This window comes from Marmota flaviventris, chromosome 15, assembly GCF_047511675.1.
Source record: "Marmota flaviventris isolate mMarFla1 chromosome 15, mMarFla1.hap1, whole genome shotgun sequence".
Lineage (NCBI taxonomy): Eukaryota > Metazoa > Chordata > Mammalia > Rodentia > Sciuridae > Marmota > Marmota flaviventris.
In genome coordinates this window covers 17,024,373-17,083,492 of record NC_092512.1, presented here as the reverse complement: position 1 = coordinate 17,083,492, position 59,120 = coordinate 17,024,373, and the positions used below count along the sequence as shown (strand labels likewise).

The window sequence follows — 59,120 nt, the reverse complement described above, 5'->3', positions numbered from 1 at the left end:
GCTGGCAGGGCAAGCACTGTCATTCTGGGAGCCCTCACTGTGAGCACAGTAGGAAGGCACATCAACGAAACCTTTCCTTCCTGACTATTCTAGTCCACACATCCTAGATTGCCAAGAGAAAATGGATGTGGAGCCCTGCAGGTCTGGGCTTAGGGAGGCCGGCCTTGGCTTCTACTCCAAAGGGCCTGCTTGTACTTAACCCTCAACTGGCCTAAAATGTGCCAGGGACAGGGACAAGGTCCTGACTCAGAGCACCTATGACAACATCAACAGCCTCATTGCCACCAGTGTGTGCATTCCCCGACCTGTGGTTTGTTGGTTTGGGAGAGAATGACAAGGAGTGACAGGGGTTAGGGAAGGTCTGTATGAGGGGAGACCTAGGAGCTGAGACTTCAACTGAGGAGGAGTTGACCATAGAGCTGTGGCCCACATGTCAGACAGCAGCACAGCCCTGGGCGAGTCTGGCTGTATCCCAGGTGTAGAGGGAGCTGCTAGAGGCCCACAAACTCCATAATAACACCAGTTCCCTAAGGCACCTGGAGTCGGCCTCCTCCATGTTGGAGTTCATATCTGGGACTCTGTAGGCCCAGGAGACACACATTGCTTGAAGCTCAAAGATTGTTTAACATTTGGAAAGTAAAACCAGATTCCCCCTTCCAAAGCACAACCCTAAACCAGCCATTCCCCTGTTCAAAAGCCGTCTATAGCTCACAGTTGCCCTCGGAGAAAAGTCAGCTTTCTTATCTTGGCATTAATGATGCTTCATAATTTGGCAATGGTTCATCTGCCCCATCTTCATTGACCTTCATATCTGCTGAGGCCTCCTCCAGGTCTCCGCCCCTGCTACCCCTCAACTTAGGACCCCGATGTGGCTGCTTTTGATTCTCCGCTGAGCCTGCAGCAAATCCTTCCCTCTTCTAAGGTCCAAATCAGATTTCCTCCTTCCAGAAACTTCTTTGAAAGCCCCAGCCCTCCTCAGCACTTCTGCACTATCCAGACCTCCCTCCCAGCCCCTTCTTCTCTTCTGCTTTTGTGGATGTCCGTGACTCCACTGTAGATATGCTCCTTGAGGGCACCTGTTGCTTCTTCTCTTTGGTCCCTCCTACAACAATCCTACTCAACAATGGTCGCATTTTTACCATTAAATAAATGAGTGAAAGAATATTATTTAGAAAAGAAATTGCCTTGTGAGGCACAGAATAATTATTCCAAAACCAAGAGTAAAAGATGCAAGCCATCCAGAGTAGGATTTTTGGGTTGTAGGTAACAGAAACCAGCTCGAGCAATCTTCATTTAGGGATTACTTTGCCTTATTTTCTATTGCTGTCTAACACATGACCACAAATCTAGTAGCTTATAACAACACAGATATATCACCTTATAATTCTATAGTTCAGAATTGACACAGATCTCTCTGGGCTAAAATCAAGGTGTCAGCAGGGCTGTGTTCCTGGACACTTTAGGAGAAAAACATTTCCTTGCCTTTTCTTTTACATACTACCCAGAATTTCTTGGCTTGTTCCCTTCCATAATCTTTGAAGCTACCAACATAGTATTTCTGTCTTATTCCATATGCTGCCATCTTCCATTTTTCAAAACCCTGGTGATTATCTTGGTTCCACCAGGATCATCCAAGATAATCCCCTAAAGTCAGCCAATTAACAACCTTAGTTCCCCTCTGCCATATAACCTAATGTAGTTATAGGTTCTGGGGGTCAGGGGTTAGACATCTTTGGGGGGGAATTATTTTGCCTGCTATACTCATGGAGACGTCAGGCAGGCTCTAGAGGCCAAGAAGGAACTGAAATCAGGAAGCAAAAAGCAGACAACTGTCCCTTCTGCCTCTTTTGGGGGATCACCTGAATTTTCTGTCTCTGCAGATCTCTCTTCCTGCTCCTGTCACCTTGGCAAAGAGCATGCCTCTCTCAGCTTTTGAGCCTGTTAGGTTTGGATACACAAGAAGAATCTACTTCTGAAGCCCTTGGAGAGAATCTAATTATTTCAGCTTGGGTCAGGTAACTTCTGCCACTCCCTAGCAGTTAGGGCGGATGAGTACCAATATGGCAGCCAGGTACCCGCCACTGTGGGCCAGAGAGTGGTTCCCATGAAGCAGGCAGGTAGTCACTAGCTCAGAAGCTGAGCACAGAACACCAACATTTTAGGCGATGAAGCCATCCTGTTTCAAGGAAGAGAAAAGGACAAGGAAGACGAATGCCTGCCCTCTGTTTCTCCCCACTCCCCTTCAGGAAGTCCGCCAGTGGCTGCCCTTTGGGAAGACAGGATTGGAGCTGCCACTCCTTGGACTGTTGTTCTGCTGGCTTGGGGCATTCTTCCAGCTTCACTGGGTCCACAACACCAACCGAAGGCCTGGGTTAGCCAGGGGATAGGGCCAGGTATGGAGAAGGCAAGCTCCACTGCGTCTGACTCAATTGGATGCGCAGTTGAACCAGCAGAGCTGCCGTTTTTAATGAAGGCCCTGAAAAGCAGAGTGGAAACTACTTTCATAGACTGAATTTCAAAAGCATTAGGAAAGCTGCTCTTTAAAATGATCTTTTTGTCTACTGTGGCCTTGGATTCATTTGTAGATTTTGACCTGTTTTCCTGAACTGAAGCACATCTTTCCTGAAATGCCATACTGCACAGGTGGATACAGGACACCTTTGGTCCTGGTGGTCAGGCTCTGTAGGGATGGGTCTGTGAGTTTCTGGGTCCATGCTCAGGCTGCCTCTATAAGGGCTAATGCTCCAGGGAGGCAGCAGTCACGGCATGACTAAGGCTGAGCTCCACCATTAAAGGGTAAAGCATAGAGAGCATCTGAGAGCCAATGATCTGGCAAGGAGGAATCACACAATGAATTATTTAACTCTTACAATCACCTGGACAAAAGCACAGGGCACTCTTACTTTTGGAATCAGGAATATCCCAACAGTGACCTCTGAGCTGATATCTGTAGGAAAGCAAAGTGTAGACAGGGCGGAGGAGGGGGGCGGGGGTAGAAGCAGGGGAGAATGTGCCAAGTAGAGGTTACTGGGTGGGCAAAGGGCTTAAATAAAGGAAGCCTGAGGAGCCCAAGGATGTGAGAGGGAGCCAGAACCAGAATGGTACCAAGTGGGCAGAATGAGTGAGAACTCATGGGCCAGGGCCAGGCTGCAGAGGGCCTCACAGGCCTTGTGAAGGACTTGGATATGGTCTCTATAAGACTCTGGCTCCAGCATGAAGTCATAGAGGTCTAAGAATGTAAAAGGGAAAAAAAAGCCTCTCACCAGCTCAGGCACCCAGCAGAGTTCTCCTTGGGAGAAAACACCAAAGATAGGCCTGTGCGAGCACAAGAGGGAAGGAGTTGGTCTGGGTTCACCCACCCACCCAGAGTGCAGTCACATCCGTGGCAGCCATTTGCTCATCCTGAGTGACTCACTCACTGACAGGGCAGGCGTCTGAACAGGCAGGCCTGAAGGCCTTTCCTCAGCAGTCACTGCCCACCTTCACGCCTCCGCCATCTGTGCTGGAAATGGCCATGAGGACTTTGTATGATGAAATCCAGAAGTGCCCTATTTTCATCGTCCTTTCCCCACTCTTCCTGACAGCCAGGCATCGGAGGTCAGCAGGCCTAGTCCTCACCTGCATCTATACGCCACTGCCAGGAAGGTGAGGCGGGGCGGGAGTGAGGTGTGGGGAGGATCCACGAAGATCACTAGGGCCATCAGGATGGTGAAGACGTGGGTCTGGGAGGACAGCCTGAGAGCTAAAAATGCCCTCAGGACAGGGCAATCCACAACTAGACCACAAACTCCACGACAGACAGCATGCTTGACACATAACAGGAGCTAATAAACAATGGCTAGGGCTGGGGATGTGGCTCAAGCGGTAGCGCGCTCGCCTGGCATGCGTGCGGCCCGGGTTCGATCCTCAGCACCACATACCAAAAAAGATGTTGTGTCCGCCGAAAACTAAAATAAATGTTAAAATTCTCTTTCAAAAAAAAAATGGCTAGCAGGTGAATGAATGGAGGGAGGGCACTGGGGGCTGTTGAGGGATTTTTCCTAAGTTTTAATGGTTCTTAAAATTGAAATATCTATTAATTATACAGTCTTTCTTCTCATCTCAGAGATGAAGGGTTAAACTTGCAATTGATGGGCACATTAAACCAGCCCATTTGGGGAAAGGAGGGTAGTGGGAAAGGTGAAGCAAGCTGGAAGAGAGTGTGGTTGGAAATCTTGAGGACTCCGCCTTATGCCCTGGGCTGGAGTCTTTGCCCTCTGCTGAGAAAAATAAGTTGTGCAGGACATTTGATGAGGTATGGGTTTATTATTAAATTCCATTTATAAGGGAGCTCCTCCATCACAGATTATTCATTCAGGCATGGTGGCGCATGCCTGTAATCCCAGCCACTTGAGGCTGAGGCAGGAGGATCTCAAATTCAAAGCCAGCTTCAGCAAAAGCGAGGCACTAAGCAACTCAGTGAGACTCTTGTCTCTAAATAAAATACAAAAGAAGGCTGGGGATGTGGCTCAGTGGCCGAGGCGCCCTGAGCTTAATCCCTGATACCCACCCCCCCCAAAAAAAGGCTCTTTGTATGACAATGTTCCATGAGTCTCTCCTGTTTCTGCATGCCTTATATGTAATGCACTTGATACTCTGTGTTCCAGACTGTCTTTCAAAGATGTCTGCACAGCAAAGGAGACAGTGTCTCCTTCTGGCGCAAAGGGCAAGCATGCTTACTACTCACTGCAACAGACTGGAGTTTACTAACTCAGGGCTTCTCTCCTGTAACACAAGCCATACAGTGCACATTACAGGAGGTGCTGGAGGCATTCATGTGTGCCCATGCGTGACAGCTCCATGGAACCCACAGGAAAGAGGAGCTGATGCAAACATGCTGAAGCTCATACTGCTCGCTGGACCTTGTGTTATGAAACCCTTTATTTCTAATCTAGAAGTCTCCTGTCTTCTCTCAGCACCCAGGCTGTGGCAGGCTAACTTGATAGCTTACAGATTAGGGTAAACTCTTAGACCCTTTGCAGTATTTTTTTTTTCCCTTTGGTACCGGGGATTGAACTCAGGGGCACTAGGCCACTGAACCACATCCCCAGCCCTATTTCACATTTTATTTAGAGACAGGGTCTCACGAGTTGCTTAGTGCCTTGCTTTCGCTGAAGCTGGCTTTGAACTCACAATCCTCTTGCCTCAGCCTCCTGAGCCGCTGGGATTACAGGCACCCTTTGCAGTTCTTGACACACTCTACTTAGAAATGGTTTATTCTCATATTTCAACATTCTTGAACACTGCTGATGAATTTACCTGAAGAAAAAAAGTGGATTCTTCACTGCTGGCTACAATACAGTAACTGTCTTTAAGAGACCATATGATATGAAAGCCTCTTTTATTTGCTTTCCCAGCAGATGCCTTCAAATGGAAAGTAGGCCGACGATACAATATAAAGGGAAAGCAAGAAATCTAAAAAGAGCAAAATACACTAAATGCACTGTCAGTATAAATAATCTGGGAAAGAAGACATAATTATAAATTCACTTTTTCCATGATCAGCAATCCTGTCTGAAGTAAACAAGGACAATTAATACTGTGCAAGATGTTTTTGTTTTTAAATGGACCTCTAAGCCAAGATCTGTATCTCTGTATGGAACTGATTTTCAAAGGGACAGAAATGGTCTTTGATCTTTCTGAACCACTTGTCTTCAAATTCTTTCGAGGATGCAGTCACCAAGGCAGTCAGAGCTGCAGAGCCAATGTTCTTCACCTCTGAGTGAACTTCTTCTTTTATTTTTTCTTGAACGATATCTTCTCCCATAACCTGTGGCAGAATAAAAACAATACTGTCCCAGTAAAAGAGGCAGCAGACATGGAACAGAAGATCAGGTTGTTCATCAACTACAAAGGCCTTCATACAAAAAGGGAAAGTACTTTAGCTACCAGGGAACACTTCCAACATATTCAAAAGATATCTATTCAGAATTTGTCATCCAAGGATCATGTATGTAACCATCACATATTTCCACTCTTCCTCCCAAGTGAAAGAATTGCTGAAGTCTGTCCTCATGCAGCTGCAGTACCATCTGGCCTCCTGGGAGCATCAAGTCAACCTTTTTCTATCAAGACACATGCCCTCAGTGAGAATGCAATTACAAGTGACTCTCCCTCCTGGAAAACAGCTGAGAGGACCAGGCAGAGCTTGGGCAGAATATGACTGCAGCTGTGCATGGGGCACAGGTTCCTATCACCTACAAGTTCCCTAAAGCCATCAAAAGCAGCAAACAATTGAGTAGTAGGAGCTAGGTTGCCTTTTCCTGACCCAAAAGGAGACCATGATCCTGCTGAAGCCTACCCAATCTTGTAAACTTAACAAGCACAGTTACCCAATGAAGGCACAACACTTCCCCCTACTGGTCAGAATCAGGCCAGGATGAACACAGGGTCACATCCCCAGATTCTGGGTTAGTTTCTCTTTGGTAAGACTCACAAAGTTAAGTTCTAGAAAGCCTTACCTGACATCTTCAAAATGTTGGAAGTGGTGCTAAACTGTTTTATACTTTTTTATGAAGGCCTTCACAAGCTTCTAAGTGATCAGCCTTACTAAAATTAAGTTCTAAAACATTTAATACCATTTGGCATAAAAGAATATTATAGAGTGGTCAAGCACGAATGCAGAAGAAATTTAGTAACATGGATTTGGACTAGATGATTTCTATGGCTCCTGCAAACCTGAGATCCAATTTCATGAAAACTCTACTTAATTAGAAATACAATCAAAAAATGGTTCTCAGTGGGTTTGAATCTTCATAGATCACACATTTTAGAGGAAACTGCAATGAGATGTGGAATATTTATTAAAGGATGGTATTTTATCAGGTCTAAGATACTTTTTGAATTTTGACATCTCTGAAATCAAGATGTAGTTTATGATGCATCACAGTGTAAATGGCATCTTATTTTTCTTTTAGTGGCACATCAAATAATAATGTTTTACAACTGATGACTTCCTAGATTCAATGAAGTACCAAATACTTATTACATGTTCAACATAGGGGAGTAAGTAAATAAATTATAGTTCATTCAAAAACTGGATGCATATAGCCATTAAAAATTATGTACTCAAATAATATTTAAGAATCTCGAATCATACCCATGTCACAGTAAAAGTCACAAAATATAAGTTTGGCAGTTACTAAAAATGTTCAGCAGAGTTACATTATATGACCCAGCAATTCTATTCCTAGATATACATCCTTAAAGACAGGGACACAAACATACATGCATACTAATGTTCAAAGCAATATTATTCACAATATCCAAAAGGTGGAAACCACCCAGACGTATCCATCAACAGATGAGTGGATAAACATGGCACATACACATATAGGGATGAGGTTGTTTCGCTTTGATCTTCCCAGTACTGGGAAACAAACCCAGGGCCTCACTAATGCTAGGCAAGCACTTTACCATTGAGTTTTACCCCTACCCCTTTTTATTTTTTATTTTGAGACAAGGTCTCACTAATCTGCTCAGACCCACCTCAAATTCGCATTTCTCCTACATTAGCCTTCTACACCACAGTCATGTGCCACAATGCCTAGCCATGAATGAAGTTCTGATATATGCTATCAAATGGACAATCCTTGACAACAGTATACTAAGCCAAACACAAAAGGGCAAATGTTGTATGGCTCCCCTTATTTGAAAAACCAAAAATTGTAAATTCACAGAGTGTAGTTTAGAGAATATGAGAGGTAGAGGGAGGAGGGCATGGGGAGGCTTTGCTTAATGGGTTTATAAGTTTCTGTTTGGGGGGATGGAAAAATTTTGGAAATACAGTGGTGATGGTGGGACAACACTGTGAATTACTTAATGTCACTGAACTGTATGCTTAACATGATTATGATGGCAAATATTACGCTTTCTACATATATTTTATCAAAGTAAAAAAAAGGGGGGAGGGAAGAACCATCTCAAAATGGAAGATATATAAGAGACAAAAGGACCAAGTATAATATGTAGACTTTATCTGGATCTCAATTCAAATAAAACAACTAAAAATAAAAAGTAAAAGTATGCAATCAAAGAATATTTAAGCCTATAGGGTCTAGGTCATATCATAAGTCAATTAAAATGAAGGGAGTATAATACAAATAATCCTAAAGAGGGTCCAGACATTCATTACTTTTGAAAAGTTCCACAGGTGTCAGATGCATCGCCTAAGCACAGAACTATCATCCCACTCAAGTGACAGATTTCCCCAGCATGGGAAGAACATAATGATGTTTAAGACATGGTCTGGCTTATGAAGACCTAGAATTTAGATGAAGAGATGAGACACATTCCTGTAACTTTTTAGGGTTCAGAGAGCTATCTTTTCAAGCAACCACTTTATCTGAGTTTAAAGAAGGAAAAATCACCACAGGCAAGAGTATCCAGGAAAGCTGCCCCAATGTATGGGACCTCAGCTGAGATCTGAGGATGAGAAGCTAAGCAGGTAGAGACTGGAAGCCCCAGGATAGGTCTGCTAGAGATGGAAAGACTAGTCTAGTGGTGGCAAAAGATTGTGTAAGGAATTCTTGGTTAGTAAGTTTGGGGTTACACTCTGCAAGGCCTTGGATATCACATTAAAGATCCTAGATCAGACCCGACCTCAGAGGTAACAGGGACTCATCTTAGTTTTTAAACAAACAGGTAACATCGTCAAAGCAAGTCAAGATAGATTCAGGGGGAAAAGCCAGGAAGCAAGGTGAGACGAGACAGAGGCCACTGTGAGAGTCAACCTGAGGTGGAGAAGACTAGCTGCTAATGTGGAACAGAAACCAAAGATGGAAGCTGAAGGAGTGTGGGCTTTGGTGGGTGACTGGCAAGGCTAACCCCAGATGGAAAGAGGCCCAGAGCCAGTGAGGTTCCAGGTCTGGAAAGAAGAGTGACAGACAGTATCAAAGAAAAACAGTTAAGTCAGATGGCTCTTTCCAATGCTCCTCCACTTCCTGAGAGGGTCTGCAAGACTGACGTAAGTGCTTTCACGTCACTGGAAGTGACAGTAGAATAATCAATAACCATCTCAGTTACCTCCAGTAGTAACCAACCAGAGATGTGAGACAGTGCTCCAGAGCTGAGGCAAGAGACACAGACTAAACCAACGCCAAGGTGACAACTGAAACCATGGGCACCATTACGATTTCAGAGATGGGAAAAGAAAGGCAAAGAGAAGAGAAAACTGAAGTGAAACCTTAGAAAACGTCATGCCACAGAAGAAACCAGGAGTCCCAAGAGGCAGAGGAACACTAAATAGCAGGGCATGGTGGCCCATGCCTGTAGTCCCAATTACTCAGGAGGTTGAGGCAGAAGGATCATTTGAGGCCAGTACTTGAGCCCAGCGTGGGAAACCCAAGAATGAAAATGAAGGTGAGGGCAGAGTGGAATGAGACAAAGGAAGGAAGGAAGGGAGGAAGGGGAGGAAGGCGTAGGAGAGAGGAGGAAAAAGGGAGGAAGGAAAGAGAGAGAAATATAGGAGATAAACAGGGTAGTGTAGCCTCTAAGAAGTAAAGAGACGATTTAAAAATGAGTGGCCAGGGCTGGGGTTGTGGCTCAGCAGTAGAGCACTTTCCTAACACATGCAAGGTACTGGGTTCCATCCTCAGCCCACATACAAATAAATAAATAAAATAAAGGTCCAACTACAACTAAAAAAAAAAAAGTGAGTGGCCAACAGACATTCTATGCAAAGATAAAGGAAAACAAAGACTAAGGAAAGGCTGAGATACAATTACAAGAGGCAGGTGCCTGTGTGTATCCACGGGCTCAAGGGAAAAACCCTATAGGAGGCAGAAAGTTACAAAGGCCAAAGGAGAGCAGACAGAGAACGCAGGGAAAAGTTCATAATGAGCCAGCTTAGTGTTGGGAAGAGAGAAAGAAGACTGGCAGTAGAGATCTGCAGTTAAGTACCTTTTTTTCCCTTGCTGGTTATGAAACCCAGGACCTCAGGCACGCAAGACAGATGATCTAGCACCCAACTTCAACCCTAGCCTCGCAATAAATACTTTTTAAAATCTTTATCTATTTGTTCTTTTGGTACTAGGATTAACCCAGGAGCATTTTACCATGGAGCTATATCCCCCACCCCTTTTTATTTTTTCTTTTGAGACAGGGGTCACCACCATACCCAGCATAATAAGTACTTTTTGAAAGAATGACAACAGGAAGTATACGGGTGAAGTCATTCTCAGGGAAGAGTACCAGAGCTGTAAAGTTTCAGTTGTGTACTGAAAGGAAGTAGCATGAAGAGCTTAAAACATAATCTCAAGTGCCATCTTTAAAAAATTTCAACAGTGTACTTTACAAAAATCCAGCTTTTTTTTTTTTTAAGAGAGAGAGACAGAGAGAGAGAGAGAGAGAGAGAGAGAGAGAGAAATTTTTTTTAATATTTATTTTTTAGTTTTTGGCAGACAGAATATCTTTGTTCATATGTGGTGCTGAGGATCAAACCCGGGCCGCATGCATGCCAGGCGAGCACGCTACCGCTTGAGCCATATCCCCAGCCCCAAAAATCCAGCTTTTAAAAAAGAAAGTTAATATAGGATGCAAATGATGACATTTGTATTTCTCTGCAACCACCAAAGTAGTGACAGAGTGGAGCAGAAAGAAAACGAACTTGCAGCTGACCCACACTGGTTTTAGACAAGTGCTACCACTTAAGGGCCAACCTCAGGGGAGTCACAACCTCCCTGGGCTTCTATTCCAGCTCCATCTGTCCTCACCAGCTATGAGAATGAATGGAGGAAAAGCATATAAACCTGGCATAAATGTGAGCATTCATCCTTTAGTTTCTTCAGCATTAAAACAATGAAGGGCATTCAGGTGTCCCAGCAGGCAGGTGCCAACAAGTACTGGCAAGCACAGAACAGCCCTACAGGCAGGCTCACTGCAGGGTAAGGATGGTGAAGAGGCCACATAAAGGAGGGAGACACAGACCTTCTGTAGATGGGATTTGGTTGTTCCTTATAAAAATGGTGTCAGAGCCAGGAAAAATATCTGATGCCTTGTGTCTTATAAACCCAAGGGGTACACTTACCTCAGCGATCCACAGCAAAGTGTCTTCTTTGAAGCTGAAACTTTTCATTTTATCTTCAATTTCCTGTTGAGTCCTTAGGTTCTTCTCCAAAGCAAATGATGTTTGTTGCGATTGGGTGAACTGAAGTAAAAGTCTAAAAAACCAAAAAGTCCCCATGAGTGGGCTCCACAACATAATGAGCCCCACAAGGCTGGAGAAGGCCGACCCTCAACAGAACTTTCACTTGAATTCCTATAGCTCCTTACTCTGAATAAACTGCCCATCTTTATGCTGGAAATTCATCTTTTCTAAAGTCAATAGATCAAAACGTCTCAGAGAGAGCTTTAGCCAGCAATACCTCAAAAGAGCTCCCTGTGGAAGGCAAGTGGCTAAAAGCACATATAATTTAGATTGAGAAAAACCACTTTCCAGTCAGACTCCCCCCCCCCCCAACCACCTAGATTTGTTTCTTTGAAGCCAGGGTTTTATGACCCTTCCATTCCCTGGACCTCACAGCATCTGGACCTCAAAGACTAATTAGCTTCACTGGTAACTTCAATTACCCAAAGCAGGGCCAAACCTTTGATGACCCTCTTACAACTACTCTGCAACTGCCTTACCACTGATGTCCCACGGTGATCCTAACCTGGTCCCCTCTCTTGCTGTTCCCCCCTCCATCCTCATGTGGCTCCTCCTCCTTCTTATAGAGAATGTGCAGATTTTCCCAATTTCCCTCTGGCCTCATTGGTCCCTGTGGCATGCCCAGGAGGACCAGGCTCTGCTATTTACTCATTTTGTGTACTGAGCAGTGCCAGACATGGCTCCAGGCACTGAGAGATACTGGAGAGAAGACAGACCTGGGCTGGCCTCACAGAACGGAAGGAGAGAACACACAAGCATAATTTCAGGTAGTTAAAAGTGCCACAAAAAATAATCCATGAGAGTGTGTCCTTAGAATGGGACAGTGCAGAAAGGTTTCCTGAGATACCATCCAAGTCAAGACCTAACTGATAGGGCACCAGCTAGGAGAATGTCTGAGGGAAGGGGCCTCCTGGCCAGGGGGAAGGAGGCCCTGACAGAAAAGTTTGATGTGTGAGAAAATTAGAAAGAGCATCAATATGGCCATGGCACAGCCAGGGGAAAAAATGCTGCTATGGAGCAAATATTCCCTAATTCCTGTCAAAACCCGACTCCCACTGTGTTGGTGTCTAGGCACAGGACCTTTAAGAGTTAAGTGCATGAATGCATTAAAGCCCTGGGTTGGGAGTGGGTTCCTGGTGTAAGCATGAGTTCAGCTGACTTCCTCTCTGGTCCACATGTGCATGCTCTCTCTTGCCATCTGATGCCCTCCATCACGATAGCAGAGTAGGAAGACCCTCATCAGAGGCTGGCACTTGATCTTGGACTTCCCAGGCCCCAGGATTGGGAGAAATAATCTTTTTTTTTCTTCTTTTTTGGCATTGGAGATTAGGCTCTACCACTGAGCTACATTCCCAGCCCTTTTTTTGAGACGATTTCTCACTGAGTTGCTCAGGTTCTTGCTGAGTTGCTAGGGCTGACCTTCAATTTGTGATCCTCCTGGGTCACAAGAATGACAGGTATGTGCCATGGCACCCAGCTGTGTTTCTTCCTTGATAAATTAAGCAGTCCATGGTATTCCGTTATAGCCTCAGCTAACAGACAAAGACAAATGTGGAACTGAAGCAACTGCAATGGCGCTTTCTACAGGAGAAGGTACAAAGACGCACTGCTGTCTCAGCGCAACCCGTTCATGTCACCTGCCCCGTGGCCGGAAGCAGTGACCATTTTGCCATACTTGCTTTCTTCCCTGTCTCTGTAGTCACTTGAAAACAGAGCTTTTCCTTTCTATATCACGTTCCTTCATTCTCAACCTTCAGCCCTCTGCAGCTGTTCTTCTCTCCCTGTCCTCCTACTGAAATCGGCTGCTTAACAGCACAGACGACTTCCTAGTTCTCAAGCCCTCTTCTCAAGTAATCCTACTTGACCTCCACAACCACCCAATTGCTGATCTCCTTCTAATCCATAGCTCCCTTCTTCGAAGTGTGACTTTTATTTCCTAATGAACAACTCCAGATGGGTGAGCCACAGATGTTGAGCCTACATCATTCCTTCCACCCTGAATCTGCCCGGTCATCCTGTGTGTCTAATCTCAGCAAAAAGCAGCACCATCCACCCAGGACAAACTGCCTTTCTCCTCACACCCATCCCCACACACTCAGCGGGCCTCCAAATCTTGTCGATTCCATACTGCAAGGACATAATTTTCTTCTTTTGTTTCCTTTACACGGTACTAGGTAAGACTCTACCACTATTCACCAATCATTCCACTGCCTCTTCACTGGTGTCCCCAATTCCAAATATCTTCTTCTAGACCATCATCCCAGCCACCAGGTCTCACTCTGAATCACTGCTCTGACCACACCACCTTCAAATACTCTCCAGGTCTTTAGCTCAAGGAGCAAAATCTTTAAGATGACATCTAACATCTTGTGCTAATAATAATAATAATAATAAAAAAATCCAATAGCAGCGAAAGTACCAAAAGATAACATTTATCATTTGCCTACTATATACTGCACAGTACAGTAAGTACTTAGATACTTTAATACTACAACCCCACAAAGTAGGCATTTCCCCTATTCCTCCATCTATGAAGAGGAGGAGCCTGGAGCCCAGAGAGTTTTGCACAAGGTCAGACAGCTGGCAAGTGGAACAGCCCAGGTTCATTCACTCAACATCAACAATTCACTGAGTTCTTCAAAATCAGATCAGACTCCAAAGTCCTACCTCTTACTTCCTCTGCTTCTGGCATGGTCTACAGACTACCTACGGCTCGGCTCCTACCACACGCTGTTCTTACCACCAGACTGTGGCTGTTTTACACCAGCACCCCTGGCCCTTTGGGCTGTGCTTTCTCTTTACTCTGCATGCCTTCCCTTGCCTTGGGATTATAACAAGGAATGAGCAAGAACTGCATCTAATGATGGCCCTGGACTTCACAGCTTTGCCACTTTAGGAATGATTTTAATAGATTCCTAGTCCATCAAATAGGATCCTAACAGTAACCCCGGTCATGAGGATTGAGATGAAATCATGCACACGATTACTTAGTCCTTGGTTGGTGAGCATTCCCACCAGGTACATTTGGCAGAAACACCATCCCCTGGAAAGTCTCTGAAGCCTTGGTTCTTCCTGCCACACCAACAGCTCCCTTATCTTGTTCCCCATGGAATTCTGCTCACACTACTGATAAGCTATTTAGCACCTGTGTGCCAGTCACTGACTAGATAATTACAAAATTGTAAGGAAAGGGACTGTTTTTTTGTTTTGTTTTGTTTTAAACAATCTTTATGATCCTAGTACCAAGCAAGGGCCTGGCACATGTGCTTTTGAAAAAAAGTGACACAGTCAATGCCAACTAAGTATCTATGAAATAAATTTTAAAATTTGCCAAATAGATGCCACTTCTCACTTAAGCCTCATTGTTAATAGTTCTTGAATTCTCCAGAGAGAAAATATAAAAATATGTTCTCAAGATGGTGTCTATTTCTTCTCTCATAAATTATAGAACTGGTTAAGGGTATTTTCCCTGCCTTCTTCTCAAATTCTTATACCTTAAGGATTCAAAGTACTTGGAGTCCTTAGGGGCAAACCAGGGGAATTATTTGTAGAATGAATTTAGAACTGTTTATTCACATGATCAGCAATTCAAACACAACAACAGATTTTCTTCAGATTTCTTTGGAATATATGAATAAAAATTTCCTTCTTTAAAACAGCTGTTTTCCCTTTTCCAATTTAATTTTCCTAATTTTTTTAGTGTTTTCCAATTTTAACATTCTACACTGAGCACTCACCCCAGTTGTATTCATTTTTTTTTTTAATCTTTATTTATTTTTATGTGGTGCTGAGAATTGAACCCAGTGCCTCACACGTGCGAGGCAGGCACTCTACTACTGAGCTATAACTCCAGCCCTGTATTCTTTTTATATATATATATATATATATATATATATATATATATATATATATATATATATATATATATATATATTTTTTTTTTTTTTTTAAGTTGGAGATGGACATAATACCTTTATTTAATTTATTTATTATGTGGTGCTGAGGATCAAACTCAGGGCCTCACATATGCGAGGCAGGCACTCTGCCACTGAGCCACAATCCCAGTCCCCCAGTTGTATTCTTGAGCAACTAATAATGTTTCAAAGTTTTACGCAATGAAATGACATATGTTCAAAGGGGTCTGTCTAGATCATAGGAAAAATTCAAAAACATACACCAAGTCTTGCTTAGAACTTTTTGAAATAAATGAAATATATAAAATAAATGAAGCCTTTCCCCTGAGCTCCTTCCCCACCCTGTCACACCACTCAGCTTACCTGGTTCGGATCAGAGAGGCACATGCTTTCATCTGAGTCTCTATCAACACTGCTTCTCCCTTTCCAGTCACACAATTCTGACTGTTTTTAAAAGCTTTCTCGGTTTTCTGGCCATTCCTGACACTTGCTTCCACAGAAAGCACAGAGCTCTCAGGCACAGTTTCAGGGAAACACAAAATACAGTCCTTTCCTGAGTGTGGAAAGGAGGACAGGACAGTTTTATTACTTGAGGTGAAAGTGTTCTGTCTCTGAGATGATGCAATCGATGCTGAAAGAGCTGGCCCTAGATTCAGGTAAGCCTCTGCCAATTTGCCCCAGCTCCAAGGATTAAAAGGATGCAAAGAAATCAGTTTCTGCAGGCAGAAAATTGTTTTCTCCAAGTTCTGCAAACCTGAACAAATAGCAAGTTGGAGGTAGAGCACAGTGGTTAAATGGTCTGTATTGGTAGCTTTATTTTCCTGAGGAGAAAAGGAAAAAAAAAAAAAAGATAAAAAACCGTAATTGTAAAGTGTTTTCCATATAAAATAGAAGATACCCAAAAAGATGTCTAATGTATACAACGTAAATTGTATGTTATACATTAGAAGTATCTTTCAGTACTCATACATTCTGAGTGAACTAAATATACTTCAATGGATCACAAGCTTGAAACCATAAACCAAGAGCAATATATACTACCTAGCAAAATAAACATCAGCCATCCCAAACATCCAAACGTCATAATAAAGTAACAATTCATGTAACAGTGACAAGTCCAGCACCAAAAAATATAAATGTCAGTTTGAATTCAATTTTTATCATTATCTTTGTTTTCAGCCAGACATCTAAAAAGACCCAAGCCAATTTTCTTAGGCCCTGTCCTAATGGTTCCATTTTAACATTCATGCTTTCAAAAAACCCAAAAGGTAGCTGGGCATGATGGTGCATGCCTATGATCCCAGCAACTTGTGAGACTGAGGCAAGAGGATTGCAAGTTCAAGGTCAGCCTCAGCAACTTAGTAAGGCCCCATGCAACTTAGTGAGACCCTGTCTCAAAAGAAAAAAATAAAAAGGGCTGGGGAGGGGCTGGGATTGTGGCTCAGTGGTAGAGAGTTTGCCTCACACATTCGAGGTGCTAGGATTGATCTGCGGCACCACATAAAAATAAATAAATAAGATAAGGATATTGTGTCCATTTACAACTAAAAAGGGCAGCAGGGAGGGGGCCTGGGGATATAGCTCAGTGATTAAGCACTCCTTAGTTCAATTCCTGGTACAAAAAAAAAAAGGTGATTTTTTTTTTTTTAAGTCCATCTGACATCTTGCTGGGCTTAGAAATCTCGAACATGACAGCCCCGAACATGACAGCCCCGAACCCTGGGTGCTTCGTGATGCATCACAATTGAATCCAAATGCCTTCCCTGCTAATTCTACCAAGGCCAGCCATTTTTGGCCAGAGGAGGTTGCTTGGTTTCATTCTGATCAGAAAACCCTTTTTAAGTCTCCTTAACCAGAACCACCACCTCTTGCCTAACCTGCCATCTGGCAAATACCCTTTGGATTAGGAAAAATAGGCCTGCTTTTTCTAAAGTCTGCAGAAAGCAGATGGCAGATAACATTATCTTCAAGCTGCTGTGAAGGCTAAGGAAAGCCTGGCCTGTGAGTGCCCAGAGCAAGCTTCTGCACACAGCTATTCAGAGAGTGCAGCAGGAGCCAACTCCACGCTGCAGGCGAGAGCAACTGGCACGAAGTCAGGGGAAGCCTGTGGAGGCTGAGAATATTCCCAAATTAAGTGAAACAATATGAAATAAAGCCCCATACACTTTTGGTGATACTGCACCTCATCAAAGACTGAATATACCTTGTTTCATTATTATTATTTAGTGTCTAGCCTTCTCAACAAGACCATTAAGGTCCATGAGAATTTTTACTTAATGCTAAATTCATAGTGCAGAGCATAGTTCTTCAGCCACCATAGATGTTAATTAACATGTAAACACAGAGAGGTTAGATATCTTGCCTGAGGCCACACAGCTGATAAGCAGAAGAGTTATAGTCAAATATAATATAATCTACAAATATAGATTTGCTATCTATTTTGTTCAACATTACACACTGATCTGTCCCTCTACAGAATGTGAGAAGACAAAAAACTATGAGGAAAAAAACAGTCCTGGGCCTGAGCTAACAGCAAAATAAGAGACCTCAAATAGAGAAGAAATTAAAAAACAAAACATCAGGTTACTAGGAAATGAGAAAACCTTATAGATAGGCAGTATCCATTAGGGTAATATGCAAGAGACCCCCAAAAGGGGTGAGAACCACTAGTTCCCTGCCCAGCAGGTGCCCAGAAGACTGATAACCAGTTCTGAAAGTCCTGACATGTTACTGAAACCTTCTGCCTGGTCACCACTTGAGCTAAATGAAAAAAAAAAATCATTCTCTAAGCCACAGGAACAGATGCACTGAGTGAACCACAGAAATGGGACCTGGGGTCCCTGCTACTAATCTAGCTGCTGCTGCCTTTAGTGAAAAAGGAAGAGGGTTAAGTTCAAAGATGCCATACAAGAGTGAGGTGATGGAAAAGCAGAGCAGTGCTGTGTCTGAAAAGGCTCAAGCTGCTGTCGATTTGCAGACCAGGAAGACTGGGAATGAGCACAATTAAATCCTGGCTTCAATGTTCATAGATTCTTTCCAGAGTAAAGATTAAGCTGCATTTGAATAAGAAAACAAATAACCCAATCAACAAATGGGCCAAGGACCTGAACAGACACTTCGCAGAGGAGGATATACAATCAATCAACAAGTACATGAAAAAATGCTCACCATCTCTAGCAGTCAGAGAAATCCAAATCAAAACCACCCTAAGATACCATCTCACTCCAGTAAGATTGGCAGCCATTATGAAGTCAAACAACAATAAGTGCTGGCGAGGATGTGGAGAAAAGGATACACTTGTACATTGCTGGTGGGACTGCAAATTGGTGCGGCCAATTTGGAAAGCAGTATGGAGATTCCTGGGAAAGCTGGGAATGGAACCACCATTTGACCCAGCTATTGCCCTTCTCGGACTATTCCCTGAAGACCTTAAAAGAGCGTACTATAGGGATACTGCTACATTGATGTTCATAGCAGCACAATTCACAATAGCTAGACTGTGGAACCAACTTAGATGCCCTTCAATAGATGAATGGATTAAAAAAATGTGGCATTTATACACAATGGAGTATTACTCAGGACTAAAAAATGACAAAATCATGGAATTTGCAGGGAAATGGATGGCATTAGAGCAGATTATGCTAAGTGAAGCTAGCCAATCCCTAAAAAACAAATGCCAAATGTCTTCTTTGATATAAGGAGAGCAACTAAAAACAGAGCAGGGAGGAAGAGCATGAGAAAAAGATTAACATTAAACAGGGACGAGAGGTGGGAGGGAAAGGGAGAGAGAAGGGAAATTACATGGAAATGGAAGGAGACCCTCATTGTTATACAAAATTACATATAAGAGGATGTGAGGAGAAAGGGAAAAAAAATCAAGGGAGAGAAATGAATTACAGTAGATGGGGTAGAGAGAGAAGATGGGAGGGGAGGGGAGGTGAGGGGGGATAGTAGAGGATAGGAAAGATAGCAGAATACAACAGTCACTAGTATGGCAATATGTAAAAACGTGGATGTGTAACCGATGTGATTCTGCAATCTGTATACGGGGTAAAAATGGGAGTTCATAACCCACTTGAATCAAATGTATGAAATATGATATGTCGAGAGCTTTGTAATGTTTTGAACAACCAATAAAAAAAATAAAAAATAAATTAAAAAAGAGAAAAGAAAAAAAAATATTAAGCTGCATTTGAGAGGATAGGCAGGAAAAGTTCAAGGTCAGCCTGGGAAACTCAGTGAGACCCCCATCTCAAAATAAAACTAAAAAAGCTGGGGGTGTAGCTCACTGGTCGAGTGCTTGCCTAGGATATGCAAGGAGCTGGGTGCCATCTCCAGCATCAAAAAGAAAAAAAGAACGGAAGGAAGAAAGAATGAGTGGATTGATTAACTTGCAATTAATAGAGAAGGGGAAAGAAAGAACAAAACACAGCTGGATTTTACACTCTTAAAGGACTTTGAGAGGTTGAAGTCCTAGGCAGTGAAGCCCTGGGCTAACAAAGATGAATGAGATGGAGAAAGACAGCTCAGTAAATGCTTTTGGGGCTGACCTCTGATGACCTACACCCATGGGGCCCAAGATCTGTGTGATAGTGTCTCACTAACACCCAAAAAGAAGGAAAACTGGTCTTTTTATACTATGACTGGTCAATTTAGACCAGTCAATATTGGTCAATTTAGACCAATATTTACACAGAAATCAACAAGTAAACCATAAATGCCCTAATCTGAAAATATAAACAAACAAAATTACAAAGAATTTTCTTTATCCTTATAAAGTTTCTGCAAAGTCTACTTAAAAATAAAAAGGACTATTAAGCTTGACTTGGAATGAATATTTAGTCATGTTTTTATAACTTCTGCTTACAGAAGTAATATATGGTACATTGTAGAAATTTTGGAGCACAGAGCCTAAATAAATCTAAAAAAGAAAATAGATCACTCATAATCCTGCCCTATTAACACTTCCTAAGAATAAACCTCTGCAAATGAGATTTTCTCAGGCAATAAATTTCAAGCTTATTACAGGAAAAACATAACAAGAAAATGATTATATCTATAGCTCCAACTGTTCCTCATAATAAAGCCCTTACACGGCTCATGATTTTCTTCTGCTTATGCAAATCCACCCATTTTGCTTCTAGCAAGTTTTTCATTTTGTCCTTTGAAAATAAACCATGAAACTGTCCTTGGTATAGGAAAATGTGTGAAAACAAGCAATGAAACGACTCACCAAGTTTGCAGCAATCTCTAGAGCTTCCATATGTCTTCCCAGGTGAGCAAGACACCGAGCCTGGCCTTCCTGGACATCCCTTTTCATGGCAAAATTGGTAGATGACAATTTTTCAGAGATACTGGAATACTCCTGCAGTGCTTTCTGACAATTAGTTGTTTAAAAAAAGAGAAGAAGAAAAGAAAGATAGAAGAGGACTCAGGATCAGGTGATTTTTTTTTCCCTAGATGGAAAATAATGTTATAATTGATCACACAAAGAACTTGAGTGTCTTAGTACTACTTTGCTCAATAGTAGAGACAGAATGGCTGGAGGTACAATGACCAATACCATAGAAAGCATTCCAGAGCCAAAAGATCAGGCTTCAAATCCCGGTTTTGCTGCTGCCTTGCCATAGAACCTTTCCATCAATATCATCATGAAGATGTAAATATGAGAAGTAACCTGGCTCTTAATTGTTCATTCTTTTCTTTTCTTACACATTCTGAGATGCTCTTGTAACACCATGAGATTTCTATGCTGGAGACACACAATAATGAGAGAGCTACTGAACCTAAGGAAACAGATCTACAGGGACCCCAAAAAGATTCTTTTTTTGGAGTTATGGGAAACAAAGCAAATTATATAAAGCCACATAAAACAGTATAGAAACTTGAGAGTCTAAGATTATTTAAAAAAAAAAAATCCATCTTCACCAACACATTCATGGGCCTGGGGATAGCTCAGGGGTAGAGCGCTTGCCTAGCACATGTGAGGCACTGGGATCAATCCCCAGCATCACATAAAAATAAATAAATATATAAAGGTATTAAAAACTAAAAACATTAAAAAACACACACTTATTACATAGTACACTGTTAGTCACATATGCTGTCACTGATACAACAGAAGCTCACTACAAGTACCACAGCCTTACATGTGTGATCCTACCTGATACTCCTGTCGTCTGTAGGCCAGGTCCCCTTTGAATTTCTTGATAGTTAGAACTTCAACATCATCACTGCTCTCAGTTTCTTCATAAAACCACTAGAAATTATGAACAGAGCACATTACAGAGAGTGAAGCTATGCTCTCATCTCATCCTCAGGAGTAATTTTCCATAATATCATCAATTAAACCTCAGAAAGACATACCTCTTCAAGATGAGCCTAGGGAAAATATCCAACAAAGAATAACAACTTTAATGATGACCCAGTTTTGATTAAAATTATCACAAGTAATAAATCTATTGATAATATTATCTCCCCAAAAAAGCTGCATGAGAAATGTGGTTTTATTTACATCATTTCCGATACCAGTGTGATGCCTGGGAATTCCCTACCTTTATCCTGCACAGTTCACAATGGTTTTTTAAAATGAGATGTTTTCTTTTAAAGTAATTTTAGAGAATGGAATAGAGACTGACAATTCTTTATGAAAAAGACATAGAAAAAAGAATTATGGTTGAGGTATTGTTAGGAAAAATGATGAAAGGCACAAAAGAATCTAAGCAAAGAAGGAGACAGAAACCAAGGCTAAAAGGAGGCTTTAATGCAACCAAACACCAAAGGGCAACGGGAGAAATGCCGGAGATGCCCACCTGGGATGCTTTCCTTGCTTTTCTACTAGTTTAAGTAAAGCACATGGAAGCTGAAGAAAGCTCATCCCTGGCTATTATTAATGTGAATGTAACTTCATTTGTGAGGGTTCCACCTTCACATCATAATTGCTTGCTGTATTTCTAAAAGAGCTGTCTGACTATCAGTGCTTCTCTGCTATCTTAGTAAAATCAGTTTTCTTGGCCTGATTCATCACAGTGAAGAAGACCAGGAACCATTTCTCTGTTCTCCCTCAAGCACTGCGTCAGCCCATAACAGTCTATGCAATGGACCCACATTTTCCCTGTATACACCACTGCTGTCTAGTCACTGTTTCAGATTAGCCAGTCCCAGCTTTCCAAACCGAAACCTATCAACCTCCATCCAATTTCCATTATCCTAGTGGGAATGATGAAGCACAGCTGGCTTCCTGATGATTACCTATATTCTCCCATACCATGGCAGGCCAAGGATTCAGAGAGATGATGCCTTCCAATACTCCCTCTATTGAGGAAGGAGGGAAGAACCTTGTGAACAGGGTGGAAATGCCTGGATAAGGAAGCAGGCCAGGCAACAGAAATCTTCTAAGCCAAACTCTTATTTTCAACAAGGGAAACCAATGTAACTACAATAAGGCCTCCTTGAGCTATTTGTGAGCAGCAGATTTTCAGACTCACGCAGCGAACATATTCTTAAGTAAAGAGACTTTTGGGTTTTACTTTATCACTTGGCCAAGTATCTTCATAAACAGCATCTCATTTCACTTGCACAGTAACCCTGTAAGCCAGCAAGTGTTTTTCCCAAATGAGAAATAAGAAATTGACACATTGATGAAATTCAAGGGTCCTATCTTAAAACCAGAGCTTTTTAATGCTCTACCACAATACAGCTCAAGCCCAATCCCTGTTTTTAGTTTACACATTGAGTACTGAAGGTCACTTTGACTTTGTGGATATTAAGAAAAAATTGGAAAAAAAAAAAGTACAATTCAGAAATTACTGAGTCCCTGGCGTCTCTAAATACAGCTTACTGAGGAACAAATAAGAGAATCCATGTAAGAGAACCCAGCACAGTGCCTGGTTCAGGTTTGCATAAATACTAGCTATGCCCGGAGAGATGACATTTACCTCATGAAATATTACAAAGTAATACTCTACTAATTCAAGAATACGCATGGACTTCCTATTTTGAACAAAACTGTCAGGCACTGCAGAGTGGGCATCAAGTTAAGAACAACTGTCGTGTGACCATTTAGTGCTGCGGTCTAAGGGCTTCACGAGCACGTTGACAAGCGCTTTAAAGAGAAGCTAACAGCGGGTAGGGGCGCCAAGACAAAAAAATTTCACTGGAGGAGGGAATCAGAAGACTTCCTGGAGGAGGTGGCATTTACGATGGGCCCTGAGAAATGGCTGTGCCTGGCTCGATGTGGGCTACCAGGGCGTTAGTGGGCACGGAGTTCAGGGCGGGCAGGTGCGCGGACGTTCCCGTTTGGGGACGCACAGCGCTGAGGTTTGCAAAGAGGGCTGTGGCCCTGAGCGCGCCGCAGCAGGGTCGGGAAGGCACCCCAGCGCCCCTGGAGACTGCGGGCCGGGGTGAGACAGCACTGCCAGGCCGTGTCCGGTGCTCCGGGGGCCGGAGTGGAGCAAAGCCTGGCGCGGGACGCTAGCGCCAGAGAGCGCGTCCGCGGCGCCGGCACCGCGGAGGGCGAGGCCCGGGTCCCTCGGGGCAGAGGCCCCCGCCCCTCACCTGCGGCTCGCAGCGCTTGGCGCGGTAGGGCGCGGGGGGCCCGGGCCGCCTCTGCGGCCCCTCTTCGAACACCGAGTCCTCAAACTCGCCGCCGATCCAACACCCGGGATCCATGGCGCGCCCACGACGGGGCACCGAGAGGAGGCGGTGCCTAAAGCGGAGCCGCGTTTGGCCAACCGGAAGCGGTGCGGCCCCCAGGACCCGGAGCGCGGCATGCTGGGACTTGTAGTCTTTGTGAATGTACAGGGGCTGGTGGCGGTGGTCGGGGGCAGTTGTTGAGCTGAGGTTTTTGTCTAACTCGCGCACTTTCCGAACCCTAGGACTAAGGGTTTGGCTTCTCCATGTCAGGAGGTGGACAGAGCGATCCTTACCTTCATGCATCAAAAAGCCCTGGCCCAGTTGGGCTTGGTGCGCACTTCTGTAATCCTGTGGACTCGGAGGCTGAGGCAGGAAGATCGCAAATTGGAGGCCATCCAGACCCTGTCTCAAAATAAAAAATTAAAAATGGCTAGGAATGTATCAATGGTAGAGGGCCCCAGAGTTTAGTCTCCAGTAACACACACAAACACATACGAGCTCGCGCACGCACAGCAGTTTAAGTACCATTATAAACCACTGACAGTATTCCAGCACTGTTAAGCACTTTAATTTTGAATTTCCTGTTTCCTCTTAACAACCCTACAAAAGGCAGTGATTCCCATGTTGCAAACGAAGATATTGGGGCTTGACAAGATAACTTGTTCAGGATCACTTTATGGGCTAACGAGATAGCAAATACTGAAAGTCCCCACGTCTCTGGGAAAGATACACCACTACCAGTAACCAGAGTCATTAAAGCATTTATAAAACAGAAATCTTCGAAATTTACTTGAGGGCTTTGATCAGGGAATATTCATTCTGCTGGGAGAAAAATACCAAATCCTAGAATTCTAAGATTAACTTTTGTTAGAATTTCTATGCTTTCAAGATATTTCTTGACTATAGATTGTCACCAAAAATACTGGCCAATATTGCACAATGCAATATTATTGTACCACATTATATAGAAGGAAACAAAGTTATTTCCCTGTTTTTTTGTTTGTTTGTTTGGTTGGTTGGTTTTGTTTTTCCTCACACTCATCAGTTCCTTTTTCACATTGGTCTTTCAGGGTTCTTTCTTCAACCCGATTTTCTGCTCGACAAACTCATCCAGAGCAATGTATCCCAGTTTTCAAAATTCATCTCTCTGCTGATTAATCCCCAAATTTAGAACCATCCCACTTATCCAACAGTGGGGTTGCAGGCTCCCCCTGGACAGCCTCAGGCATTAGCTACTGATGAATTCATCCAGAGAAGTTTCACTTTTCTTTTTTTTTAATGTTTTTTATTTTCCCATCAGAACGTAACACTCTATATTAAGAAAAATAGGATATTATAGAAAAACAGAAGGAAAAAGGTAATCCATAATACCATTATCCAGAAGTAATGGAGTCCAAAGAAGGACCTAATTCTAATATGCCCCGTCTTTGTACAAAAGGCAATACAGCATAGTGTTGAAGAGCCTCAAGCGCCAGCTTTGTTTGGTTTCACAATTCTGGTTCAGTTATTCGCTGACTGTGCAACCCTATTTGTGAAATGTGCATTGATTAAAATAATGCACATAGCCTGGTGCACTGGCGCACACGCATAATCAACTCCAGGGAAGACTTGAGGCAGGATTGCAGGTTTGGGGCTAGCCTGGACAACTAAGCATGACCCTGTCTCAAAATACACAATAAAAAGGGCTGGTGATATAGCTCATTGATAGAGCACTGGCCCGCATGTGTGAGGCCTTGGATCCAATCCATAGTACCACCACCACCAACAGCAGTAACAACAACAACAACAAAAAGAACATAAAGTACCTGCCAGCAAGAAGGTGATACATGCTCATTCAAAATTCCTGCTTTAGGAGCAAAACAAGAAAAAAGCAAAGGCAGGCAAGGAGGATTTTTTAAATTCTTCTTTTGAAGGCTGATTGATCTTAGAATTTCCACCCTCTCCTGTTCTGAGGTCCCCTGGGTCTAGGCTCCTCCTGTCCCAACAACCAAGTGAGCTAGAGACAGGGCAGTTTGTGGGTAAATGAGAATTCTTTGCCCCTTGAACTCAGAATTCCTAGGCTCATGGGTTTCCAGCCTTTTAACCACTTAAAACTCAGTTATTGTCTCCTCCCACTGTTATGGAAGATTTGTGTGCAAAACAAATCTATATTTTAAACTAATAATTGCTTCATTTTCCCTTAAAAATGGAATCTAATTGTATATAACAGATAATCCAAGTTTCTACCCCGTCTGAATTACCAGCTTTGCCTCATTGCATGTAACAATTCCTGCTGAAAGCGAAGAAGGAGCCGTTAAGGACCCTGAGCAGGCTGAGGAAAGGAGAACCTTAACATGGGGACTTGGCCAATAATGGAACAACTCCAATGCCACTATCACTGTTGAGGACCTGGGATTAAGGACCCCAAGTTGCAAACCATTCCTTCAATTGAGAGAAAGGCCTTAGAATAATGTCATTTTAAAAAAGTAAAGTAAACCAATAAAACAGAAGGCATACACACTGTAACTGTAAAATCTACCTTATTCACTTAGAAAATATGGGTGTTAGGCAGTGTTAGTAAACTGGAATTGTGCTACTATCTAAAAACTAGTATGGTTGGGATAAAAATGTTTCTATATATTTATTATTACTTTTGAGGTACTAGGGATTGAACCTGGGGCCTAGCACATGATAAGCAAGCTCTCTACCACTGAGCTACATCCTCAGCACTGCCCCTCCTTCCCTTTTTTTTTTAGCACTGGGGATTTAATCCAGAGGCACTTTACCGTTGAGATACAATCCCAGTCCTTTTTAAAATTTATTTTTATACAGGCTCTAAGTTGCTTAGGGCCTTGCTGAGTTGCTGAGGCTGGCGTTGAATATGGTATCCTCCTGTTTCAGTCTCCCAAGATGCTGAGGTTACAGGCATGCACCACCAGTCCCTTTTACTTGAAGACAGAGTCTTGCTAAGTTAAACAGGCAGGCCTTGAATTTTATCCTCCTACCTCAGCATTCCAGGTAGTTGGGATTACCAGCACCATAGCACCCAACCTTATACATTTTTATCTATAAAAATATGATTTTTAAAAATATTTTTTAGTTATGGATGAATACAACATCTTTGTTTTATTTATTTATTTTTTACTGGTGCTGAAGATTGAACCCAGTGCCGAGACATGCTAGGCAAGTGCTCTGTCACTGAGCTACTGCCTCAGCTCCCCAAATCTATTTTTTGATTGAAGTGCCTGGTTGAATTACCCATCCCAAGTTAGACATTACCTCCACTAGGCAGCCCTTTTTCCTCTCTCCTATAATTCCCCCATGCTTTCATCCACTGTGGCATTTAGCACTCTGTGGACTGTGGCAGTTTAGAGATGGCATCATTTTTACTGTTGTAAACTCCGTCCCAACAGGGTTGGCCCAGAGCAACTCAATCAATGACCATTGAATGGACGAGTGGATGAAAGAGGAGTACCAGGAAACAACGGGAGGAACACTTCTCATTTCAAGGGCTCCCAATTGTGAGTTGGGGACCGCAGGAACCCATGTTTCCCTCTGAAACCCCACCACCCCCAACGTGATTAGGGATATGTCCCCCCTCCACTCCATGTCCTTACCTAGTCCTGCTCTTGATAGCTGCTCTCCTCAACAGACCTTCCACAATCTACCACCTGAGTCTTTCTCTCCTGCAAACTTCCCTGCCCTGCCCAGCTCATCATTTCCTTTGTCAAATTTCCCCCTCCCCCACCCTATGCCCTTCATCTGGCTGACTGCCCCCCACATACACTCATTTGACCCTTGTCTGGTTCACATAGCAGGTGTGCTTCTCTCTACCAGGGCACCTTGCATCCCCAGTAGTTGTGACCCATGCTTACTTGTTCATCACCCCAGTAGATCACGAGTTCTTTCTAGGCAGGGACTGGGTCACTCATCTGTCTAGCATCAAACACAGTACTCAGCACTCAGCAGGTCCTCACTCAATATTTGTTAAATGGATTAATCTATACTGAATGTTCTTGTAAGGCCATGTTTTTTAGGGGGTTTTAGTACCAGAAATTGAACCCAGGGGTGCTTAGCCAGTAAGTCACATCCCCAGCCCTTCTTATTTTTTATTTAGAGACAGGGTTTCACTAACTTGCTTAAGGCCTTACTAAATTGCTGAGGCTGGCCTTGAACTTGTGATGCTCTTGCCTCAGCCTCCCAAATCACTGGGATTACAGGTACGCACCATCATACCAGGCAAAGCCATGTTTTTAGCACACATTATTCATTTATGCATTCTGGGCATAATTTTATCTATTTGAGGCCCAACTCTGTGCCAGGAGCTAAGGATGTACCAATCAGGATTTCTGCTTTCATGGAGCACACAATAAAGTGGGTAAGAGATTTTATAAACATGTAAGCAAGCAAATTATTTAATTACAAACTGTAGTAATGTACCAGGATAGAGAATCACAGGGCTTGGTAGTCTAAAAACACCTTCCACAATGAAATTATCTCTCTTCCTTTCCCTTTCTTACCTAAGCAGTGTTCCTCTGAGCTACACTTCTCAACTTCCCTGGATATGTGTAAAATGGCTTTTTTTTTTTCCTTTTTCACCTTTTTCTGTTATTTTGAGCAAAACATATTCTTCAACTGCTGGTATGAGAACCATCCCAATAATTCTCATGGATATTTACCAACTTACATTTAACATTTTGAGTTCAATTATATTTCCCATATTATGTAAATTTTATAGTGGATACATTCATTGATTCAACTAAAATTTGTTGAGTATCTGCTATAAGCCAGGCACAGTGTTCAGAGTGAATGATTACAGTGAATAAGTAAGACAGATAAGACTGTTGTTCTCACGGAACTTAATTTCTTAACTTTTTTGGTACTGGGGTTTGAACCCAGGGCCACTTTATCACTAAATTACATTCCCAGCCCTTTTTGAGACAGGCTTTTGCTAAGTAGCTGAAGCTGGCCTCAAACTTGCCATGGCTGGCCTTGAACTTGCAATTCTCTTGCCTCTGCCTCCCAAGTCGCTAGGATACAGGCCTGTATCACCACATCTGGCTTTTATGGAACTTAAGTTATAATGTGGAGATAAATAATAAACAATCCATGTGCCATTGTGAGGCCCTATGCTCTGATTCTAGAGGAAACAGGAAAGACCTTATTTGAGAATTATTGAGTTCTCACCTGTCTGGGGGCTGCCTAAAAGACTAAACAGAAGATGCTCATTTCCATTTTGCATCACTCAGAACCGGGACTAAAAAGCAGTGGGTATTGCTCAAAAACACTGCAAGGTGAACCTATTATCTACAGATTCCTCTAGTAAATGATTACAGGTGACATGCAACAGACTGTGAAGGCCTGGGAGGAAAGACTGGGGGAGATTCTTTGGGAAATTAAGACATTCAAAAATTCCTGTGCTCGGGGGAAATTTTAGAAAGCCATGCACATGCCCAGGTCAAGATGCTTACACAGAAAAGCCCAGAAGGACCCTAAGCTTTCACCTTGGGCTGATCCCTAGGCTCGGAGCAAGCCTAGCTAAATGTTGAGATCTCCAGCACAGAGCCAATGGTCAAGAACTGGGAGAAGTGTTCATCTTATTTTCCCTCTCTTTTCTTTTTGTTTTCAACATGGTATTAGTAGTTTTAGTCAAAGCAGTTAGGCAAGAAAAATAAATAAATAAAAGACGTCCAAGTTGGAAAGGATATCTATGCACAGGTGACATGATTCTATGTATTAAAAAATCCCAAAGATTCCACAAGAAAGCTACTAGAGCTAATAAATGAATTCAGCAAAGTCAAGTCAGTTGTGTTTCTATATACCCACAATGAGCAATCAAAAAGGAAATTAAAAAGCCATTCCATTAACAACAGTATCTAAAAGAATAAAATGTCTAGGAAAAAAATAAACAAAGAAGGTGAAAGTCCACAGGAACGAACTAATTCAAGACTTCTAGGATGGCATCAGAAGATCTAAAAAGTTACCATCTCCCAAATTAACAAGTAAATTACAACTCTGGATAGAGAACACCTGGAATGTAGCCTTTGAATCACCTCTTTAAAATCCCCCTGTTCCTCCTAATGGGCAGAATCACAGCATCTAGCATAGGAGTCCCATTTTTCTCCTTTGCTGGCAAAGCAGTAAAACTTAAAAAAAAAAAAAAAGTGAAACATTTGCAGAAGAAAACTACAAAATATTGCTTAAAGAAATTAATTTAGGGGCTGGGGATGTGGCCTCAAGTGGTAGCACGCTTACCTAGCATGCATGAGGCACTGGGTTCGATTTTCAGCACCACATAAAAATAAAATCAAGATATTGTGTCCACCTAAAACTAAAAAATAATTATTAAAAATAAATTAAATTAAATAAGACCTAAATACTAAATATTTGGAATGCGACATCTTGTGCTCATGAATAATAAGAATTAATATTGTTAAGATGTCAGTATTATGCAAAGCAAACTGCAAATTCAACATAATCCCTATAAAACTTCGAGCAGTATTTATTTTTTTAATGGACAAGTCAATTCTCAAATTCATACAGAATCATAAAGTGAACCAAACAGAATCCCCCCCAAAAAAACTTGAAAAAGAAGAAAGTTAAGAGCTCACACTCCCAATTTCAGAATTTTTTACAAAGCTATAAAAATTCTTATGCTAGCATAAAGATAGAAATATAGACCAATGGAACAGAATTGAGTTCACTTAGTGAACAGATTTTGGCAAGGATGCCAAATCCATTCAATAAGGGGGAAATAGTTGCTTCAACAATTGGTGGTGGGACAACTGGATTATCACATGCGAAAGAATGAAGCTGGACCCCCTACCTCATACCATATACAAAAACTAACTTGAAATGGATTGATGAACTAAATCTCAGTTAAATCCACAAAACACTTAGAAGTAAATACATGGGTTAATCTTCAAGACCTTGGATTTGGAAATAGCCTCTTAGATATGATACCAAAAGCATAAACAACAAAAGAAAACATATATTGGACCTCAGCAAAATTAAAATTTTGTGCACTGAAGGACATTATCAAGAAAGTGAAAATACAACCTATACAATAGATAAAATGCAACCAATTGTCATTATTCATAGTAATTCTGCCCTTTAAAGGCCCAAATGCTCCTAGGGTCAGGGTCCTGGAAGCCTCTGGTCACAATATTTTCATCAATCAATATGTAATCTTGCTTTATGCATTTATGTTTATAGACAGTTTATTTCATATATACTATTGATTAATTAACATTGAACAGCATTATAACTCCTGCCTGAATGAAGCTTATCTAATCATGCATTTTCTCCATAGGACAAACAATAGTCTTCTTGCCTTTAGCAATACTAGGCAGCAATTTAGTACAAACTTAAGGACTGTTTTAAACAGTGAAATCACCAGCAAAAAGCACAAAAATATGGGAAACATAACACCAAATAGAAAGTTAAAAGGATGTTTCTTTACAATTTGAGAAACAAAAAGGCAGAGATTTCTTTGGTTGACCTCAGCTAGGATTGTGGGCATTTGGCAATTCAAAATTTTTTCCATTCTGTACATGTGCAGGAATGACCAAGAAGGTACCATTTGTACTGATTTTAAGCTTACAAATAAATTTTAGTGAGTAGGAAAATTTGCATATGCTGAATCCATGAATAATGAAGATGGATTATATTTGCCAATCATGTATCCAATAAGGCTGTAACATCTAGAATATAGAAAGCACTCCTATAACTCAACAACAAAGAGGCAACCCAAAACTGAGCAAAGGACTCTCAGAGACATTTCTCCACGAAGGATAATCAAATGGTCAGTAACTGCATGACAGTATACTTAGAGCAATGCAAATCAAAACCACAATGAGATACCACTTCACACTTACTGAGGTTACTATAAGTTTTTGTCCCCTCCTCTCCATCCCCCTATGTTTACTATACAATGTAATCATTTATTTAAACTGAAAATAAAAGGTGTGGGCAAGGATGCAGAGAAACTGGAATCTCTGAACACTGATGGTAAAATGTAAAATACAGAGATGCTATGGAAAACATTTTGGCACTGTGGGAAAGAGTTTAGTAGTTCCTCCAAAAGTTAAGCAAAATTACCATAGGGCTAAAGAGTTCCACTCCTAGATATATATCCAAAAGAAATGAAAACAGGAATTCAGATACTTGTGTGCCAAAGTTCACTGAAGCATTATTTACAATAGCCAAAGGGTGGAAACAACCTCAGTGTCCATCAACAGAGTATGGACAGCCAAAATATGTGTGCAAAATATGTGTGTGTGTGTGTGTGTGTGTGAGAGAGAGAGAGAGAGAGAGAGAGAAATATAATTCAGCCAAAGAAAAGAACAAAGTTCTGGTATATGCTACAACTACGGATAACCTTGAAAACATTATGTCATTATGCTAAGGGAAATAAGCCAGACACAAAAGGACAAATATTGGACAATTACATTTATCTGAAATATAAAAAATAGGCAAATCCATGGAGACACATTACTTTCTATAGTCTACTAAGACTACTTCTCAGAGGTTATAGGAGCCAGGGGGAATTAGGAGTTATTGCTTAATGGTTACAAGTTTCTGTTTAGGTTCATGAAAAAATATTGGAAATAGTGGTAATCGTTGTGCAACACTGTGAAGATAATTCAATGAAACTGAATTGTACACTTAAATGTGGGCATAATGGCAAATTTTATCCATAATTTTTTAAAAAACTGATGTTGTTAAAATGGAAAAAAAAGTCACTGAAAACTACTAATCACTGCTAACTTTTATTTGTATTCAAGGACACAATCAACCAGGAGAGAAGAGTTCTTTTGCTCTGTCAAATAAATATATTTAAAAGCTAGCAAACATCAGAGCAGAATTTTATCAAGCCTATAAAAGAGATGGGAAATTTTTATTAATAGTTATTTACAACTATATACAGAGTTAACATATTGCAAGGGAAACATAATATAAATATATTCAAAGGCTTTGTTTCCAATACTTGACATTTCAAATTTTGAAAACATTAAAAATACTATCGAACAAAACTCAGACCACATTAGCAATGGTTTAAAAAAGGGAGCAATTTAATCATTATAATACAGAGTGCTTTAAGAAGTTTTAAACGTGTAAAAGAAAAAAACAGTTTAGTGCATTCAATTATTACAGTCTTTACATTGCTTCTTTTTAAAAAATGTTAACAGTAGTATGAAAAAAGCCACCCACAAAGCCAGCTGTCTGAGCGAAGAAATCAGCTAAATTGCAGCATTTTGGAATTACTAATAAAGCTATAGTTAAAAAATAAACAGTTTATAAAAATGAAAGCAGCATGCATATTCAAGGCTTTTTCATAACATTTCCATTAGCTGACACATTTAACCAAGAGCTTAATATTTATTATTCATTAAATTAGATAAAATAAACTGGCCAAGCCCACTACATGTGATCATTCAGAAAAACATTTTAAAATCCAAAGCTAATTAAACTGAACATTTCTTCTATGAAGAAACCACATTTTGAAAAATGGTCCTATGATCACAAAATAAAGGGTCCTCAACATAAATGAACAGCACCGGTCTTTACAAAGTTTATAAATCAGTATGAACTTTCAGTCTCCTGGTATGATAAGAGTTAACAGTTAACACTCCCATGATTCATAAGTGAAAAGCTAACTCTTAACTCATTAGGATCAGTTCAGAATTTTTTCTCTAGTCAACGAAATTGTTACACAATGTAGAATTTCACTGAAAGATAATGAAAATTCTGATCTGACATCTGTATGAACATTTCTGATTCCCACATGATTGTAAGAAAACACTACATATATTTTACATGATTCTTTTTCACATTTTTTTGGTACAACACTTATTTTAGAGTTTCACCCTATTCAACTTCTTACCAGTTTCTTTTCCTTCTTCGGTATTATCTTCTATTTAATAAAAAGCAAATTGGCTTCTAATGAGAAAAGTAACAGAAATATTACAAGTAGAGATTATGGCATCCTTGAGTGTGTTTAATTAAATATCCGATCATTAAGGGCCAGTGATACCACAAAACTTATTGTTTCAACATGTGTATAGAGGTTATTTTAATACTTGAAGTTGTATAAGCTCACATACAACTTTTAATCTTGGCGCAGGGCCTGATAAATAAGACACAAAATAAATCAGGTTTGGTTTTTCTGTTTTCCCATTCCTAACAATTTTTACTCTGCAAAATGTTTGGTCACTCAAAGCTATAAGCTTAATCACATATCAAAGAATACAAGCAATCCAGCCCTTCTTACCAGACACACAGTAGTAGTAAGCTGGACTAAATATGAGGACAAGCTCTAGTGGTCATTAAACTCCCTCAGAAAGTCCAAGATTCAGATGTCTCTATCATATCAGAATAAAAATGTACTGTATTAAAATCTGAATTTTTACAAGTCGTTTTTTAATTAGTGTTCTATTTACATTGCAGAACTTCCACCAACTGCAGTAGTTTAACTTTGGCACAATATTAAGTTCCATTTCTTTTGGATATTGGATCCTGTTTTTTGAGAGCCCCAAAACATTTTCAGTGTCATCAAAGATTGGGCCCCTTCACAGTAAACCAGACATCTTGAGTTGAAGAACTGATTCTCCTTCAACATTTTAAGCAGCTATAAAAGAAAAACATAAAAAACTGAAACTTTAAGGAAAACCAAACTTTAATTTTACGACTTTTAGATCAAAATGACTATTAACCATGAAAATACATCCTCTGTGCCCTAACACTGAGCTCACCACACACATATCATATAATGCACTATACCTTGTTGGTACCTCATAATCTATATTCTTCATATGCCAGATTTGCTTATAGACATTTATCACCTCTCTCTAGTCATCTATAAAAATTATGAATAGGAAGTCTATATATCATTATCAGTATCTATAATAAACAAGCTGTGAAATCTAAAGACCTATATTTTTCTGTTTATATACAAAGCTGGCAGGTACAAATATTATATATGTACTTCACTTTTTGCAAAAACTGTTCGAAAAAGTTTGAGTGACTTTTTTTTTTTTTGTAAATTGAACCATATTTAAATTCAATAAAACTGAGAGAGAGAGAGAGAGAGAGAGAGAGAGAGAGAGAGAGAGAGATACTGCAGAATGAATCAAGGAACATTTTAGTATATCTGAGTTATAGCTCTTGCCCTTTTTAAAAATATTTTTTTTAGTTGTATATGGACACAATACCTTTATTTTATTTATTTATTTTTATGTGGTGCTGAGGATCAAACCCAGTGTGTCACACAAGCTAGGCAAATGCTCTACCACTGAAATACTGAGCTACAATCCCAGCCCTTCAGCCATTTTTATCTTATTTTAAGACAGGGTTTTTGTTAAGATGCCCAGGCTGCCCTCAAATCTAGCTGTCTTCCAGCCTCAGTCTCCCGAGTAGCCAGGGTCACAGGCATGCAACACACAACTTTTTAAAGGAAACCTAGAGTGACTTCTCTTATAAATGAACAATTATTTTATTAAAATAATAACCCAAATTAAGGTTTTATAATTGTAGACTTTTGTGCATTGGAAAAGAAAGGCATTCTTCTATACATACCATAAAAGTGCACATATCAAAGTTGCAATACAAATTTTTTAAAACTAGCTTTATGTGAATTTTCTGACCATAATACCAGTGTGAATATATAAGAATTTTCCACACAAATTTAAAGTATGGTTAAAGTAAATCATACAGAAAAGTTCACATTATTTTTAGAAGATTATAACTCCCCAGAAAGTCGCTGCAGAGGCTGCAACAACAATTCACAGCAGCAACAAATTTGTTGATTTAATCTTGGCTGAGTGTGCATTCTTGTGTTTAGCAATAAAAAAAGTGACTGTTAAAAATATTTTATGCATCTAGGTCAGAACAAAGCCTGTCCTGAAGCTTTCCAACAGGAGGAAGTGGAGGGCTACACTTCAGGGAAAAGCTGTACAAAATTCTTGAGCTTCTAGTGACTTAAAATGTGCTCTCTAACCTGGAACGAGATTTGTACAGCTTTGTAAAAGCATCAACATTTTCAGTTCATCTTCTTTTCTGCCTTAAAAAATGTTAATGAAAATAAAACCTGATAAAAATTGCTAAGAAATAAGGACAGTATCTTGCATATACTGAGGTCTCAAAAATAATTGCTAAAATAAATAAATGAGAGGGAAAATTAAGGAAATTATGAGAAAGAGAGAGAAAGTTAAGAGGGCATAAAAGTAAAGCCTGGGTTAGGGATGTAAAAAGCTATGGAAACAGGCAAGCATGTTCATATATAAAATAATAATGACGGTCTATGTCTCATTTCCTCCTTTACTGTTTGAGAACACTGCAATGATTTCTAATAGGAGATGCTATTTGTACTACAGACAGATATTTCATGACAACTACAATATTTTCTGAAAACAATATACTTTTATACTGGAACACTCCAAAACTGAATACAGAAAATAATAAATCCATGTTGCTGAATTGCAGAAGTAGTAAAACTTGAGGTCCTAACTCTGAATCAGGTAAATGATTCGTAATAAAAGCAAAATTTTAATTAATCTAATTGATAAAGAATAAAGATTTAAAGAGCATGTCAAAATCTTTCAAATTTAATCCACATTTATTTGTACTCTTAAGAGTATAAAGACATATATTTTAATCAAACACAGTACTTGTAGTGGTAGATTTGTTTTATATCAAAAAGATATTTTAAGTGACTGAGCTAATTTAATATCAAATATGTTATTTGCCTTTTAATCTCAAAAACAGAAATAATTTACATCACGGTTTTCAAAAACAGATGCCACCTAGGCAAACATGAAATTTATATAGGGTTGAGAATAGAACTTTGGCTTTTAATAGAAAAAGATACTGAAAGCTGGGGTGGTGGCACATGCCTGTAATCCCAGCAACTCAGGAGGTTCGAGGGCAGCTTCAGCAAATTAGTAAAACTCTGTCTCAAAATAAAATTTTTTTAAAAAAAGGCTGGAGATATAGCTCAGTGGTAAAGTGCCCCTGGGTTCAATCCCTAGTACACGCAGACAAAAAAGGTACTGAATTATTTAAATACAGAAAGCACTTTAAACTCTAGCTAAAAATCTACTAAATTTAGAAAGCAATATGATGACAAGAAAAAAAAATCAGTTTTTATTTAGTATCCTAAAACTGAGTAATCCTCACTCTTGTGGTAAGTCTTCCCTTTGGTATACTTTTCCCCCTTCTTTGTAGTTTTAGTTTTTTAATTATTTCTTTGAATAGGCAAAAAGAAAAAAAAAATGAGGTTTTAGTGAAGGAGGGTTGCAGGAGAAGCACTTTCCTTATCTTTACTGTGTGTGTGTGTGTGTGTGTGTGTGTGTGTGTGTGTGAATCTCCTCTTTCCCTGGTCTGACAGAAAAGGTATCTTTCCTCAGAAAGAAACTTAAAAATATTTCATACAGGGGCTAGGGATGTGGCTTAAGTGATAGTGCACTCGCCTCACATACTTGAGGCACTGGGTTCGATCCTCAGCACCACATAAAATAAAGCCATGCTGTCCATCTACAACTAAAAAATAAATATTAAAAAAAATATTTCATACAAAAATAAAGCAACATTAAATTCTACATAATAATCATAGTAATCTAACAACATATGTTAATCATCTACATTTTGACTCTATTAGTGGTACCTAGTCTTATTGAGGAACAAGAAGTGTTTTGGAAAAAAAATTATCAAAAGTGAAGATGACTGAAACAACAAGATGGTTGTTAGAAATGCAAGTGGCTGATGGAAAAACTACCAGGTTAAAAACTTACATTTCAGTCATCTGATTTAGAAAGCTTCCGCTTCACATGTCGTGGGGGTTCCCAAGTATCACTATCATCTGTTTCTTCTTCATCTTCTTCCTGATCATCAATGACTTCCTCTTCCTCTTCATTTTCTTCAAATAATTCTATTCCTAACTCAGATCTTCTCTGTCTTTCTGCAAACCACTCTCTGACCTGCTCATAACCCATATGTGATCTGTTGACAAGTTCATCAAGGTCTTGCTCATTAAGAAACTTGTGCTTCAGGTAATAATCCTTCAGTATTGCAGTTCCAGTTTTAAATTTTATGAGTGATGGTGGCCTGTCCCAGTTGTTGATTCGTTTGCCTCCTCTAGGCCGTCCACGAGGTCTTCCTCGGCCCCGTCCTTTGGGTCTCCCTCTTCCTCTTTTCCTAAGGGATGACAGACCATTCATACTGCTCGAATTGGCGCTTTGATAGTAGTAGTACCATTTCAAGTTTCCATTCTTCCAAGCATAACGGGTGTCCCCAAACCAACTAACTATGTCTGTCCTAGCAAGCCCACTTTCTTCAGCCAACTTATCATACTCTTCTGGTGATGGCCACTGTGTTCTGACAAACGCACTTTTAAGCATGTGCAGCTGCTCAGGTGTCTTTTTACAAATCTTGCCTGTATTCCCGGATTTAGGTGGGGCAGATTCATCTCCAGGAGAAGTTTCTCCAGCTTCTTCTTTGGAACTACCTGCATTACTTTCATCTACTTCTATTTTCTCTTCCTTTAAAGCTTTTGATTTCTTCTTCTCTGTAAACCATGCATCAATTTCCCTTCTAGTAAGTTTGGTTTGCGCTCTTAACCTATTCAATTCTTCCTCCGTAAGTACGGAGCTATTGAGAAAACTTGCCTGAAGGACACGAAGTTGCTCAGCAGTTTTCTCTTTAAACTTCTGGGGAGTGAAGTCAGGAAAAGGGTTCCAGGATGGCTTATGCTGTGAAGTAATCACAGTTGGGGATTCAGTGGTTTCGTCACTGGAGTCTATAATGATAGTGGTAGCGGAATCATTGTTGAGATGTAAGCACTGATTACTCTTTGAATTTCTCTGGTTGTACCTTGTGTCACTAAACCATTTTTTAATCTCACCTTTTGTCAGGCCTGTTATTTTCATAAGTCTGATAATTTCAGAGTCATGGGGAAACTGATTTTTAAGGTAGCTAACTTTTAATTCTGCCAATTGCTCCTTAGTCTTTTTTGCTCGAATGCCAAATGAATCAGGGTTTACCAGTGCAGTTTCATGTTTGACATTTTGAGAAGGGGGAACTGCTGCTGTTGCTGGCTTTGTTTCTGCAACAGGCGGAGCAGCAGGCCCCTGACTTTTCTGTACATTTGTTTGGTTTGGAACCCCTGCCACGGTCAAGGCTATAGGTGCTGTTACTGGCAAAGTGTTTGTTCCGGCTACTTGAGTGAGAACCAGACCCGGCTGACCAACTATTTGGCATGTCTGTAAAATAGATGGTAAACCATTACTCCCCGTGGAAATGTGTGTAGGAATGACAGTTATGGTCTGAGGTACAGTATGTACTGTCCCATTGAATTGTTTCCTTCTTGCCTCTTCTACTTCCTCAGGAGTCCAGCTAACACCATGTTTAAGACGTTGGGCTGAAAACCATATCTTGATCTGTTCCTCTGTATATTTTGCTTGAGCAGAAAGAACTGTAATTTCTGACATTGTTGGATAAGGGAATTTGTTGTAGGTGTTAAGTAAAAGGGGATTGTTATCCAACGCAGCATTGTAGGTGGGAATGCTACTAACAGGGATTAAGACTTTAGGAATCAAGTTAGAGTTCTGTTGAGCAGACACTGCAGTTATCACCTGTGCTAGTCCAGGAAGAACAGCCGCGGGGGTCACTACTGTGCTGGCAGTATTGGGGTGCATTCTGTTTACAACAGAAGTACTTGTATTAGATTCTGAAGCTGAAGAATTTGCATTTTCCACATTTTCTTCACGGTCTGGCTTGATTTCATTCTCTTTCTCTTCAGGAACATCCTCAGCTGAGTTATGATGGACTGTGATCCGTTTGTTTTCTACTTTATTTTTCATCATTTTCATGATAGGAGTTTTACTGATAGAGATACCTGAAGAAGAAACTTCTATGGATTCTGCTTGTTCTGCATTCTCCTCTTTAACAAAACTACCATCAAAAGTCAGATCGTTTATTGTTTGCTCAAAGATTGTCTGGTTATTCCGTTTCACCATAGTCAACTTGAAATTCTCTTCTCCTGGGTGATATTTCAGATTATGTTCAGAAAGTGCATCATACCTTTTGGTAAGAAAGTTGCATTCAACACAAACATAGGATGAATTTAGCACTACATTGGGATGTTCTGAATCCACATGGAAAGTAAACATATTTAGATCTGGAGTTTGAAAAGTACAATATTTACATTCATAGCCACCTTCAACTTTTTTATTTTGCTGATTGTCAGAATCCACAGATTCATGAACTTCTTCATCACTTGAGATACTCTCTGCCCTGGTGTTTTCTATGGGCGTAAGTACAGGAGGACCTTCATCCAGATCTGATATTAACTCAAGGTCTGGATCCTGTTCACTGGCGAGGACCATGCAAGGTATTGTTGATTTTCTCCTGCTTGCCATGCTGATGTTACAGGGAAAATTTCAGTGGTGACTAAAAAGCATTGAAGCTTAAAACTGTTCAGGATTATTCATTTGAAAACAATGGCTTTTGGTTCTGCAAGTCCACTTTTGTGCTCAACAAGTCTCATTAGCAGCTTTTTCATGGTTCAATCAAGTAAAGAGCTTATTGTTGGCAAAATACCGCTGAACTGCTGAAATTTTTGAAGCACAACTCCAATCACCTACATTAAAATAAATTTAAAATGAGTGACTATGATCTTTTAAGCAAATTAGTTATATTTCACTTATATTGCTGCATAGCTCAATTATAAAGATCTAGAATAAGGTAAGAATCAGGGAAAAAAAAAAGTCCTCTAAAGATGAAAATAGATACCTCCAAGCTAAAACTCATTGAAAGTTATGTACTATACTTATCGTCAGATCCAAACTTTTTAATTTCAATCTTATAGCCATTTGAATCTTATAAGAGAATGAAGAGTGGGCCTGCTTTTGTAAACATGCTACTATCAGTGTAAAATGACAATCTCTTAACAAGGTATGGCTGGGGGTGTAGCTCAGTGGTAGAGGGTTGCTTAGCGTATGAAATTTGCTGGGTTCAATTCTCAGTGTGGCAAAAAACAAACCCAAAACTATAAAAAGCAATCACAGTTACTAAAAAATGATCACCATTACATCCATCAATTATGTCCTCTTTCTCCTACAGGTCTGTTTCATTAGCCCAAAAAGGAAGTTCACACATGGCAAAAAATGGTAAAGATGAAAGATGAATGATCAAAATTTCATAAACAATTATTCTTAATCATTCTATAAAATGCTATCAGGATTTATTAAATATATCTAATCATCTAAATATGCTAATATGGGTCCACAATGCTGGAAGAATAAGTTTGAGCCCCATAAGGTACATAATACCCTTCACCGTGGCCCCAACCTTGCTTTTCTCCCTATCTCTGCCATCTTTCTCCTTCTTCCAATTTCCTTATGCTTTCCACACACCAGAAATGACTGCCATTCCAGGGACACTCAGTACACTTTCAGACCTTTGTCCATGCCATTCCTGATGTTAGGACACTTGTCTGTGTACCTGCTATGATGATCTCTCTGTACCATAGGTTACTTTTTTCTCTTGTGTTTTTTTCTAGTCTACAACTTACCATATAGCAGAGGCAACATTTCTGTTCCCACTCCCCATCTACATCTGTGGTCTTTATATTATACATAATGTATCCCATTCTTTTTTAAGTAACAGCTTTATTGCAATAAAACAAAGTCTCCAAAACTCTAGATTGAACAAACAAGCAAAGGAGCTTTTTTTTCTTTTTTCATTCTGTGTTCAGTGCTCAGAAGAAGCCAACATGCTCTTTGCTAAGAGAGCTTGTAACAGCAGTTCTTTTTAAAAATATTTTTATTGGTGAATTATAATTATACATAGTAGTAGCCTTCAGTGTGATTTATTCATACCTGCACACATCATAATTTGGTCTATTTCATCCCCTGTACTTCCCCTTTAAGCAAAGAACCTTTATATCTCAAACGCATTCCCAGATGAGCTATTTTGGTTGATATCTCATTCATATTTGCATCTCTAGTGCACACAAGAAGGCTGTACTCGAGTAGGTAATCGCTAAATGTTTATTAATTTGAATTAATATGAATAGGAAAATAGTCCCGCAAAACTCAATGGAGCCTGAGGGCATCACCATAGAGAACAGAGGCTAAAATTCACAAGACTGAGTTTGAATATCAATAAAATATGAATTATACAGATTCATTTTAATAAATTTTGCAATCAAAATATTTCAAATAAAAATAAGATGCTAAATTAAGGTTTACATGTCTCTGAAATCTAAACCAAATGACAATGAATAAAATGAATAAGAGGTCTCCCATATTTGCCACTGTAATTTAGAATCTTTGCATTTACTAGCACCATCCTTATTACAGATGAAGTAAAGAGAAAAGAGTTTGCTAGATGAACATGATATCACATGCCTGTAATTCTAGCAACTGGGAAGGCTGAGGCAGGGGGATCACAAGTGTTTCAGCAACTTAGTGAAACACTTTCTCAGAATAAAAAATTTAAAAAGGGGTGGGGATGTAGCTCAGTGGTACAGTGCCACTGGGTTAAATCCCCAATAGTAACAAAACAAAACAAAACAAAAAGTTTGCTTAAAAGATTATAAAGCAGGCTGGGGTTGCAGCTCAGTGGTTAAGCACATGCGTGAGGCACTGGGTTTGATCCTCAGCACCACATAAAAAAATAATAAAGATATTGTGTTCATCTACAACTAAAAAAGAATTATCAAGCAAAGTCTGGCCCCTATGAGAAGATATACAGACTCAGTAAAGGGAGATACATTTTTAGGAGACAGCTGTGCAAAGAGAAAATGCCTTAACTTGAAGGTGGTAAAATCCCCCGCACTACAATTACTCAAGTACAGACTACAGATCCATTTGATGGATTCGAGCAGCAGATGGAAGAGCTGGACTAAATGTCCCTATTCCCTGATTTCCCAAATTACAAAACAAAAAGTGCTCAGCTTAGTAATACTAATAGTATTGACAGTCCAAACCCCTACTCTTAAAGTTGTCCTACTTTTTTTTTTCCTACAAAATTCCTTTTAACTTCTAAAAGATTATAAGGAAATGTAAAACTATTTTATAACTAAATGTTATAAACTAAGCTAATGTCATCTTCTAATCAAATAGAGGTCATCACTTTTTTTTTCTTAAGTATCAACATTTCTGTTAGATCAATATTTGAATAGGAAATTCCTAGGAATGAAGCTCTGTGGTAAAGGTAAGGTCCTGTATTCAATCCCCTACGCACACACACCCACACCCACACCCACATACACACACAAATAAATAAGAAAGAAAGAAAGGGAATTCCCCAAATAGCTCTAAATGGATAGAAGAATAATAAATGAGCATCATTCACAATGTGGATGACAAAGAAAAACTGTTGAAAGGCAGGAGAGTTAGCTATTTCATTCTCCTGAAATTAGAGACATACTATATTTATTTGGGGGAAGCTAACAGCCAGATAGAGGGTTTCTGGGCACTTGCCAGTTACACACACTTGTAACCCCAACAGCTCTAGAGGCTGAGGCAGGAGGATTGCAGTTTGAGGCCAGGCTCAGCAACTTAGTGTGGCCCTAAGCAACTTAGTGATATCTCATTTTAAAATAAATAATAAAAAAGGGTTAGGGATGTAACTCAATGATAAAGTGCCTCTGGATTCAATCCTCAGTGTTTCTCCATCCTCAAAAAAAAAAAGGAAGATGAATTTTTTCTGAAACAACCTATAAGTGATAATTTAACAATTTGTTTTAAGCAAGGGAGACTTTAAAATAAAATACTATGAGAAGCACCAGCTCCAGAGAACTCCAAAATATAGAAGAGTAGGTATCTGGTCAGAGAGGGTAGAGGCTGAACTATTCCCTGAGTCCTATGGATCCCACAACCCATTTACATCTCCGAGGAGTTCCAAGATGTGTTTGAAAGACTGTCTTAAAAACTTAAATACTTTTAAGACACTATATAAATTCCAAAAATCCTTCTCATCCTGGCACTGCTAAAATTTTCAATGGAATTTTACAACTAATACACAGTAAACTGAATGTGCCTTCACTGGACAAGGCAGGCCAGGGCTTCAGGATAGAGCAAAGTAGCCAGCAGAAATAAAAGACACAGAGGAAAAAGGGAGCAGCCCCAATCTCTTTATTCTTTTGGCTTTCCAGCTCTCAAGGTTAAGCATTTTATGTTTTATCTGGCATATAAACAGTAATATGCTACCAAACTATTACTTTTATTTCTCTTCCTCCTAGTTCACTAGTTCAGATTGCTCAGTTGATAAAAATTTAAGCAGATATAAGTGAATCTTAAAAGATTTTTTTTTGCTAAAGTCATGAAAAGCATAAAATACTCATATTCTATATTATGATCTTGTAATAGATATCAAAAATTGTGCTTTTTCCTCTGAAAATACTGGTCTTGGCCATATAGTCAAGTTTTAAATAAAGTTACTTAAGAGATGTTTTTAAAAAAAGACTTCAGTAATTGAAAAGCTGAACACCTGGGTGTTTCAGATTTCCTCAACCTCTGTTTACTTCTATATCCAATACATAGACCCCCAAAATACTATTCTTTCCTCTTCTAAAACTTTTGCTCACCACGACCTACCTTCAGGTTCTCCATGACTTTGCTAACAAAACCAGAGTCAGAGTATTAGTTAACATGCTCCTAAAGGAAATACAATATTCCCTAAAGAGCTGCAAGATTTGGCCCAATGGCTTAATTCTGCATAATACACATAGTCTAAAAAAGACCAAAGAGGGAAAAAGGAATGTTCAGGGTTCTTGTTATAAAGTCATAATTTTGGAGGAAACAAGGACCTTAGAACAATTAACCTGTTCTGTGGAAGAAGAAACCCGGCCGAAAGTAATTAATTCTTAGAGGCATTGTAGAATGGAGCTAAACTACAGGGGCTAGGTTCCCTTCGGTAAGATATCTGGTAAAGCCACTCAGTTTCTACCTGAGATTCCTCACCTATGAAACCAAAATTCTTCATCAAATTCATTGAACAACGACTTGTTGAATGTTGACCATGTGCCAGGTACTGCCTAGAGACTAGGGAGGCACTGATGATCAAGACAGACTGCTCTATCAGGTATTAGCAAGGGAGCAAGGAAGATAGGCAGCCAACAATTAGAATAACTATGACCAAAGCAATGAGAGAAACAAGTAGCACAGTGCAGGAAGCTTCTAGAAAGAGAAGAGAAGGTTTCCCTGGGGAAAACAGGAATAGTGGTATGCCCAGAGGCTGTTCAAATAAGAATACTTCCTTCACCCATTCTGATACACAATATGTGTTATCAGAATTAATGTTATCTTCCAGTCTTTGAAAAATTCTTTTGAGAGAATAAAAATACCATCTATTAAATATTATACACTCTACCACCTTATTTTTTTTAAAAAGCAAATTAATCAGCTGATAAGACATACAAATTGAATGAAAAAGCAGAAGAAAAAATATAGAGTAAGAATTGCTATGATGTTGTTCCAATTAATCTCTCTTTTTCATTAATGTGCAATGGGGCCAGGACAGGAAAACTGTCATATAGAAATCACTATTAGCTGACAGGCATCTCATCCTCTAGTTGAAGGCAACTCAAAACAGGGCTCAAAATCAATTTGGGGGACCTTGCACTATTCACCTGTAAAAAAGGGGTTAGAGGTCAGTTGCACAACTGAGTGGTTAGGTGACTTTGCAATTAAAACACAATAAAAATATCATATAAATTCATCCAGCACTGTAAATACAATTACTCATAAAAACTATTTTTAGTTAACCTTTCCTTGAAGAAATACATTAAAATTTTTTTAATTAAATCAATTGTTCTACTATTGATTTTGTTATTATTTAAAATGCTAACCAAAAGGTGAAAAAATATTTACCTAAACTTTTTAAAATTAGAACAAATTTTTTGTATTAATTATAATAACTGGGAGGAAATATGTATTTACATGGACAAAGATTTGATGAGCAAAATTTTATAGACAAGTGAGATTTTTACATGAGTTTATAGATGGAATTTTTATGTGTGACATTTACACAGTTTCTTTAATATTGTTATAACACTGCTTTATTATAAAATACAACAAAAACAGTTACAAGTCCTTAAAATTGCAAATAGACTAAAATATTCCTATGGTCATTTGCCTCAAGCTGGAAACAAAGTTTCCTTTCTATTTTTAAGGCAAAAACCATGTGTTCTATAAAGGTTTTTCCACCAGGAGCAGGCATGTCTCGGTATGTATAGCCTTCAGGTATATTCCAGGAATTTTTTTGGAGGGGCTGCTCCACACTCCAAGGAATCAAGCTGGTTCTAAGAACCCTCAAAATCACCCATATTCTCTAGGTATAGACCTGGCCAAGCCAATTTCTAGGGATCCATCTGCATCCTGGCTCCTCTCCTGAGAGGAGGATGCTCCTCCATCAACTCATGATTCTGATATAATCAAAATAATTACAACAAAGTTTCTCTACAGAAAAGGACTTAATGAAAGCAAAATTTATTCATGATACTATTAAAATTCTGGCAATTCTTATACAAGTTATTTTATGGTCAGAGGAATGTCTGCTTGGCTTTCCATTATATCCCTAGGGCCCAACAAAGTGCATATTAGGGCTCCAATAATATCTGCTGAAAAAAAAAAAAACTTGAAAAATATATATATATATACATCCTGTGTATTATATTATGCATTTTATTTCATTAAACACTTATTTATAAAGGAATTAAAAACAACCATGTTTGCTTTACAGATTATTTGTGATGGTAAAATCCTTACTGATAAAAAATTACCTTAGTCATTACAATATTAAAATACCCTGTGATCTAAAGCATTCAATTCACTAAAGTAGTGAACATTCTACAAACTCCAGTGACATTCAATAAACATTTGATAACATCTAAAATTTGCTTGTAATAAATCAGTTTTATGTATGAACAGTATATATCTAAATTTGTGGACTAAGAGTGAAACAAGGTAGATAAAAACATTCAAAGAATTATTCCTACAGGAAAATCAGGAAAAAAGGATATAGTACTTAAAAACATAGTAAATACAAATTCATATTTAGAATCGCTACTTCTCTGTCCCATGAGAAAACTATATTTTTATGGTGTTCTATGACTTTTTTTAAAATTAAAAAGTAAGGTATCAATATAATACAGTACCAAAAAAAAAAGCTAGTAGATGGTTTTAAATTCTACTTAGTACTAAAAAAATGTATAATTAAGTAGCTATAACTGCACTGAATTTGTTAGCTTTTCTTTCTTTCTTTCTTGTCTGTCTTGTACTTTAAATTAAATGATTAATGGATAACGTCATGTTGGCCTAGTTAGTCACAAAAGCATGTTATTTTAGTTAAGATTTTAAGTGAACGAAAACAAACTTTGTTTTCTACACCAATTCTTGATCAAATAAGAAAATTTTAGAAGGCACTACAGTTTTTAAGGTTTGTGTTAATTTTGATTAACTAAACAAAACAGTTTACAAAGCAAAAGTACACACACTGAGAATTCTTAGGAATCTGCATTCATATATATTCCCCGAGAATTCTTAGGCTTTGTATTCAATTTAGTTTCAATTCTCTCTCAGAGTTCTGTTTAGCCAGCTGAAAATACTTATTATCACATGTTTGTATTCAAACTAAAAGTTAACAATCTACCAAAATCATAGAATGCCTGAAATAAAGTAGGAACAAAGAATAATGTGGTCAAATTAAAATAAAGGGTATCCACTGTGTTTAGAGAGAGAGAGAGAGAGAAAGATAAGGTAGACTTTCCATACTTAAGACATTCACATTTAAAATCTGACATATTTAAAAATCATAGTTAAGTTCTTTTAAATATTAAATCTTGAGATAAATCTTGAGAAAATTGTTAAAAATGGACAAGACAATAGCAAATCAAGTATTAAAGTGAATTTGAAAAAATAAAAATACTTAAAAAATTTTTTTTAAATATAGTGAATATAGACTGGACGAATGTAATAAAAGTGAAAGCATCTAAGAAACTGTGGTTAAAGATAATCTAATTTCAGAGGATCCTTTTATTAATGCTAATTAATGCTGAAGGGTAAAGAAACTATCTTCTCTGTTTTTTGTTTTTTGCTGCGGGGGTGGGGTGGGGGGGATCAGGGATTGAACTCAGGGGTACTCAACCACTGAGTGACATCCCCAGCCCTTTTTTGTATATTATTTAGAGACAGGGTCTCACTGAGTTGCTTAGCACCTCGCTGTTAATGAAGCTGGCTTTGAACTCAGAATCCTCTGCCTCTGGGTTTGTAGGCCTTCAGCAAGGCACCCAGCCCTATTTGTTTTTGTCCACCTAAGAAATGATACTAAAGATTAAAAGAAGAAACTAAGATCTACAGATTTCTCCTGGTGGGGCTGGGGATGTAGCTCAGTTGGTAGAGTACATGCCTACCATGCACAAGGCCCCAGGTTCAATCCCCAGTACCACACACACACACACACACACACACACACACACAAAAGCAGATTTCTCCTGGCAATCTCTAATCCCAGGTTTTAGGAGCAGAGAAAAATTTTGAGAGGTTCTAGGACATTAACATCCTAATTTTCTTAGCCCTGTTGTAATGTAGGTAGGCACACAATACACTGAGCGATATGTAAACTAGCACTACTGTAAAATTTTCTAGCTGGTTAATAGTTTGTGACTATTACAAAAGTAATTTTCTTCTGAAAAGAAATTTCCCTACTTTTCTGAAGGAGGTGGTACATCTTTCACAGCCAGTCTAACACAAGAATTCCATTCTTAGTTCCAAGAGAGAGTATCTATAAGACCATTCTTGTCCATTATAGTCCCTATTTATAAAACAAAGCAACTATTACATACTTCTCTGAGGATATATTCATTCAATTTTTAAAAACACTTTGAAAGAAAGTAATGATTAGTATTGGTAGTATCAACTTGTATGACCTTTATAATTTTTTTTAATATAAGCGATCATCACATTAATGGTTGTTGAATCTTTCCTAATACTTTCTAGACTCATTTAAATAACAATTATACTAAAATATAAATATTTCAAACACATAGTATGTAATCTAAATAGTATGTGAAAAATATATTATTTATTTAAAATATACAAGTATGTATTTTTTAAAAATTTATTTAAAATATAAAAGTATGTATTTGACTATACTTACAGTCAAGCATTTAAATATTGGTATGATTAATAAAAATATTTGTATCATAATTTTCATAACTATAATGAACTATTTCTTTTTATTTTGCATTTGATTTTTTTATTATTGGTTGTATAATGAACTATTTCTAATAGCCTATACATTAAAAATATATTTTTTGAAATTGTTCTTGTAGCTGGGCACAGTGGGATTTGGGAGACTTAGGAGGATCTCAAATTCGAGGCCAGCCTCAGCAACTTAATGAGACCCTCAGCAACTTAGTGAGACTGTCTCAAAATAAAAAATTAAAAGGGTTAGGGATGTAGCTCAGTGGCAAAGCACCCCTTGGTTAGAGCCTCAGTATCCCACTCCACCCCCAAAATATGTTCTTGTAAGTCTTGAATCCTTTTTTGGATAGAAAGAAAAAACTAGTAAAATTCTAGATCAAATTCCCCACACTAAAGGTACTGTCCCCGTGATTTTATTTGTCTTATTTACTTCTGTTATCACAGTACCTGGAATGGTGTCTGATGCTCTGCTGATTTTGGCAAATAGTAATTGAAAAATCAATTATAAATAACCACATAAGATTTATTAAGAAGTGTGATACTGTTTCCTTTGAAATTAAAGCAGTCAATTAAAAGTAGATAAATTTAAAGTAGTCAATTTAAAGTAGTTAAAGTTTAAAAGCACATATTTTTAAAAAGTATTAAGCATAAGTTTTTTAAGAAGAGCTTTTACAACATTAGTCAAATAAAGTATCATGGAATATAAAGTGAGTACATTGGCATCTTAGCTTTACATCCCCCCCCCACCCCCGAACAGTTAAACACATACTTGCCATAGCTTCCTCAGCATCCTGTTCTTTGAAACGGAAGGGTAACCCTTCAAATTAGGTGTGTAGCTCAGGCCATCATTACCAACAGGTCCAAAGTAGTTATCAGTCTTCTCCTATAAAAAAAAATATCCTTTTATTATTCAAAACATGATCCTAGTCTTAGGAAATTTTACAGTTCATGCTATGACTTTTTAAAAATAAATGCAATTTTTTTTTTTTTTTGTATGTGGTACTGGGGATTGAACACAGAGGTGCTTTACCACTGAACTACATTCCCAGTCCTTTTTGTTTTTTATTTTGAGACAAGGTCTCACTAAGTTGTAGATGCCGCCCTCAAACTTGCAATCCTCTGGCCTCAGTCTCCTGAGGTGTGCACCACTGTGTGTAACTAAAAATAAATGCAATCTTGAAAAAAAAAAAAACTGAAAATTTTTAAAATCATCTAAATGCCAACTCAAATATTGATAGAAAACACAAAATTCATAACTACACATTAACAGTTTTACTTATATAGAACAGCCAAGTAGCAGACTAGTTCAATAACATTTCAAAATGTGAATAGATGCAGTCTTTAATGTAAAAATAAGGATGTCAAAATTGGGAATTCTTTAAAATTAGTACATAAAGGTTATGAAAAACAACTTAGCCAAAGAAAGAATTGGGAGTAGGTATATATATGTTTGTGTTTGCACATATACCTAAGTTAGGATATCTGCATCCTAAATATGTATTAACTGGAATGAAAGAAATATTAATGCTGGCCACACAAACCAACAAAGACTTGAATATATTAATGCTATTCTACCCTAACCGTAAGTCTGACAAAATGGCTAGTGTTTAACCATTTAGTTTTTATTAGAAAGCTACCATCAAATGGTATTATAATTACTGTGTTGTAAGCACTGGTACTGAATAATCAAAAAAACTGAAAATCTTTCTCTGAAAATTCAGATTAATATACAAAAAAAGGTTTTGTATAGTACCCAGAGTAGTTAAACCAATCAGGAAATTTTAATAAAAACTATAATTGCCTCTCCTATGAGAATAACAATAAATAGTGCTTTTGAAGGTGAAAGAATTTTTATTGTTTTTGAAGCACAGATACTCCTTATATCACAATAAATGGATAGTAAGGAAAATGATTTTCCTAAAATAGCTTATTTTTTAATATTTATATTTTATTCATAGTTGGACACAATACCTTTATTTATTTATTTTATGTGGTGCTGAGGATTGAACCCAGGACTTCGCACGTGTTAGGCAAGCGCTCTACCACCGAGCCACAACCCCAGCCCAAATAGCCTATCTTTTGATTCCTGCTAACATTATACAAGTTTATGAAGAATCCTATTAAGTAAAGAAATAACAATATACAAAAACTTTGTCTAGTAAAATACTTTTGAATTAATGTTTAAGCTAAATAAGTACATTATTTTCAAGAAAAGCAAGAGCATTTTCCTGCTGGGCCCAGTGGAGCATCTTGTTATCTCTCTAGCCTGGGATTCTACAATTTCATTTCCTGCTATCTCCTTATTCAGCCACTCCTTAGCTATCCATCTATACAGGATGTGGACTAGAAAAGAAGATAGGAAACAGCTGCCAAAGAGGAGAGGTTATTTTCCGAAATGAATTATTAATACTGTAGGATATTAGTAACCTATTTCAATCCATTCTTAAATCACACAGAAAAAGCAAGATGTTTTATGGACCCAAAGTCTCTTAAGAAGAGCTACCAAGACATACAAAGGTGCAAGGCAACCAGAGAATGAATGAGCTCTTTGATACTTCTGAATTAAATCCTATTACTTTAGAATATTTCTACTTCAAAATATTTTTTAAATATAGCATGAGTAGATTTCAAAAATTAAGGAATCATCTCAACCATATATCTTATATTTATATATATCTTATAGTTGCTTAGGCTGACCTCAAACTTGTGATCCTCCTGCTTCAACCTCTCAAATTGCTGAGATTATAGGCATGTGCTACCATGCCTCAGCAAACACAAAAAGCTGTTCTGGCAGTAGATAGATTTAAAAAAAAAAAAAAAAAAAAAACAAGTGCCTGGGCTCTGGAACAGACCGGGTTCAAATATCAGCACTGTCACTAGCTGTGCAGCTCTAGAAAAGTGACTTAGCCTATCTGTGCCCAGGCCTCTCATTTATAAAATGGGGCAAATAATAGTTTATTTATTTATTTTATGTGGTGCTGAGGATTGAACCCAGGGCCTCGCACATGTTAGGCAAGCGCTCTACCGCTGAGCCACAACCCCAGCACAAATAGCTTTATTTAGTTAATAAAGCTTTGTGAGGATTGAAAGAAATAACACATGTAAAGTTTTTAGAATATTTCCTGGCACTTAGTAAGAACAAAAACAAATGTTAGATTTTTTCTGATTTTATTTAAGGTTTTAACTTCAAGTTACATAACAAAGGAATTCTTTGTTTAAAATTTGCCAAGTGTTGACAAACTGTAAAATATTTTAAAATCTGAGTAAATATCAACCAATAAATTTTATTTTCCATTTCATACCTTTGAACATATTAAATAATTCTGGAACAAGTTAGCTTTAACAGGTAGACATTAATCAACGATAATTTAATATCTTCTCTCTCCCCACTCTCTTTCATACACACACACACACACACACACACACACACACACACACCTTTCTTTGACCTGTTTCAAAATGAATAATTTTGAACCATTTTAACAGGTATTTCTTAAAACAAATCTCTGATATAAATAATCTTATAGTAATGAAGAGAAATTGTTCTTTTCTCATCAACCTTCATACTCCCAAGCCCATGCCCAGTGAAGTTCTAACAAACTTCTATTTGACAATATTGGGCTGTAAAAGGGAAGACACCGGAATAGAAGAAAAACATAATTCTAAATGAAGTGTTCAGAAACATCAAACTTCCCATCTCTTTTCATTTCTCACAACAAACAGAAATGGGAAAAATCTTTAGGAAGGAGAAAATTGAAATCACCAAAATGTAATGACAGATATTTTACTCAAAATGATAAATGCATATGATATGGCTATGACAATATTTTAATTTTGGAAGATAAAAATTTTTTAAATCTAAAAACTTCATAAAAATCCTGCATTAAAAATGACTTATGGTAGCACATGCCTATAATCCCAGCAATTTGAGAGGTTAAAGCAGGAGGATCACAAGTTCGAGATCAGCCTCAACAACTTAGTGAGCCCTTGTCTCAAAAAAATAAAAAGAACTGAGGATGTAATTTCAGTGGTAGAGTATCCCTAGGTTCGATCATCAATACTGACACCCCCAAAAAAGATTTATTCAGTTGACTCCCTTAAATAAATTTCATTCTGAAATTGCTTATGTATGCTTTTCCAAAGTTTATCACTGTATTTGTGTAGGCCAAAGATATATATGCATGGATTATAAACCTTTATGTGTGTGTGCATATCTTTGTGCTTCTTAAATTCATTATGGAGGGCTGGGGTATATAGCTCAGTTGGTAGAGTGCTTACCTCACAGGCATAAAGACCTGGGTTCAATCCCCAGCATCAAAAATAAAAAATTCAAAAATACTGCTTATATAAAATGCCAAGATTAAGTATCTTTTAAGACCAAAAGCTGGTAAAAAGAAATTTACTTTTAAAATAAATTGTTTAAAATGCCTATCTCCAAAATGTCAACTCAAATTAATATCCTGACTAGTAATCTAAATCACCAACTTCATTATGCAAATATGGTTACTTACAACTATAGATATATCAGAGCAACAAAGATCCAATAATATATTTCAGTGATATTATAGAAACACTGGCTATTATTCAAAGGGTAATAATCAGTTTTCTAAAATAAATTTAAATTACTTTTGACATATATAGTATAAAAGAATTTTGTTACAAAATTTAGACTTCAAATTAAATATCCTTGCCATAATATAAATGAATAAACAGATGTCTTAAAAATAGGCAATATGGGCTATTACTATGAGCAGTACAATAGTTAATTCTAGATAGCTCTCTGAATGATTGCATTGACTATACTAGATTAAAAACTTGCTTAGGTATTTAACTTTCAACACTGTTAAAATTAAAATAATGGTCTTTTGAGCCCAAATACATAATGCTGCAACATAAATAAAAAGGTTACTTTTTCAACTACATTTGTGATCAATTTCATTATTTTAAAAGCACTTTAAGTATTAAGCCAGAATTTATGGCAAGCTAAGTCCAAATATCACATTTTATGCTCAATGTAAGAAAGAAAATATATAATATATCATACCATCACCTTTTCAATTTACTGTGAAATATAAAAAGGAGAAACTATGCAAGATTTACCACTACACATATGCTATTAATTTCATTAATAACTGTAAAATGTTATTCACATTTATTGAAAAAAAAAGAACTTACAAGGACCATTAAAGGTAAAATCACTGCTACCTCATTCATGACCTACCCTCCAAATTTAGTGAAATAATAAGCTCAGCTATAAGGGGAATAAATCTACTAACGAGCATCTACCGCACAGGCACATTTATGTTTTCAGCCTTAGCATATTTTCAAACCATCTGGCATCAATGCCTCTCTGGTTCACCCAGCCTAATCTGTTCAGAATTGAATATAAAACTAGAGTTACATGCACTTTGGTGAAACCAAAGAACAGCACACATGTATACTAATGTTCCAAATGAGAAGCTCAGAACTAGTTTATACTGTATCTTTAAAACATTTCCATTAAAGACATTAAAGCTCTTTTGAAAATGCAAGAATGGCTCAAGAAATCTGTATGAATCATAACTCTATCATCAGTTACCCAAGTCTTACTTTAATTTTTTTCTCATTTTAATTACAACTGTTAAATAAATCATGTGAAGACATACTTCTATTAAAAAAATCATCAATGCAATTTTTATATTGAAAGGATTCAAGGTTAGACATTTTATTTGCCTAAAATTAGTCTGCATAACCCTAAAATACTTAGAGGAAGGAGAGAAAAACTAAAAGGAAAAAAATATCATGAAAGCCTTTCTTTTTCTGACCTGTTACTGCTGTATTGTCGTTGGCAGCATTCTCAATTCTTTTGCTTAAGATCAGGAGTCACAATTGCTACTTTAGAAATTAAAATAATCTATGAATATACTAGTGCCAATATCCCCGTTAAAACCAACTTTTTAATTTTCACTACAAGCTTAAAAACAAATGACTTTTTAAATATATATGTTTTTATGACTTTATTTTATTTATTCATTTTTTTATGTGGTGCTGGGTATCGAATCCAATGCCTCACCCGTCCTAGGCAAGTGCTCTGCCACTGAGTGCTCTGCCACTGAGCTAAAGCCCCAGCCCCCAAAACAAATGACTTTTTGAGGGCATTTTTTTTCAGAAACAAAGGTAATTCATGTAGCACCATATAACAAAACTAAAAGCTTTAGACAAAGACAGAAATAATGACCAACATCAACAAATGTAAAGGTACACTTACACACACACACACACACACACACACACACAAACAAACAAACTCCAGTCCAAAAGAGTCACTATTCCCGGGGGTGGGCTGCTTCATCCTAACTGTGAACTACTGTACATTTCATGTTGTGATTTTCCTTTTTTTTCTATAATATTACCCTCCAAGAGAATTTATCAAGTTACATTAAACCTCAACTTAATCACAAGTTCCCTATCAGCCTTTTAAACATTTTTCTCTGAACGTGAAGCTCTTCTCATCTGTCTGTCTGTCTTTTTAGAAAGCTGGGCTGATGACAGAAACGTGCTGTGGAATTTCTGCTCTACCCAACCTCTTCCCTGCATTCCTATCCTCCGTCCCGGTTCTCGCTTCCTAATTCCCCTGCCCTGGGTCTCGCTGATGCCTTCCCAGAGGCTTGATCGCTCGCTAAACTAAACTAAACATATCAAACGGAATCTTTTCTTTCTACAGGCTTTTTGCTCTTTCCTTACCGCTATTCACGGAGGGAAGAAGAGGGGGAAACATACTGAAACAAAGACTTTCAAGTCCCCTTGGAACTTTGGTGTAAATACATGGGGAAAGGGCATCTGCCAGACTCTACTTTCCGGCTACTAGACGCAGTTCCTCTCATTTCCCCTTCCCAGTCTTCAGATCCCCCTCAAGCAATCACCAGGCCTCAAAGATTGAGAGACTCCTCTGGGTCTGCCCCCCATCCCCTCATACGCTGGCTGATACGGACAGATGGCATTTCCATGCTCTTTAATTAACTTATCTCCTAAATCTCAGGGTTTCCTCAAAATGGTAATATAGTTGTTAAGGACTCAGCTCCGAGTCCTTTCCGAAGTGGGGGCGCGGCCTGGCCCCGAAATGGGTGCCCAACCTTCCTTCCAAGGGTCTCCTGGGAATCCCACCCCAAAGCCAGTGCGCTCAGTTCCAGCAGGAGAATCTCTTTACTTTCAGGGAAGCTAGGTCCCCACGAGGTGGCCACACGTCCCCGAGGGCAGCACTCCTGAAACCCCCACCCCAGGACCCGCAAAACTGCCAGCGTCCTCGAGCAGGCGGACCCAATCCCCACTCTCCTCAACAACCCCAAGTTGTTCAGACCTCTCCCAAGGAAGGGGCTGAGATTTTTCCTTCCCAGCGCCCCCGCCCCCAAGCTCCTTCCGCGCTGCAGAAATCCCGAGCGCGAAGGAGCTGTGGGTCTGTCCCTCCGCCGCAGCTCCCCAGCCGCAGGGCAGGCCAGGTCCCTCCCCCTCAGACGCCCCGCCACCAGCAGCCTCGGGCGGGCTCAGCCCCGAGTCTCTGCCCTGGGGCTGCCCTCCTCCGGCCGGCCCCCGCGCCGCTCCTCTTTGCGGGCGGGCCGCGGGCTCGGCGCTCCCTTCCCACTCGCAGACCGGGGCGTCAGGGCCCGCGTCGCGGAGCCGGCTCGCGCAGCTACCTGCAGGGGCCGCCGCGCCTCTCAGAGCCCCGCCGCCGCCATCTTGCATTTCAAACCGGCTGCACTTTTCAGGGAGTCAACTCTGACCTGTGAACCCTAAACCCGGAACCACTCCGCGGTCCCGCACAGGGGCCTCGGAGCTCGGCGGCCAAGCAGAGAGCGGGGACCCGGGGTAGGGGTGCCAGGAGAGACGCGCGCCCCAGCGGCTAGCCGGGGCGGAGGGGAGGGGAGTGAGCTGGCCGAGGCGGGGCCCTCTGTGCGCCCCAACCCCGCGCTGAGCCAGGCTGCCCACGCCTGGACCCTGCGGCTCCCCTGGGATCCGACCCCGGCCACTCTCCAGCATAGAAGAGCCGCTGGAGGTAGGGAGCTGCCCCGCCCCCCTGTCAACATAAGCCCCGCCTTCCCCGCTTTCACAGCGGCCCCGCCCCTTGCCGGCGCTAGCTCCGCCCGCTGTCGTCAGAAGCCTGTGCCCTCACGGCCCAGAAGGCAGCCCTGCCTTCGGGGCGCTCTGCCCCCCTACGGCGATGGTCAGGCCGTGAGAGGTGGGCACGCTGTCTTCCGCTGAAATGCCGCTGTCACTGCAAACACCGTGTCCTGGTGGCCGGAATACCAAGCCACGCCCTTCTGCAGAAGCCCCGCCTACTGTCACTAGAAGCCCCGCCTTTCTGGGGCCCGTCTAGATTCCAGCCGCACGCCCCACCCGCTATCAACAGTCCCGCGCCCCGGGTCAGCGGCAGCTCCACCTCTTCTCGCCCCCACTCCACCATGAGCCGCAGCTGCAACCGCTGACGCCAAAAGTTCAGTCCAACCTCACTTTAAATCGTCCTGCGAGACGAACTCTTTCTCTGCTCCCTCTGCACCTCAAAAGCACTGCTACCCCCTCACGAGCTCTTCTGGAGGGTTCTGACCAAGCCCTGGTCTTCAAATCCCACTGCCTCAGTGTGAACCAGCCCCGCAGCGGACCAGCTGAGGACCCAGGCTTTCGGGAAAACCGGACAGCGTCACCGCCCCTCCCCTTCCCTTCAGCCTTCCCCCCACCCCATCATTGTTAAAATGAAGAATACAACCAAAGCAAAAAGAAACGACTCACCCTCCAGGCAACTCGGCGCACATTCACGCGCACATTCACGGCCCGGACGCGTGAGAGCTCTTTGGCGCCTCGGTGTTCTTCCCCACCCCCATCCCAGTCGTGGACCCTTTGTGCTTTGACAGCAGCGCTCCACTGAGCCACATTAATCCTCAAATATGCAGTTACTTAAAGTGAAAGCCTGATTGTTGAAATCAATGTACACCAGCTTCTTGTAGGTTGCATCTTAGAATCCTAAAAACTTCGTATGCTGGAGCTTAATGATCTTTTAGTCAGAAGAGCTCAATCCTGCCCTGCTAAGCCCTGTACTTAAAAAGAATTTTAACACCACTTCACTCTCCTGGAATTAAATTCATAATATAAACTACTTATACAAATAATTTTAAGAAATCAGTATAATGTTCTAATCATATAAAGACAAAAAAGCCAGAGTAGTTTTTAGTAAAATGCTGTACTGATATCAATTTTAAAAAATAACTCAATAATAGGTTTTTCGTAATGTAAATGCTTTGGGCACCAGATAAGAGAACTACAAAGACAAAAACTGCCCCCACAAAATTTCAGTACACCCCCTAGAGACAGTACTGCACCCCATAACCTATACTTAGGGCTTACTCTGAGGTAAGATAAGAAAATACTTCAAATATCCAAATTTTTTCTTTTATTTATGCAATTAGCCACTCGGATTTTAGTATCATGTATGTCAGGCACTGTGGGAGAGTAAAGCTCAGTTTAGCAGGGGATTAGTTCTACAACCTTTGAAGAGATCAAAATCTCAACAATGCTCAAGTGCCTTATGTAAAATGGCATGGTATTTGCATAGGATCCACCCAGATCCTCACCATGCTTTAAATCATCTCTAGGTTATTTTTTTTTATTGGTTGTTCAAAACATTACAAAGCTCATGATATATCATCTAGGTTATTTATAATATCTAATACAATGAAAATGCTATGCAAATAGACTATCATTTGGGCAATAATGACAAGAAAAAAAAATTGGTAATGTTCAGTACAGATGCCTTTTTCTTTTTCCGATCGGTTGAACCACAGATATGAAGCCAACGAAATTGGAAAGATGACCGTATTCCTATTTTCCAAGAGCTTATAATCTAGTAGCTGAGCAAAACACGTGAGCATGAAAGTGTGAAAGGTGAGAAGAGATCCAGCAAAGATACAGAAAGAGACCCTTTAGATAGGCCTGATGAAAATCAGCTTCACTTTTCTCTCTTTTCCTTCCCTTCCTGCTCTCTTCCCATCCTTCTTATTCTACTTTTCCTCCTCTTTATAGAGTTTATAGAGTCTCCTACTCTCTATAAGCTGTCTGCCTGGTTCACTGCTCAATGCCAGCAACCCAGAATCCTCCCAATTGCCACAGGGCAATTCTGTCCAGGAAAACAATTTCAATAGCACAGTGCTGAGAACAGTGTCCTTAGCTGGAGTG

At 39.5% G+C, this 59,120-nt stretch overlaps 2 protein-coding genes across 6 annotated transcripts; both read right to left on the bottom strand.

Annotated features, from left to right (window-relative positions):
* Nucleotides 1-4,285: 4,285 nt before the first annotated feature.
* Nucleotides 4,286-23,806, bottom strand: C15H8orf76 (chromosome 15 C8orf76 homolog). The gene is made up of 6 exons (XM_027949701.2): nt 23,656-23,806; nt 21,263-21,358; nt 20,333-20,476; nt 15,463-15,920; nt 11,066-11,198; nt 4,286-5,809 (listed from the first exon to the last, which is right to left on the bottom strand). Exons 1-6 carry the CDS (start codon nt 23,767-23,769, stop codon nt 5,612-5,614), a joined length of 1,143 nt encoding a protein of 380 aa, XP_027805502.1. The 5' UTR covers nt 23,770-23,806; the 3' UTR covers nt 4,286-5,611.
* An 8,958-nt stretch (nt 23,807-32,764) lies between these two features.
* Zhx1 (zinc fingers and homeoboxes 1) lies at nt 32,765-57,798 on the bottom strand. 5 transcript variants are annotated; one of them, XM_071602145.1, is made up of 4 exons: nt 57,681-57,798; nt 49,690-49,803; nt 37,503-40,348; nt 32,765-34,342 (listed from the first exon to the last, which is right to left on the bottom strand). In XM_071602145.1, exon 3 carries the CDS (start codon nt 40,125-40,127, stop codon nt 37,506-37,508), a length of 2,622 nt encoding a protein of 873 aa, XP_071458246.1. In that variant the 5' UTR covers nt 40,128-40,348; nt 49,690-49,803; nt 57,681-57,798; the 3' UTR covers nt 32,765-34,342; nt 37,503-37,505. The 5 variants fall into 5 exon arrangements, with proteins under 5 accessions (XP_071458246.1, XP_071458244.1, XP_071458245.1 ...); XM_071602143.1 differs by lacking the exon at nt 57,681-57,798 and adding an exon at nt 57,405-57,480; XM_071602144.1 differs by lacking the exon at nt 57,681-57,798 and adding an exon at nt 57,400-57,453.
* Between the last annotated feature and the right edge of the window lie 1,322 nt (nt 57,799-59,120).

Coding starts and splice junctions, on each gene's coding strand:
- C15H8orf76 (XM_027949701.2), bottom strand. CDS start 23,769: ATGGATCCCGGGTGTTGGATCGGCGGCGAGTTTGAGGACTCGGTGTTC. Junction 20,477..21,262: donor ACAGACGACAGGAGTATCAG/GTAGGATCACAC, acceptor ACTAATTGTCAG/AAAGCACTGCAGGAGTATTC. Junction 15,921..20,332: donor TAGAGATTGCTGCAAACTTG/GTGAGTCGTTTC, acceptor TTTTCTCCTCAG/GAAAATAAAGCTACCAATAC.
- Zhx1 (XM_071602145.1), bottom strand. CDS start 40,127: ATGGCAAGCAGGAGAAAATCAACAATACCTTGCATGGTCCTCGCCAGT.